Source organism: Lissotriton helveticus, chromosome 1_1 (genome assembly GCF_964261635.1).
Source record: "Lissotriton helveticus chromosome 1_1, aLisHel1.1, whole genome shotgun sequence".
NCBI lineage: Eukaryota > Metazoa > Chordata > Amphibia > Caudata > Salamandridae > Lissotriton > Lissotriton helveticus.
Window position 1 is genome coordinate 1,718,685,438 of NC_136057.1, and position 72,089 is coordinate 1,718,757,526.

Genomic DNA, 72,089 nt, shown 5'->3' on the forward strand with positions numbered 1-72,089 from the left:
TGTAATGTGTTCTGTATTATTGATATTTTTCCTGTTTTCCAAAATTCTGTAACCTAATTGATATTTTACTAATGAATAAAGGGTCAGAGAAAAATTAACTTTTTGACTAGAAAATAAAACCCTTTAAAATAATCAACAACTCTCTTTATTGGCTTACAATAATAATTGCATTTTGACGGTTCATCTTTATTTAAATTTCTCCTGATGGTAATACATGGTGTGAAGGGCCCAACACCTTTTGAGCGGTAAAATAGAGGTAGCATGAGGGTTTTGCATTGAGAAACTACCAGAAGAAATTACCGCTCTCCATCAGTTGTCACAGCAATATCACCGGCATAGGCAAAAACCGAGAAAAAAATATTCTTCAACTTTGTAGGTTGGGATCAAAACATTCCGACTTAGTTGCTCAATAAAAGGATTAATATAAAGGGCAAACAAAAGAGGGGAGCAGGGACATCCTTGTCGTGTACCACGTGTGATTTTAACAGTATCTGAAAGTACACCCATAGCAGAAATCTTAGCCATAGGATGTAAATATAAAGGTTGAATTGCATAAATACATTTCTGGCCAAACACCATCTCTCTCATTAATTTCCACAAATACCCCCACTGTACACGATCAAACACTTTTTCCGCGTCAAGCAAACTCAGCGCAAGATCGTTCCTTTTCACACCAGCTATATCAAATAAAGAAATGACTTTATTAACATGTTCTACCGTCCCTCTTTTAGGTATAAAACCATGTTGGTGATATGAAACTAAAGAGGTCATGCAGTGAGTTAATCAGTTAGCTAATATTTTAGAATACATTTTATTGTCCACATTTAGCAATGATATCGGCCGGTAAGAGCCTACTAACTCTGGTCACTTTCCCTTCTTACAGAAAACTGCTATAGTTGCTTCAGCCCACGACCTTGGAGGAAAACCAAGCTGAGCATCCTGCATAACTTCTAATAACTCCTCTTTAATATCATCATAAAATTGTGTATAGACCTCACTGGGTATCCTATCAGGACCAGCTGCTTTTCCATTGGCAAGGCTTTTCACAGCTTTTTCCACCTCTTCCCCTGTGATAATACCTTCCAACCATTGTGCCTCCGATGGGTCTAGTCTTTTTAAACCCTCTTCTAACATTACCACCCAACCTAATCCACCATCATCCACACCTTTCTGTTGATCGTATAGCTCTGAATAAAACTGCTGAAAGATCTTAAGTATTTCTTGTGGATCCGAATGAACCACCCCGCAGAGTCCGTCATTTGTACAATATTTCTGGCTGATTCTTTTATACGCAATTGTACTGCCAATTTTTTCCCTATTGCCTCACCATACTCGTGCTTTTCCATCCTAGATGTTAAAAACCTCCTTGCATTCTCTACACACCAAACTCCTAGCACTTTCGCTCTATCCTTTGCAACTGTGTCCTCCAATTTACTTAAATCATTCAACCCGCTGACTACCCCCTGCATCAATAATGTTTCAGATTGACTTAATTGCTGACATAGTCTATCCAACTCCTGTCTCGCCTTCCTTTGAATCTTGGATGAAAAACTGATACATTCCCCCTGAAACCCTGCTTTGAAAGTGTCCCAAATAATGGCCTGCGTGGTAGAGCCCTTATTTTCCTGAAAGAATAGCTTAATCCACTTCCTCATATGATCCCTGAAATCGCTATTTACCACCAGCTTCCTATCAAATGTGAAATTAGGCTGTCTAGGTTTGGATAGACCCGCACCTATCTCCAGCACTATAGGAGAATGATCTGATGAGACCCTAGGATACACAGTAATTGTCTCTCCTTCTATTACTGAGATCGGGGGGGAAAAATAATCAAGTCTAACCAATTTTTTGTGGGGGTGAGTATAAAATGTATACCCACTATCCTGTGGTCTTATATGCCCCCACACGTCCACCAGCCCTTGATCCTGCACTAGATTCAATAATGCTTTATATACTTTAGGCTTGCGACCCTTGTATTTGACAGACCCATCTCTCAATGAGCTATTGGTGAGATTAATATTCATATCTCCACAAAGCACTACAGGCTGAGACCAGGTGGCTAATTCCAAGTTCACTTCAATTAGAACTTCCGGGTCATCTAAATTTGCGCCATAAATATTACATAACGTCAACTTTTTACCATCCACACAAAATTCTGCAATTGCCCATCTTCCTTTTTTATCAGCTAGTGTCCTGCCTGATGTTACATTGTTACCCTTGCACATGATGGCCACACCGCGTATCAGACTAGACTGTCCTGTAGTAATCACTAATGAAAATCCAAGTTCTATTAAGACATCTCTTTGTAACCATGGTATGTGAGTTTCCTGCAAACATAATAGATGTGGTGCAATATATCTTAGTTCTGCTGCAACCTTCTGTCTATTTATAATGTTATTTAGCCCCGATACATTTAATGAGCAGATTTTTAATCGTTTAGTAGCCATTTGTCAGATATATAATATACATGAACTTATACAGAACCAACACAGGCATTTTTTTCCCCACATGGCTTCATACACAAAAAATGCAGGAATATAGAATCAAACAATCCCAATATATTGGAATACAGAAACTAAGTAAAACTATAGATTTCTCCATACCGTACTCGTTATGCAATTTGCTGTGTTCAAGAACATTTTTTCCCTCTTTTTCCCCCCACAACCCCCATGTGCACCTGACCTGCACCCCCGACCCTGGTCCCCCCCTCCTCAGTCCCCCCCCAACCCATCATTGAGGCTTTAGGACTTATGGTCCTGTTGATGCGAGCTAGCCCCCATCTACCTGCCTTCGCCCACGGGCATGTTATTCACACTGAGTGTTCAAAAGAAAATCAATATTTAAACCACTGCCATCCGAGAAGGAGCGGTGCATAAGGACAAGAAAATAGCAAAAATAACATGAATTACTGGCCTAATGAAACATAGTCCAATTTGTACACTTCAGTTAACAATTACATTGTGTCCATAAAGGCCTTAGCTGCCACAGCCGTCATAAAGTAATGGGTACGTTCTTTATACACAACTTTCATTTTAGCTGGGAACATCAGATAAGCTTGGGCCCCCTTAGATTGGAAGTCGGGAATTAATTGTCTAAACTGCCATCTCAAATCCACGGATTGTTTACAAAGATCAGGGCGTACGAAAAACTCAGTCAAGAGCATTCATTTTCTTGTCTGGTTGTGCTTTGGTGAATATTTCCTCACGCACCAGAAAACTATTAAATGCCACTAACATGGCTCTTGGTTTTTGATCACGGTGATCCCGGTGATTTATTCTGCTGTTAAAAGGGAACCGATGTGCCCTTTCCACCTCCCGATCCCAATCCCATCTTGTAGACTCAGGAAATGACTTCTGCAGAAGCTCTATCATGAAGCCTCGGGGGTCTGACCCCTCCTTGCCCTCCGGAATTTGTAGAAACCTCAGATTGTTTCTTCGTGAGCGGTTTTCTAAATCAATGAGCTTCCAATTGATATCGTCCCTATTAGCAAGTTGTGCCGCCAAAGCTTTCTTCTGCTGCAGAAGCTCATCCTCCAAAGTAGAAATGCGAACTTCAGCTTCATTTACTCTCTCCAAAAACTCAGAGTGTGATTTGGTCAGGCGCCTAACAGAGTTTTGGAGCTTTTTACACGAGTTCTGGACTCTCAGACTATCCTGCCTATGCTCATCTCTGTGCAGCATCATAGTCTTGTATATTAACCCAAGTGAGATTTCTTCATCTTGCTCCTCTCCCGCAAAAGACACTCCTGTGATATGGCCTTCCCTCCCTTTAACTCCTTCTAGTTTATCTCCCTCCTGAGTTAACCGCAATCTGCGATCTGTTCCAGCGTCATAAAAGTCTGAGCCCTGATCTTCTACTTCAAAACTGCTATGAAGGCTATGCAGGCTCCCTCCTTCCATACTCATATGTGTGGCATACTGCTGCACAAGATCCTCAGTTGATGACGCTGAGTGTTCTGACAAAGAGTAAAAATCAACAGAATCTGTACTCTCTATATTCTTGGCCTGGGTAGAGATTGGGTTCACATTTAATGTCATTGCTGTTTCTGACTCTTTTTCCTGCGCACTCTCCCTATTCCCCTCAATCTCTTCTTCTTCTTCTTCTTCAATCAAATGAGCGCCCGTAGAAGTCTCCGCAACAGACCCATTTGCAATGTCTAATCCACTCATGTTTTCAGCATCTCGTCTCCTTTCTTCCATGCAATCTGTAAGAGCTCCCTGCACCAGCCCATTTTAGACCCGCTCAATCAATGCCTCTACAGTTTCAATAGATACAGGATCTTTAACACAGTCCCTAGCCAAAGCAGACTTAGCAGATTTAGCAGTTTCTTTATTTTTCATCGAAAAAAATAACTCCGGTATACCTTTAACGGTCTTTACTGTCTCCAGCTCAGCAGTCTCCTTCACTCGAGATGCAGCCTTCCCTGCTCTGTCCGGCTCCTTGGCTCGTAGCTCCCCCCGGGTTGTATTCTTTGTAGCGCTTAAGGCTGGGGGTGAGACGGGACCTGTCAGAATTGCTGCCGTCGTTGTTACCGCAGCTTCCGATTCCCCTTGTGCCTCAGGGCCGGCGGCCCCCTGCCCGCGCCCTCTCTGACCTTTAGGAGCCATTACCGACCAGCACACAGTCCTTCCGAACGCTGAAAAAGCCAAGACGCCAGTAGGAGCGCGTGTGCGCCAGGTGAGCCTCCTTGTGTGGACCGCCGACAACCTCCACAGCCTCCACTGCAGACTCCGCGGTCGAGCTCCGATCAATGCAACAACAAGAGGTGAGCACATTAGCACTCCGGGTTTTCAGATAAAACGTAAGCCGCATATATCTCTGATTGTTTCCTGAACCCAGCGAGCCTTCTGCCGCCCGCACCTATCTCGGCAGCGCGATGTCCGTGGGGTCTGGCAGGAGCAGCTTTCTCACGCGTCCAGCGTGGACGCCATCTTGCCTCCCGAGCTATATCGATTGTTAAAGGCCCTGTACCTTGTATCACCTTCAACTGTCCTTGCACCACCATGGATGCGCTGTATTTACAAGAGAGTGCACCATGGCGCAAGGAATTACAGATGCATCAGAAATTCTTACGCATCTGTAGGAGGAAAAGTGATGCATTGTTGGAGTTTGTCACAAAAGTGAGGCAACTCCAGCACTGCGCCCGAAAACATAGGTAGGTCCCATGTAAAATGCCCTGCGTCAATCCTTACGCCTGCTCTGAGCAGGCGCAGGGATTTTGGCGCAGTGAAGGCGTGGAGTGACGCAGTGAAATCTTGTAAATTTCACTGTGCCAGATCTACGTGGCTTTTTGCATGGGAACGCCTACCCTGCATACATTATACCTGGCGCAGGTATGAGGTGATGCAGGGCTTTACAACGTGACGCATCTCCCTAGATGCGTCACGTTGTAAATGGGCCGCAACTTTTACACCGCCGCTGCATCACAAAAGTGATGCAACGGCGGCGCAAAGTGATGCAAGGGGCTTGTAAATCTGCCTCAGAGTTTTTTGCCCTGTGGCTGCGACAGAAAGCCTGCACAGGACATGCTCCATTTTTTAATGGTTTGTAGTTTTTATGTGGTACCTAGGAAGTCATATATTATCTCCATTTTAAAAGAGGCACATTTTAGGCATGTTTAAACCAGCTTTTATATTCTTACAAATTAGCTTTGAGGATTTACATTGATCTGTGGTGTGTTATTGAAGTCCAGTGAATTTACTTGGATGTGACTTATGTGCAAGCTTAAATGTTCAGTCTATTGAACTCTAAAAGGTATTGAATTTCATACTAATGATGAGGGTGTTGTTTTTAAACTTGTCCGACAGAGACCTAGCATGAGAATGTATCCCCTTCTGATCAAGGAGGATCCACTAGTTCTGGTCCCTTGATATACCTTCGTAAAAAAATGTTGTTCAGAGATTTGCAATTTTGATTTGTGTTTTTGTATCAATAGAGAAGTAATTTAGTTTGGGTAGACATTGCTAATCCGAGCTGGATTTTTTTGGACAACTTTTTTTAAAAATGGCAAATGTGTTGCAGTGATAATGTAACATATCAGGAACCATGAAACCTACACACTTCATATTGATGGCAAAGCATAGGTTTTTGGAGTTAAGTAGTCTAATAGAGACAGAAAATAACTCCTGAGAACAACCCTTCTGCCATTTTCCAAAATGGCGGCTCTATAATGATGTATTTTAGCCATCATATTGGTAATTTATTTTAATATTTCTTTTGTTTCAGGTTTTCGGTTGATTCCAATTTGTAAACATGAGGGAGGCAGGTGGTAACAGAGGATCTTTACCTCCTGATAGAATGTTGCTAACTACAAAATCTGAGCACTCCTTCAACAAAGAAGAATGTGTCATATGCCAAATTAATCCAAAAGAAAGCTAACCCACTGTGCTGGACAGAAGAGAGTTCGAGATGCTGCAGAAAAACGGCAAGACAAAGTACACAAAATATCGGAACTGATGGGTGAAAAGATTAAATATTTTATCATTATAACAACAAGTCATATACAATAGAAAAAAGCCTGGAAAAAAATTGTCATAAAATAGCAGAAATCAGTGAATCAGAACAAGCATCCAAGTCTTGTGAAAAAGTGATGAAAGCCAAACCCAATGCCCATCAACTTAGAAGATCGGTGGCTACCTCCAACAACTGATCAAAAAGCAGAGGATCATCAATGTGTTATCTGTGATTTAGCCAGAACAAGTGTAAAAGGGATTGACAAAAGAGCACAGTGCAGAGAATGTGAGTCTCCAAGGGCGAAGATGTTTTTATCTGCAGCTAGTTTCTTCCAAGATTAAGTTTTCAGCCAAGCAGCTTATCTAAACAGGGAGGGGAATGTTTTTGAAGTGGATTTGTGTGCCCACCCGAAATGAGTGCGTGCATACATTAAAAAATAGGAATGTACAATGAGTTCCCAGCAGCAACATAACCGCGAGTCTTCAGTTAAGTTTGCACTCGTTGGAAAAGCAAATCATTGTTTACAGCCACTCTTGAGTGCTGGCTACAGGTTCAAAATCAGTGAGATCAGAGAATTAATGGTCAACATTGATGAAACTGTATTGATTCATATTAATGGAATTAATCTGGTGAGAATGTACAATGATAAGATTAGTTTTATCAGCCTAGCAAAAAGAATGAGCCACTTATGGTGTTCACAGCTGATTTGACTCCTGAAGTTCTTGCTGCAAAATAAGATCACAGGAGGCAGTGAAATCAGTAGGAACCATTTTAAGAAATGTTCTGAAAGAACTAGATTTTGGACTTAATGACAAATTTTGTGATGTCCCAGAGCGCTATGAATCATGGCAGTCAACAAGAATGCCTGATGTTGTCGTAAAATGTTTTGCATCATTGTTTAATATCAGCAAAGCAAAACTGTTACATATTAAAGTTCTTGAGTTTGGATTAGAAGTTGACAACATTGATGATGGCTTGGAGGATATAAGCAAAGAATTACAGAAACAATCCCATGACCCGACAGGCTTGTGCTGTTCAAATGTATTGTATTATTCCAAATCATGTTTTATGAATTACACCACGGTAAACAGAAAACTCCACTGCACATGATGGCTGCCCACACAATCTATTACAAATGGAAAAGTAGAGAACTAATCACTTCAATGAATAGGATTGGTGTATCAACAAGTTATAATGACATAGTACGAAGCAGGAACTGTTTAGCAGCTCATGCTGTAAAGTCTCGTGAATCCGACAGCACACCACTTCCAAGTCACTTTACCAGACAAGGATTTACAATTGCAGCTATTGATAATTTTTATTTTGAAGACAGCTCTTCCATGTAAGGAACATCCAGCACACATGACACTGCCATAGTACTTTTTTAAGTGTATACCAATGAAGTAGCTGCTGGAAAACAAGCTGTATCAGCTGTATGCATAAACAAACAAAGCTGCAAACTTATAATCCAACTGTCTTGCCAATGTGTGCAAAATCACTGCAACACATCCCAGTCTATCAGAAAGTTTCAAAGGGGTTGAGGACATGGATCTTCTTCTTCCTTATCTTGCAGTACGCCAACCTGATTTAACAGAATGTATCATATCACTTATTCGGTGTGGACTGAAGGATGAAGAAAAGCCGGTTTCTCCATGGGAATTCATGCTGTGATGTCTCAGAGTACCATTCCACTGAAGGTTCGGTTTTTACCAGTAATGCCATCTCCAGTCACAAACTACGCAGCAATAAATGTCCAAAATGTGCATGGTCAGCTTGAAGACTATTCTATCAATTTGCTGTGATTAAGGCATTTTCCGAATTGTAGTTGACATTTTTATGAGCAATCTAGTCAAATTTGAGGATCTTTATCCAATGATGGTCATTTTCCGCATGACAAAAGTTGCATTTTGGTGTGCAGGAAGTTATCTCAGTGGATGTGGCATAGACAAAGCACTAATGGAGGCTGAAATCTTTGAAAGCAAAACTGTCCTGGCAATATTGAGTGGAACTCATTATGTTCATTTGTTTATGCTCATCATATCTGTGGCTATATAAACATTGTGTTGGAATGCTTTCTTGAACAAGAATGACAAATTTAGTTTTGCATATTTTATCTCAGAAATCAGTTCAAAATCAGAAAGCCTGAAAACCAAGATCACAGAATTTGTCACAGAATGTGAAAATAAATCATAACTTTGCAGGTGCTGGGGAAATATTTTTCACATGATACCTCTAGAGAAAAACTTGATATATGCTGATAGGGAAAGTGATTGGGAGTGGCACGTGAAGACTGTGGAGTCACTGATTACTGTGTTTTGCAAATTCATATTCATAAACTAACTGAGATATTTGTCCTGGTATTTGGAAAGAGTGAAGAAGCTAGAAGTGGGAAAACCATATCTCTACAGAAAATTCATCCAAAGACATTTTGTGGTGAAAGACAAAGAGGAAACGTTCGATGCTGCGGCTTCAGATATGAAACTGGAACAGACAATCCAGTGATCACAGGAAAGCTCCAAGGGAATTGTTGGTCAGAAACATGAAAGTGAATATGTTGCTCAATGGCAGCTAGTTTAACATGAAGTCCTATCTATTTGCAATGTCAGAAAGATGAAAAATTCAAAATAAATGGGCCATTGTGAAACTGTTCCTCACCACAAACTTGTGGGAAAGAGAGGGGAACGTTTTAATAAACATGTTAACAGCCTTCAACATTTCATGAAGCAGCAAAGAAACCCCTTTGAAATGTCTGAGCTTGTGCGACTACACAACTTTGTGGCTAAGCTACACGTGGATAACGATATAAAGACACGTCTTCTAGATTTCCTGGAACATGGATTGAAACTATATGCCGAACTGAAGCAGGAGAGACGTTGTACTGAAGGAGATAAAGCTGTTTGACATGATCACTAAAGCTAAACTTCCACGTTTTAATTGCACTAGTAAGAGATTCGTACAAATTAGCCACTAAAAAATAGGTTACAAAAAAAACAACTTTTGCAAGCACATAGAGAGATGGATGTAGCAAAGGAAAGGGGTGAATATATTAATGACATTCCGTTGCATGATCTTCTTCCTACAAACAAATTATTTGATGGAGATGCTGCAACCAAACCAGTGAAGCACAAACTCGTACAAGAGCTCGAAAAAAACTTCAATTTGAAAAGGTGTCCTCAGCTAGAAATGCTGTTGTTGTGGACTATATGTCACAATTGCGAATGGTCAAGATTCCATGTATGCAAAAGTTCAGAGAGGTCGTTCAGACTGTTCTACAGATATGAAAATCAGCGTGTACCTTGCAAGAACTGCACATTGTCTTTGACAGTTATTTTGAACTATCTGTCAAAGAATGTGAAAGAAGCAGACAATTTACCTTGCCTGCATCAACAATTCAACACCTATACCTGTGCAACTTAATAAAGTCTGGTCATCTACATTGAACAAGATGAACTTGGAGATGTTAACTCACCAAAACATTGCTGATGCCTCAGTAAACATTGAATTTCCAATTATTGCAAGTGGAATGATTGACAATGAGGAGTTGGTGCCTGCAGAGATTTGTTAAAAAATGTACAGGCAATATTGTTCAAGAACTTAACAGCAAATTGGAGGAAGCTGACCTTTGTGTTGTGTCACATGTTGAGTGGGCTGTTCAAAATGATTCCAATCGAGTCATTGTACTGTGAAATGACACAGGTTGTATTTATTATTGTGCTACTTAGATTTGTTGCAATGTTCACAAGTCAAGAATTGTCAGAGTTATGGATATGTTATGGAACAGGTGAGAAAAGACACTTAATTCGGCTTCATATTCTGTACAAGAAACTTGACCCAGAGATGCCCAGTGTTCTTATCAATTCATATATTCTTATGGGTGATGACACTATGAGCAAAATTAGAACAAAGCTTAGAGCTTTAACTGCTGAACCTGTGAAGTTTCTAAAAGGATTTGCTGAGACAGAAGAAGAATGTGACTTGAAAAATACAGTGTGTGTAGAAAACAAGTTTTGACTGTCACAAATTTTGATGATCTCGGTACAGTAAGTTCAAGAGATTAGTCTTGCTAAGCGACTGTCCACTGACATCATGGTTTGTGCGTGGACACATTAAAAAGCATTCTACTTGATCAGAAGATGTGTAAATGTTTTGGATCACGCATATGTAGAGAAAGATCTGTGTGAATTTGGTTGGGGAAAATATTGATGTGGTGTTATAACCTACACATTTCTAAACCCTCTAACCACAGAGCTTACATGTACATGCACTTGCAAAATCTGTGCTACAAAAGATTGTCCCGGTTGATATGCCCTTCTCAAATGTTCAACATTCTGCAAATGTACCATGAGCGATTGCCGAAACAAACAAATAAAGTGAACTGTGAAAATGTGTCTAAACTAGGAATAAAAAACAATATTTTTTTCCTATTTGGGTCATAAAGATTTTGGAAAATGGTGGAAGGGTTTGCACAGAGGAGTTATTTTCTAGCTATGTAAGACTACTTGACCCCAACACCTATGTATTGAAAGTAAAACTAAGTATAAAGGTCTAATTGTTCCTGATATATTACATCATCACTGCAACACATCAACCATTTTTTTAAATGTTGTCCATAAAATTCGTCCTGAATCAGTAATGTCTACCCAAGTCAAACCATTTTTCTAATGATCCTAAAACACAAATCGAAAATTAAGTTCTTTGGACAACAATTTTTTTATGGAGGTATTTCAGGGGCCCGGTATTATTTATTCTGTGCTGGCAGATTGAGCAGATTTTTGCTAGCTGCCTCAATTAGCTACTACCAAACAGAAGTTGCAACAACAAAAACGTTATAGCACTGTACTTCTACAGTGAAAATAAAACATAATATTATCCTATTGTCCCTGTCTCTATTTACCAACCAGTTCCCTCTTTTTCTCCACTGCTGTACTTTGAAACCTTTCCTTCTATTATATCATTGAAGCAATGCAGTTGTATTAGGGACTAGGAATACTAACTTGGAGTGTTACTTTCTAATGCAGAAAAATGTGAGTTTGTTATAATAAACTCCATCACTTGCTGTAAAGATGATTATACAAAAATATCAGATGATCACGTTTCTTCGATCCTTAATGCAGAGGAGGTGTGACAGCACGGAGCTTCCCCTCAGCAGTGCCAATGTCAAAAAACAGCCTGCCTCCATCTTGTATCCAAGAACCCACACACCTCTCTAAGCACTGTACATACCATATGTTATTATCATCCCCTTTATGCAAATTTCACTTCATTTTCAGTAGGTTTGAAGGGATCGAGGGCAATGTTCCCTAATTTGTGTAGCAATGAAAGTTGTGTGTGGCTTATGCCAAGGCTGCATGCACTGAGGACATGCAGCAATTCCATATGCAGACAAGAGCAGTGCCAATTTTCAAAATCAGCAGATTAGATCACATGACAGGATGTTCCCAAACTCCCTTTCTCATTTGATCTAGTCTGCCTTACAATCCTCAACAGGTAATGGGGCAGGCGGTTCCTTCTCCCAACCCTGGCTGCCCCCGAGAGGCCTGCATACACACCGCACTATTTGTGAGGGTTAAGAATGAGGAACACTGATGTGGTGTTTGCTCGTTCTGTGTTTACATAGTACTTGATACATTTGACAAAGCTGTGGATTTTTCGCATTGCTATTCTGGGCACCACCGCGAACTGCGTGGTTGAATACGATGTTTGATGTAGTGTGTCATATATGGGAGGTTTATTTTAAAACATGGTGTGGTGGAAATTACATCACTCAAGTATGAGGTGCTGCAGACAGTATGAGAATTGATGCAGTCATCTATACCTACCATTTTGTGTTTGCACAGCGACTTTTTTGTTACGTCTGAAATTCGAGGTGATTGTAAGTTTTGTAATGGTGATTCAGGGCTATGCAAAAAACGTAAATAACTCACAACTGTTAAGGTGGGTTCAGATGTTCTTAAAACCCCGGAAAATGTCTGAAAAAATGGAACGTCCTCTATTGTGGCAGCAAACCAATTTGTCTCACGATTCAGGAACCCTTCTCTATGGCTCTACTTTCAAATGGCCTTGCATTTGCATAGAATAAAATAAAAAATCTTCCTAATAATCTTGACAAATACCCATTTAAAGAATTACGCTGAACCAAAGCACCACAGCTCCACTAGTGGCTGTTTCTGGCTTACATTTCAATCAACCGTTTTAGTATTTCAATTTCTTTATAATCCATGTAGACTTGCCTTCCCAGTGTAGCAATAAACATCTCTAGAAGTGGGATTTCTCTTCAGGGGCAGTAAATCACTAAGGGCCTAATTTGGATGTCAGTCGGATTTGCCTCTGATTGACTTATCAGCGATTTCGGAACTACCCAACCTCGGGTCGGCGGTCTGAAAATGCAATTGCGATGTGACCACACATAATGCGGTCACAGACGCCCATTTCTCCATGGGAGCTTGTGCGGCTTTCAGAAACTGTCTGCAGCACAAGCTCCCATAGAATCCCACGGTGCCTGCCACATGGTGCAGGGATTTACGGTGTCCACTTGCCCACAACCAGAGACCACGGAAGAAGAGGGGGCCTACTAGGGGCCCGCAAAGTCACTTTCCAACAGGCTTTCCATGTCCGAAAGCCCAACATGGAAAGTCTCTCAGAAACCAACATCCTAATCAAGACAGCGGAAACGCCATCTGTATGGGATCATGTGGTGGTTCTGAATGGCCGATGGGCTCCTTGAGCCCATCAGTAGTCAGTTGGATTGACTGGCCCGTTTCAAATCCAATTACCGTCATTGAAATACAGTGGTCAGATTTCAAACCTTGGATACGGTGGCTTTCTGACCGACATCCAAATTAGGCCGTAAATGTAATAATACAATGATAACTGTCTGGTGCAACTGAGACCCAATGTTAAAATGGGCTGAGAATATGAGAAACGTTTTAACATTTATTTCTTCATGAGACAAGGGATTGAAAGAGAAAAAACATAAAGGAATACAAATGAATGTTTTGTTTCTTCCAGCCGCTTACTAAGCTACAATACAAAGTATATCCCTCCATAACAATTCAGAAATTTAACCATTCATTATGCATAATAATCCAGCTGAAAGCTTCTTTACAGTTTGAAGGACAATTAAAAGTATGTGTTTCTTTCTTACAGCACATGACCGGCCTTCAGCCTATCCAGACACTGACAAACACAATTTTCATTCTTAAATTAAAGGAAGTAGCAGTGTCTTCCTCTGTTTCCAGCACAGCCTGCCACACATCAGAAGAGAAAGGGTAGTTTTCATGCCCATCACATCTTATGAGGTCTGGGTTACCCAGAAAATTATGATTTTAGTAAAACATCTTTCAATATAATACACACACTTGCAGGAGCTTTCAGTCAGTCCTCTTCACCCATTGATCAGTTGTTGGGTCATACACCTTTTTCCTCCACCCACCATCCAGCATGAGGCAATGGGCCAGCCCACTTCAGCCACTGTGAGTGACGGCATTCTACTCTTTCACAAGAAGCATGGCTACACACAGAGTAGCTCCTTTTAGTGCCAAGAACTACTATGGCAGTGTTTGTTTTTTGTTGCCAAAACACGTTTCATATTTTTATTTTGTTTAACACTGGCAAGGGCCAAGCAGCTCTCACAACAATGTTTTATGAAAACCATGACAAAAAGAATTAAGCATTGACAAAGCCAAAGTAATTGGCAGCCAACACCAGACTGTTTGGCTTTGCCAGTACTTGTTAAACTAGGGACAGGCAACAGTGAAATATCCCTTTGTTGTCTCTTTTGGTTCTGAGAGTGGTCAGCATGCCCCCACAGAGACTGTAGGATCTGGGAAATAGAAGGCTGTGACCTCATGCAGCCTGCAGGGAACATACATCCCCAGTGTAAGAAGTAAAGAAAGTCTTTTATCTACATGTATGTCTCACACATTTACACGGTTGAGACATTAAAATGTGGGCACAATGTAGACAATATGACCGGCTTAAACGACTTAGATGGTTGGGTTACTGGCCTACACTTTCTTAAATACTGTGAAAAACACTTTCATATCTAAGAGCATTCAATTGACTTCCTTCTTCGTTGGTCTTGACGTGATTCCCATTCCTCTTCTTCGTCACAGGTTCCTGTCAGAATTGCGATCTTTTGCGCTGCACTTCTCTTGGTTGGGTATAGAAGGTAGTTATAAACCAAAGCTGCCAGGATTCCCCCAACCAGTGGGCCCACCCAGAAAACCTATAGAAACAGAAACACAAAAATAGTGAGTTGTGAGTAAAATGCCTTGTCTGATTTTGTACACACTGATATGTGCTCCATTGTTCATACCTCTCTGACCCATACCCACCTCACAGAAATCCATAAAGATTGCCAATTGTCCTTGTCCCTCAGTGGACATGAAATCCCTCCAGCCATCCATCAATGTAATTAACCTCTCAAAATGTCCAACAAACACTCAAACCATTCATAAAAATCACTACTTCTATTCGTGAAATTTTTCAACTGTCCATCAACCACACCACCTCTCACTCTGTCCAACAAACTCATTAATTATCCTTCAATCCCCACCACCTCTCTACCAGTCAAACCCCTCCTCCAATTTCATGCAGATCACATTCCTCTCCCATCCATCCATCGCTATTTATCCAAGTTATCCGTCTCTCTATCTTTCCCTTTCTCAACCTCCTTTCACCATCCATAAAAAGTAAATCCTGGACTTCTTGTCTATCACATTTATCTAAATTAATCATTAATTACGTTTTTCCATTGTCAGCAAACCCTCCAACCATCCACCAAAATGTCCACCTTGCTAACCTTAAACAAACACTACCCACCCACACCCCATATGTTCAAGCTCCTGCTGCTAAACTCTGCCAACGTTATCTTTTCCATTAGCCCCCTATAGTACCTTTTTTAAAGCTCCAGTCTCCTTCAGTATATGTGATGCAGTGACATCACCAATTAAAGATGCTAACTTCACTTGACCGCAAGGTATCCATATGATTTGTTATGAATCTAAACCTTTTTGTAGTTTTTGTGCACACTGCTCTCCTTTACTTCTATTAAATTGATAAACATTCCCCCTAATTAAGCTGCACCTTTGTAGCAATGATAGACCCGCCCCCCTCCTAACAATACCAACTCAAGCCTAATGCTAATTAAGTAAGGACTATCGGCCTTATTTTGAGTTTTGTGGCTGGGTACTCCTTCACAACATGGTGTATATCCAATCTCCCGTACTGCAGGTGCCATAGGCCATAATGCACTTGTAATGCAGGGGGCTGGGCATCGCCATGTTCGTGATGGAATATCCCATCCTCCAAACTCTAAATATGGCCCTTTGTGTTTGGTACATAAAAGATTATTGCTTCTGTCCACCAGAATTCTACTTGTAGAACAATATACTAGAAACAAATATAATTTTATTACGGTTTTAGACGGCGATAACTGTGTTTTAAAGAATTACGAGGTTTATGTAGGTTGCATGGAAACGTTGCTATTCATTTTGCAGTTTTATATGTCTGCATCTGTTTTCTTTTGTACTGGATTAGTTAATGGAATTCAGAAATCCAACTAAACCATTAGGGAATTCACTAACAGCTTTTAAAGGCTGCATGGCCTCCTCAATGAGAGGTGAATAGAATTGAACATGCTGGTAAGTCTTCTGAAGACTAATTCACACTAGTTATGCAGTTCAAAACCTTTGTTCTTTACATGGTGGAGACCAATCCTCCTGGCTACCCTGCTGGAGCAGGAACAAAACTTCTTCTCAGCCTCACCACACTGGGGGGCCTTATTTATGAGGCCTTGCAACACTTTTGTGCCTCCGATAGGTCACTTTTTGTGATGCACCGGTGGCATAACAAATGCACCATGTTGCGCCCTATTTACAAAGTGACACATCTAAGCAGATGCGTCAATTTGTAAAGCCCTGCGCTACATTATACCTGCGTCCGGTATAATGTACGCAGGGAGGGCGTTCTGGCGTAGAAAAACCCCGATTTTACTGCGCCACTTCTAGGATGCCACTACGTCCAAATCTTATGCCTGCCTCAGAGCAGGCATCAGACTGACGCAGGCACATTTAACATGGAACTTGCCCATGTGTAATGACCCACTGCTGAAGTTGCATCACTTTTACAACACAGTCCAGCAATGGGTCATTACTGCGCCTACAGATATGTCAGAAAAACGGACGTATCTGTAACTCCTTGCGACATGAAGTGCCGTACATTAACGTTGGCGCATCCATCGTGTCACAAGGAGAACGCATGACTGTTGCATTGCTGTTTTCACGCATTGATGAAACAGTTTTCTTTAATGAGGCCCTCGATCTTTATGAGGTACTGGAGAAATATTCTCAAAGACAAAAAGGATCTCCAGCATAAACAGTGAGCTGTCCTCCTCCTTAAAATCACAGAAAAATACAGGTGAGAAGCTCCATTCAATGAGAGTGGTGTACGAACTTGTAGACAGGCAACAATATTGAGTCTAAACCTGTCAGATCCTATGCTGAACTGCCGACATACAAAATGTTTATGATCTGCTGGGAAAAAGATAATTAGCTGTACTGTAACATGAGAAACTGCTCAGCGTCGCACATTATGTTTAAATATTGGCACATTAGCGTTCTACATTTTTATTGTTTTTGCTAAACATTTATTTTTTTAGAATGATGTATTTATAGTTCCTTTCTACAGCGCTACGAGGCCTCCGGGTAGAAGTGCGCTATATAAATACAATACATTTACATAAAATGTAATGTTTTTAATAACTATGCATAAATACAATTTACCCTACCTTACTGGTGAGCTGTATGTGAAGACACTTCTCACCAGATTTTGCTGAGGTCACTTTGGTGTAAAGATAGTGATAGATATGTATGCAATTCTCTCTTTAAGGTTAGAAAATGCACAAACAGAAATCCACTTTTGTCTATATAGTACCTTGCTCTGACCCACTGATATTTTTAAAGTTACTGTAACCTGAAACAACACCCGAACTTCCTGAGTGTTGCAGAAGCTTATTTAACCCTATAAAAGGCGTTATTTGGACTAACTCTGTCTTCCAAAGTTAGACCAACCATCTCCCCATTGCACTGATGGAGTTAGCGTATTTGCATCCTTGCTCTGGTCGCCCGAAATATGAAATTGCAGTGCTGGAAAAAATGAGGTGGCTTTGTAGCTGGGAGACCCAAATGTCTTGGAACCTGCAGTAAATGCTTCTGAAGCTGGGGCCAGTTGGCGATTCCTCCCTATTTCCTGGTTGTGCATGCACAAAGTAAATGATATGTGATTAGAAATGTCTATCCGAGGGATTCCCTTGTTCTCTTTAGAGTTGGAGGTACCCCACCAAATTTTCAGCCTCAGAGGTATAATCACTCAGCTGGCGGAAACCTTTGACAAATGGCCCCTCGGGTATTGGGCCATTTGTTAAAGTATCTCCACCTGCCTGCCCAATTTAGGGCAGATGGTCGGAAGTATTTCTTTCTTTTTCAGGACTGGCAGGAATAGCCTGGGATCCCAAATGGGGAACCCAAGGAAATGATCTAGACTGGCTGATATAAATCTCCCAGTATGTGAGAGATATTTCTTTTTTTTTGTTTTTCAGTAATATACTCCTGTTTTAGGACTTGGATTTTGAAGTAAGAAAATGATTTGCTAAACAGCTTAATAAAACAGGGCGTTTCAGTGCATTGAATGGGGCATGCCACAATAGCTGGTCTGCTTTAAGCACCAGCTGGTTGGTCCAAATGACCGGTATAGGACAGAAAGCTTTCCATACATTTCCGATTCCAAGCACTCAGTGCTTGTCAACCACTTCGGAAAAGTAATTAGAATGGAGATCAACATATAAATCTCTGTATTTTCTGCCCTCATTAGTAGTACCTTACGGAATGTGGGCGACAGTGGCATTTTTTAAAGCTGGCAGATATAAACGTTCAAAAAGGATCCATAAAAGGTGCCTAGATGTTAATTACTTATTTAGTACTTTCTTTTATTACTGTATCTTTTCGATGATAATTTTAAACTCTGAACAAGTAAGAGCAGGGAATCTAGTGGAAGGAACTGGAAGAGCAGTACTGAGATAGAGCATACATCTTCATGGATCAAGTGTAAGAATACAGTAACTTCATTAAAATCACCCTTATTCTGACATTCTCTGCAGTGGTAAAAAGTTCTCAATCATTGTGACTTTTACCAGAACCACATGAAATGGCAGTGCTTTAAATCTGGAGCTTCTTCACTGTTTGGAATTAATAACTTTTTCTACTGTGAAACAACAATTCTGAAGGCAAGGTTTGGTATTGTTGCTGCACATTGATCAGGCAATTCTGAAAGGTAACTTACACTTGTCATTTACTCTTACACTTTTGAGTAACTCTACTACTTTAGGAGTTGGAGCCAGATTTAGTAGTGTAAGTTACTAGTGACAAAACAGAAACAGTAGTAAGCCCAGCATCCCGAATAGTAAAAGACTGATATTACAGTTCTCCACGAAAGAAAATAATGGAGGTAGGGACTTCAAATAAAATTACATAAGATATAAAGTAAATTCGATTAAATGATTTAAAATAGATACAAATATAACTAAAATGTGTTAAAAATATCTGAAAAAAAATATTTACATTTAATTATAAAATATTTTAGCAACATTTTTGAATGCATAAAGGAATGTAGCAAGAATGTATGTTAGCATATATTATTACTTTTAGTTCATTCTATACACCACTTAACATTTAATAATTTGTAATTAGTTTTTACTGCTGGTGGGAATTTATGTTTTTTTTTTTAATTTAGACTTCACAAAAATATTTCGTTTTAACTTAATAGATTTAAATGAGCTGACATTATAATTCAAAAATTAGGTTCATTGTGCAGTACCATATTTTATTTTGCTTAACATTTAAAATACGTGTAAAAAGTTCATTTACATTAATGTTTAACATAAACAATTTTTACTAATTTAATATGGAGTTTAATAAACTTTTTTAAATCTTCCCTATACTTTGCCATCGGAGAGAACTCCCTTTGAAAAGGGATAGGTAAAAAAAAAAACGTTTATTTAACATGAAAATAATTAGTAGAAATAATTTAATTTTAAAAATGAATGCAATTACATTGGACATATTTATATAAATGTAGAACACATTTAAAAAGAAATGCTACAGCATTTAACACTGAATGTTGAATTAAATGAAGTTTAAAATAAAAAAGTAAATTCCCTCCTACTTTAAATAAATACTTTCTTTATTATGCAATAATAATTACAAAAAGTGATATATAGAAATAATTAAAATTAATGTCATTATATTTACAAAAAAATATTTGTTACAATAATTGATGAATCTAGTAAAGTTTGTGAAAACATTTTCATAAATAAATACTCAAAACCCTCTATTGGCTGCCCATACTTAAAAGGATTCTCTTCAAGATCCTTGAAATCACCTTGAGAACTCTCAGGTCAATGTGACATAAATAACTAAGGGCCAGAATTAAACCCTATATCACCCAACGGCTTCTGAGATCATCTCCTGAAAACTTTCTAACACCTCCCTGCTTTCACCTGTCGTCCAGAGGGAGAAAGTCAATGGTCCTGGTAACGAAAGCTTGGAATAGTTTTCCCACCCAGCTGAGATTTGCGCAGTCTGAACCCATGTTCAAGAAACTTTTGAAAACCTGTATCTTTGCTGCCCCAGACAATATAGTGTTGTCACTCATCTGATCATTTTCCCGACTGTGCCTATTTACCTTCATACCACGAACCCCTGGTTTCAGCACCAAGATGCTCCGCGGAGTGAAAGCTGCGCTCCATAAATGCTCTCATTCATTTATTCTTTCATTCTTATCTTAACTTGTGTTTCATTGTACTGTGGGCCTTATTCATGAAAAGTGACGCATCGCTGCGTGAAAACAGCGATATGTCACTTTTCATTGCACCCTCCTTGCGACATGCTGGATCCATCATATTTACAGAATGATGTATCATGTCACAAGGAATTGAAGATACGTCAGTATTTCTAACATATCTGTAGGCGCAAAAATGACACATTGCTGGAGTGTGTCACAAAAATTACACAACTCCAGCAGTGAGTCATTTCACATGGGCAAGTCCCACGTGAAATGTGCCTGCGTCAGGCTTACGCCTGCCATGAGGCAGGCGTAAGATATTGACGCATTTGTGTCCTAGAAGTGGCGTAGTGAAATCTTATAGATTTCACTGCGTCACTTCAATGACCCTTTCTTGCGTCGGTACGCCCCCCCTGCATACATTATACCTAGCGCAGGTATAATGTGGCGCAGGGGTTTACAAAGTGACGCATCTACCTGGATGCGTCACTTTGTAAATATGGTGCAACAAGGCGCATTTGTTACACCGCTGGTGCGTCATAAAAAGTGACGCACCGGCGGTGCAAAAGTGACGCAAGGGCTCATAAATAAGCCCCTATTCAATGCTGTGAAAACACCTTCATTCGCTATTTGTTGGCGGTTCCTATTTCTACCGCCACTTTCAGCTGTCACAGGGAACTTGGTCTCTCATATATTTCTGATATTATAAAGATCAATCCCCTTCTTTTATGGCATAAGGTATGGGTTTCTACGGAGATGGGTATCCACAGAGACATAATCATGGATTGACTCAAGCTGGATAGGGTGGCGAATATGCCATGGATTAGCTATATAAAAATAATGACACATGACATAGGCAACCCGGGATATTTTGATAAACCTAGTAGTTTGGAAACTGTATCCAGAAAATCTCTAAAGGCACACTGCCTGAACTATCTAGAGAATAAACGCTGGCTTATTGAGAGAGAGAAGAAATCGGTCATGGACAATCATTTGATGGCCACATGCATAGGCCTACAACCCTACCTGGTATTAGTACAGAGTAGCTTTTCCCGCATGCTTTTGGCCCATTTTCGTTTTTTTTTAGATTGGTCACATTTCCTGAAATACATGATTGGACAAAACATTCTCCCATATGTCCATGTGACGATATCTCAATACAAACAACTATGCACTGCACTCTATTCGGTAAATACTATGTTGTACCGAGGAAAAGGTTTTTAATGCCTATTCTTAGAATATGGAACCTAAGACAATGTAGAACAGCTTTTTTAAGATTACAAATGTTGGAAAAGGAATATACCATCATGGTCATTTCTTTCTTCTTAAAGCCTGTTATCAGGTTCCAGAATACTATGTGAAGCTATTGTGAAAATCAGTGACTTTGTATCCCTTTGTGTGTATATATATGGATTTTATCTTGCCTTTTTTATATTAAGCATCACAATTATGAATATATGGATTGCACTGCTTATTCCTTTGTATTTTGTAATACAATTCATACAAATCTTTCGTTTTTAACTTTGTTAACATTGTGCTTTATTATTTTTGCTGAATCAAAATCGAATAAAGCTGACTTGATTGATTGATTGAATAAGCCCCTATGTTTTTAGGCCACTGACATTTTATTGCTATTTGGGGCTATGTCACACATACTCATCTGAGTACTATTTGCTCCTACCTTTCAATGATTTTTTTCACTCATGTAATTTGCATGCTCTACTCAATGTGATACTGGAGGATGCATACCTGTCTCTGAGTGGTGTATCTTGTTTTCTTTTTTATGTTTATACGTTTATGACCTAAGGAAAGTTTTACTACTACTCTACTTCTTTGTAACAATAAATTATATGTATTTATATTTAACCTATTTTAACTATTTTATTTTAATGTAACATTATGTAATGTGGGATTTTATTTTAACTCACTACCTCCATTATTTTCAATGAGACGGAGTTGCTTTACGAGTGGTTGGCCATGTGTAGGACTGGACTTACTTTACTTTCTAGATGGAGTAATTTACTGCTGGTGCGGATCCCTTTTTGGCTGTAGGAACTTTAACAGTGAAGATTATGAATACTCTTTTTTTGGGTGGGTAAAAATTCCGCCCTAACCTTTCCTATGCCCCTCTTGGTCTTACCTAAATGCCTCTCATTTAGTAGTAAGTATGTCCCTTTTTTCACCCCTCATCCTGGCCCCCCCACATCTACTGCTAAGTAGTAACTTACATGTGTGAGGATCTCACCATAGAAAAACTAGGAGAGGTGGAGATTTACACTTGTAGGTTTTTCATCAGGATTTTGTAGTCCTTTCGTAGTATTATTGTAGTACTTCTAAACATAGTAGAAAATGCAGTTTGTGAATAGTGCCGTGAGTATTCGCTTAGCCCTCAGATTTTTTTTCCCTGTGGCTAAAGATGAATATTACCTTTTCTAGTTCCTTGGTTCGATGCTTTTCATGCGGTTAAGTGAGCATGTTACTTTTATTTGTTTTCATAGTCCATGATTTTCAAGCTAAGGGCCTGTATACATGTACAGATGTTATTTATTGAAACTGATAAATAACAATACCGCTGGGTACGTTATTTATCGGCTGCAATAAGTAACGTCTATTACAACTTGGTGGCCAATAACATGCAGATTATGGTGTTTAACGCACCAAAATCCATGTGATACGGTAAATACCGTTTGCTTTACCCCAGCTAAATCTCGGCAGGATTAACCTGTCAAAATTTAATGAAGGTTGAGGTATTTAACTCATCCAATAATAATCAGATCCGTTAAATACCTAACAACTTGTAATTCCAACCCGTGCATAAACAGCAGTTTATGCATGGGTTCTAATATACCGACCAACACGTAATCATGATCTTAGATTACGTTTATCTTCAGCTGCATTTACCACTATCCCCTGGCCAGCAGTCCTAGTATTCCACCCAGCATGCACTACTTTTGTCTCTTTCTGTGCCTCTGGTGCCTAAGACATTGGTTCCCTTTACCTTTATCTGCTTTCGCTCTTTTCATCTGGCTCAGTGCTCCATGGGTCTCGTTGCTCCATTTTTGTCTTTCTCTAAGTTTTGGCCTCAGATTGAATACCTGACTTGCTGCAGCCTATGTCTTGCTCTTGGTGACCAGTGTTCCTATGGTTGGTGTCTGATTGTATTCAGACAGATCTGATGCCCTTGATGTCTGTTAGTTTCTACTATAAGATCTTACCCAGTGGTTATTGAATCGTTTCACAATGACTGCTGGCGATAGGGACCGGACAGGATTCATAGAGCAGCCAGTGTAGTATATCTGAGGAGAAAGAATGAAATACAACATCACTATTTGACATAATCGATTATTGAAACAATGATTCTGCATGTACAGCATTTGAGAAAAGACGGGAGTGTAGCAGTTGTATGTTTTTCAAACAGCCAGTATTTTTGGTAAACAATACGTTACACAGTCTGCTTCTAACAGTACAGGGACTCTGGGGCTGTTCAGAAAAGTAAATTGGTGCTTCTTGTGCTTCCCCTGAAGACTCCTGTCACCTCTTTTATGAAGTCCAGTACACTTAGCTATCACACTAGTCATTCGTATTTATTTCAAACATGTGGCAGGGCAAACCTGGCCAGGCACATGCATATATGCAATACCAACTTACAAAAGTAAATATTAAGAAAGTAGTTGGTGTTGATTCTCTAGCAAATCAACGTTGTAGAGACATAGGACCTTATTATGAGTCTGACAATCCACGTGTGGAAAAGTAAATTTTGCCATGTTATATGTGCCTACGTGTTCCCCATCCTATGTTATATGTGCATGATCGATATGCATGTATCCCCTTATGATCGATTAAAGACGCAATCATAGTTGTGTCCAACTCTAGTATGCCAGTTTCCAGTTCTCGTGAAAGTTACGAGTATTAGGCCTATGTTGCCACGTTTCACAGTGTGCACGTTAATTCATTGAATTGTCCCCGTTCCTAGGCCTCAAAAGGGCCCGGACACCAGATTCAAGCTCCAGTCTCCTGAACCCTCTCCGAGGAGCGATGCAGCCCCCACCTGCATCCCTGACCCTTCACTTACTTCCTGCCGCACAGTGCTCGGCCCGGCCTGGCTCTGCCTGCCTGTCTGCCAAGAGTATGTTATGCTTCTAGTTATCAGTCCAGCCCTCCTTCTCTGCATTCCTAAGCTACGGAATCGCATCAATAGTTCCAGCTATGGTCTAGTCTTTCTGTCTCCATGTAAGAGAAATACTGTATTAATATTCATAGATTATTCCTAGCACACGCAATACATGTAGAATACTGCATGCACCAGTCTTAGTGTCAAGTAGCCTTTGCCCTGATAACTTTTGGATTCTATCAACATGTACTCCAAACACCAGATACCAGATATGCTATAGGTACATGTCGTCCTGACACCGCAGACTTTAGTCTCCTCTTCTAGCGCAGAAGTCATAGCCCCCAGTTCTCCCTGGTAACACGTCATTGCCCGTTTGCGCGCACCACTAGGTTAAAGGTCCCAGCTGCTCAGGTAGCCCCCTCCATGTTTCCGCCCCATTTATGACACTTCTGTGACGTCTACATCACATGTCTATGTATACGCCCTGTACACGCCTTCTTGTTACACCCATTTTGTTCTTATCTTTCGCGACTGCTACGAGTTACGCCTACTGCTACGCCTATTGTATGCAATGTAATGTAATGTATTATACTATATATATGCTGCACTGTCGATGAGGCGTTGCAGCTGCCATCCAGTCCATTTCCGTACAGGCTATCCCGTTCCTGTCCCTTCCCTTATGCCTGATTAAAGCCTGTTAGACTCAGATACCTCGAATCCTGTCTCTTATTTATTGAGCTATCTGTTTTATTCACTGTATTCAAAAATAGTACCGGTAATTAATTATTTATTTACCACACACGGACTACCAGACTTGTAAGGGCGAGGCAGTGGTGGTCTTCCGACAACCCTATTATGACCAGGGCAGTCGAGCCACCCTAGGACCATTGCAACCGCCTGGGATTAGAGTGGTGTGGCGGTCTTGAGACCGCTATATGCTTGCCAAGCATATTACTAGTTTCTTCATCACCTCACTTTTAATGGGGGTGCGACCGCCATGAAAAATGTGATGCTGAGGAAATAAGAGGGGCCCTACAGGACACCCTTGTGCCTCTGCGCCATAAGGTACATGCAGGGGGGCACATGTTGTGCCCCCCCTGTGTGCATGCCCCCCCCCCCCCAGTATCTGTATGGCATGGACTGCAGCAGTCCATGCTGTCCAGGTACTGATTTTCATGTTCCCATTGCGGTGCCTATTTCATAGGCACTGCAGTGGGAACAACAAAGAACACCCCACCAGACAGCAGAAAACTCCTAATCTGGCAGGCAGTTCAAACATGGGTTTGGCGATGCTGGGCAGTACCGCTACTGCACAGACAAACCCATAATAAGGCCTTTAGTAAAGATTAACAGTAAGGGGGCTATTTACAAGCCCCTTGCGCCCATATTAAAAGTGGAGCACCGACGGTGCAAGGGGCTTGTAATTAAGGGTAACAAGCAAATATATAGGGCCTCATTTATGGTTTGTTTGCTGGCACCTTTGCACCACGGTGCAACGGCGCCTGCATTGCGGGATGATTATTTTTGTGCAGGAAAGGAAACCTACCTGTACAAAGAGTCTTTTTCCTCCTTCTATGTGTGCTGCAGAGTACAGCACACATAGAAAGAGGAAAAACTAGGAGAAATACAGATGTTTCTCCTCGTTGTGTCTCCCTTACGCCTCCCCTGGGGAGGCATACATTTTTGGCACTGCCTTAGACTTACGATTTCTTGTAAATATGCAGCAGTGTCAAAAAGCCATGGATGTTACTGAGGATGCCCCCAGCAACACCCGTAGTACACCGATTTTACCCAGTTTTCTGAGTGAAAGGGGCACCTATTTAAAAGACATATGCCAAATGTATGGCTGTAGTCGCAGCTCACTTCAGGAAACAAAAGATATTTGTTTATCCATATCTGGATGATTAGCTGAGAAAGAGCATGCCACCAGCCGAGTCAGAGAAACATTACCAACTTTGTATCAAGATGTTAACCAATCTGGGTCTCCAGGTCAACCTCAGAAAGTCAACAGCCTGTCTGGTCCAAAAGCTGCAATATCTGGGAGTAGTACTGGACACCCAATCAGCAAAAGAGTATCCTTCGGAGGAGAGATTATCATCAATCAAACTGAAGTGTCAGAATCTCCTACATATTCGCCTTCCATCAGCAAGACAGATTGCATCCCTACTAGGCTCGATGACTTCTTGCATCGTTCCAATTTGTTAAGCAAGACTTCACACAAGATCTCTCCAGCAATGTCTAGAAGTCCAGTGAAATCAGATACCGAACTGCTAAAAAGACAAACTAACAATATCACATCCTGTAATTCAGTCTCTCCCATGGTAAACTCAACCGAAAAACCTTTTGGTAGGAGTATCATTCCATCAGGATCTGCTAACTCAGACATTGATCACAGATGCTTCTCTCCAGGGGTAGGATGCTCATATGGGTCACTTGAAAACCCAAGGAATTTGGTCAGACAAGGAAAATACATCACATCAATATGCTGGAATTGAGAGCAGTCCATTTGACCCTCAAATTCTTTCCCCCATCAATAACAATAACCTCCCTTCTTGTTCAAAGTGACAACACATTAACAATGCATTACCTGTACAAGCGAGGAGCTAGTCACTTTTGCCCCCTATCTCTTGAAGCTCATCCATATAGAAATGGTTAATAGCCAGAAACCTAACCATAACAGCTGTTCATCTTTGAAGGGTTCGAGATATCCAAGCAGGCTCTCAGTCAGGTTTTTCAGGAAAATCACTACTGGATTCTAAAAGACAAAGTCTTACAAGGCATTTTCCAAGAGTGGCGATATCCACAAATAGATTTGTTTGCAGATGTAAACAACAAAAAATGCCAGGACTACGAATCTAGGTTCTTCCAAACAGGGTTGAAACGGAATGACTTTTGATAAATTGGTCAGGGAATTTTCTCTGCGCAATTCCTCTCATACCGACACTAATCATCAAGCTCTGCAGGTCCAAGACCAGGATGACACTGATAGCACCAGAAAGGCCTCATCAGTGGTGGTTCACGGATGTTCTTCACCTATACGAATGACCACACAAGAGATTGCTGTGCAAACATTATTTCCTGTACAAGTTCAGAGGACAGATACTGCATCCCAACTGTCCATCACTGAACTTGACCGCTTGGCTCCTGAATTCCTTAAATATGGACATTTAGGCCTTCCACCACATTGCATGGACATTTTAAGAAATGCTAAAGGACCATTCACAAGAAACTCTTATGCTTTTTAGTGGAAGAGGTGTTACTTATGGTGCATTCAAACCAAACACAATCCAATCTTGTGTCAAGAAGAATTGGCTATACCCTATCTTCTGCATCTAGCTAAGTCTTGGTTACAGTATTCTTCTTGTGAGAAGTTGGCCTGATATATGATGTTTCCAATTCTGGAACCACCTTGTATCAGTCCAAATATCCCCTTATGGTGTCTGGTTGTAAGTCAACCTTATAGACAAGCTATCTTAAGGGTAGCATAGACTAAGCAGCCTTAAAGGCTTAACTCAAGAGGTTGTGTTAAGCGAGCTGTTTTACCAATCACAATCCTGTAATATCAAATGAAAGGACACCACACAAGTATATATTATAAAAATATATGTATTTATTACTCACAATAATCCCCAGTACTCTTTATGAATAAAGGGGCACAAGCGTTAAATCAAAAGCACAGTATAACATACAAAGTTGCACAATTATGGATGAGGGCGAGGGGCCACTCAGACCATATACTAAACAAGTGGTATAAGAGATACCAATCGAACAGTGGTTAGGCCTAGGGCCTAGGGAATCACTGGGAGCAGTCGGGACAAGCAATGCTGAAGTCGGGAAAAGCCCGCGGGATTCGGGTGCAACGCTGAAAGCGCACGCATGCACCGATGTTAGTCAATGGTGCGTAAAAGTTACACAAATAGAGTTTAAGGACACTTCCGCTGAACCTAGAGGGACAAAACTTAAGACACAGACCCTAGAGGTGTGTACCAGTGTGGGAACACCGGCGTTGCAATGTTACCTCACCCACAGGAAGCGGGTGCACAGGGTCGAAGTAGTGTCGGGTTTCGTCACGCTGATTCTTGGTGCTTGGAGCTGAAGAGGCTGCAGGCGCTGTGAAGGAGAAGTGTCCGGTGGGATCCAAGGGTGGATCGAAGTCAAAAAGTACCTGAAAGCAGAGGGGACCGAGTCTGGGTCACTCAGCAGTGACCAGGGTGGAACCAGGATGGAATCAGGCAATGTCGGGCGCAATCAGGTGGTTGTTGAGGAGCTTCTCTCCGCTGTCACGTGGGCTCTGGGGCATCTACGAAGTCCAGGAGCGGGGCACGATCTGTCCCACGCAGGCTCTCGCCATCGGTGCTGTCGACTTCAAGATTGGAGCAAACAACACTTGGCAAAAGCAATCCACGCGGAACCAGAAGATTGCTTCTCACTCGGACCAGGAGGGTCAGAGTGGGGGTTCCTTTTCAGGGGAGCTGGTGCAAATCTGGAGCAACCAGAATCGCAAGTCGTTTCTCAAGTTTCGTTGGCACAGGGGCCACAAGCCGGCTGGCAAGTGACCGGGCCAACGCATTGAGCCAAAAGAAGCAGAAGGGCCCCACGCAGCACTCGTTGAGTGTGGAGGGCTGAACTTCGGTGCAAGAGTGGCTCAGGGTTGGGGCTTCTCAAACCCCGGTGTACAGCTTCGAGGGTCACTAGTGGGCTGCACGGTCAGCATCTCGTGGTCTTTTCAAGATGGCGTGCCCCACGCTTCCGGTCGCCTCCACGGGTCTCAGCTCTGCAGGGACTGTGGATCCGGCTGTAAGAAGGCAGGCAAGCTTAATCTCGTCGATCTCTGTCGCTTGAGTTCCGGCAGGAACTGCAACAAAGCAGACGTTGAGGGGTGGATGGTGCCTGTTTGCACAGGGTGGTCACTCCTTGACCACAAGGGAGATTTTTCAGTCTTCTACGTTGAGTAGGATGTCGAAGGGTCCAGAGTTTCGTTTCTTATGTTTCATCAGGATAATCTGAAGTGCATTGGCACTGCTCCCACTCTTATTCGAATCTGGGGGGCTGGATTACCTGCTAGGTCCCCTCCTATGGGTGGGACCCAGGAAGGGGGTGGATACACCCCTTTCCTTTGATCCAGGCCGCGCTGGGACTGGGGCTGGTGTGCCCCAGAACCGTTTTGACCGGATTATGCTAGGGGAAGCCTTGTGCTCCCCATGCAGTGTCTGGTTTCTTTCAAACCTCCCTGCTACAATCCACTATCTCCTGTCTGGGGGGGTGTAACACCTCCCTGTGACAGGAAACCCTTTGTCCAGGCCCCTTTGGCTGAGTTTCGGTCAGCTTCAGGGGGTCAGACTTGTGTCTGTGGCAGAAGCATCCATTTTGTGGATCTGAGGCCCTTTTAGAAATTAACCGCATTTAAGTAAAGTAACATGTCTTACCCCTCTAGAGGGGTGGAATGCTATCCCCGTCGCCAGAACTGGCGAGGGGATAGTATTCCAAATCGTATGACACCTTACACGACATGTTTTGATAAAGCCAAACCAAAGTTGCTATATAACCGCGAGGATTATAATGCACTTAATAGTATATGGTATGGCCTTATCCTGAAACAGCTTAGGGATTTGTTCCCGACGGCTGCAGACAGGCTCAGCTCATGCTAGAGCTCCATCTCACATTAAACCACGCACGCTGCCTCCAGGATTGATGAGGCCTTCCATAGGAGTGGCTCACAGGTTTATATGTGTCCAGATATAGGTTTAGATATAGGTATACTATATCTAAGCAAGGGGTAATTACACCACCTTACCCCAGCTGAGTGATCAGCCAGTTGTGTCAATTTAAGAACCAGCCAGGGGTGGCAAAAGATATGCTGCAGCCCCTGGTAGGCCTTGGTGGCACCTATGCCCTGGGCACCTATAGTGCATGGTACAGGGGCTGACAAGGAGTCATTTCCAATTGTGGTATGTACCTAGGGTACATGGAATCCATTTTACAGAGAGAGCAGATGTCCTGGGGCCCTGATTAGCAGGGAACCAGGCCAACTAAGTCGAAAACCAGCTAAACACAAGGCAAAAAATCTGGGGTAACCATAGTCAGGTAGCCACCTTCCTACACTTCTATTTAGATGCATGCTGTGAACATAACAGCCTATAGAAAATCTCGGTGGCCAAGATAGCAGTGTTTGCGGACAGGCATTGCTGAGCTCAGCATAAGGCCTGCCCAAAAATCCTGTATATACCCTGCATATGCTTGCTATGTGAAGCGCAAATAGCGTGGAACGCTTCAGGAGACCGTGCTGACCCTTGTCTGTTGGAGCGTGCCTGCAGCAAATGATGCAGTGGAGGCATTACACCGTGATGACCTGAGACAGCGATCCTCGAGTGTGGGCGATCCGCTCAACCAAGGCTGTGGTCGGCAAGCAAGAGGAGGGGCTCCTCGGGCGGAATCACTCAAGACAACGGATGACTGGGCTACGGGTGGCGTTCCCACTGGTGTAGAGTTTGCACCGTGCACCTGGCTGGAGTAGTGGATCCCGGGACCTGTAGCAGCTCACACTCATGAGGTACTGAATTGGTGCCTGGACGGACGTCACTGGAACGCCCCCCTCCTTTGTTAACTGGATGGTCCTCGGCCCTATTATTGAAATTCACCTGGCTTGTGTGTTGGGCCGGGGTGAGTTCCGGATACGAGTGCCTCTGTCGATGGGAGGATTACAGTGAGGAGTGCACATGGGGCCTAGCGATTGCTATTGCTAGCGAGCTTGCATCGGGCTCATGCAGATGGGGATAAACATCAGTCTCCGTGCGTAGGGCACCGGCAATCATCAAATTGAAGGCCATACGACTTACCCCCTCTAAACCGACTGCCTCATAGGAGCATCTTCACCAGCTGTGCCTGAGACCCATTGAAGATTTCTGCCGAGGGTCCAGAGATGACGGCCACCCCTCCTACTTTGAGTGCGTCACTGCAGGAATGAGGAGCGGCCGAGGGCTCTACAGTAAGACCGTGACACCTGTGATGTAATGTGACATTCCCTCCTGGGCCTGCTTTGTTCTGTGGTCTTTCACCACCGGAACTCCCACAATTGCTTTAGCATTGGATTGCTGGACACTGCAAACTTGCACACATAGACTTTGTGCCTGCCTGAATACCAATCACTTTGTGGTCCCTTCGGGGCAGCTGATTGGGTCACAGCAATGTGGCTGATTATCATTCAGTGGGCCACCACCCAACAAGAATTGACACCGCAGCTATCCTAGCAATACACAATCAAAGGCAGTCCCAGAACTATACAACGCTCAGTGCTACCATGGTAGACTGCCACCTGAACAATAATAGCAGTCAACCAAGTAGGTGTGTTTTATACTCCCTCCGCCAGTGAGTGTCTGCACCATATATGATAATCACCTACATTACACCACCGCAGCAGTAACCTGAGACTCTCTTGTGTGCTCTGTAAATCTGATGCACCACCCCGATTCCCTCTTGCGTAATAACACCACCCAGGCACGCAACGTTGCAAGAACAATAAGCAGGATGGGGAAGCCCCGACTAGACAAGGCGCAGTCCCAACTGACTGATGCAACAACTTCTGCTACCGGTGGGGGAGACACCACACACCATGCTACCTTAAACCTGAACGCTTCATCCGACCATTCACATCAGTTCGATGAACTGATGGCAGCAATATTAGACATTAAGACTACACTGGGCCCAAAAATTCACTCACTATGCGCAGAAATGGGTTTTTTGAGAGAACATCATAAAAAGCTTAAAGACAGGGTGGAGGAATTGGAATTCACACTACCATCCTTGCGCCCTACTGTTTCCACGACAACGGATCAAATGAAATCCCTTCAACAAGAGGTGGAATCCTTGAAAAGCCAAGTAGAGGACCAGGAAGGGCGATCCTGCAGAAACAATATCTGCATCATGAGTCTGCCAGAACGGGTGAAGGGCAGTGCTTAATTTGTGCCGGTGCTTTCCGGTGCTTAGCACCGGCACGTTTTTATCAGGGCCGGGTCTACAACGTACATCAACTGCCTGACTGCACTGCAGTCTATACGTCATGCGTCAACGTAAAAAATTATATACAATTGCCTTACTGCAGTATTGTGCACTTCACACTTGTATAGTCAGTCCCCGGAGTCCTTCGGTGAAAAACAGTGCTGCGAGAGCGAGCCAGTCAGCCCGATAATAAATCTAGTTCCATGATGCGATTACGTACCGTTTTTTATTTTCAGTGTTGCTGGTGGGCGGGCCAAAGATTGGGAGTAGTAGGGGGCTGTCGCAGCGTGCCGTGCGTAACCTTTTTTCATGCCAGGGACGGTGGAACTCACCGCAGCACACACACACTGAATGAGTTACCAGCTCAGCAGCACCGGTTAGGAGGACGTGAAGCTGCAGCAGGCCTCTTAATAAGGCAGTCCTGCAGTGCCACCACGCAGTGAGTAATAAAAAAAAAAAACAATGCTGCTTTTACTGGTGCGCGCACGTGTTGACGGTCACCTGAACTTAGTCAGAGCTTCTGAGGCCCCAGCAAGCATGCCACCAGCGTCGGACGGGGCACCGCGCGCAGTGCAATGCTCTGAGGCTGCTGGGAAAGGCAGGGCCTTGCCGAATTTATGTTAACCCCTGTCTACTGTAAAGTGTCTGACTTTGACGTACTTGCTGCCACTGCCCAAAAGAAATGAAATCAGTCCAGCATGAAAGCCAAAGCGCCAGCGGAATAAAAAAGGTGTGATGATATTTCTGTAAATCACATCCTGTGATTTGCACTGTGTTTAAAGTGCCACCAGCACCAGGCCAGCAGTAACGCTCGGGCCTGTACAGCCTTCCTGTCCATAGACGGCGGTTTCTGCTGGTTCAGGAGCCCCTGTTTTAAGTGTTTCTTAGGTACATGAAACACTGCAAATTGCGTTTACCAAACAGGGACAGCAATAATTCCAGCAACCATTAAAAATTGCCCAGACATTCTTTATTTTGCGATGGGGTTAGAGCCATTGTAGTGAGGGTTGTTTAAATGCCCACGGTAAACATGAACACAATGCTGCCAGTTAGTGAAACGTGCCTCTCTTCAGCCTATATACTCTCACCCCAGCTCTGGGGAGGACCCTCATCATGAAAACAGACTTGACAGGAATTGGATGGATATTGCCCAATCGTTGGCAAGTGCGAGGTGAAGCAGGCTTTGAGCCCTGATGGTCTCAGAAAGCCGGCCTAACAACAGCTAGGTTGATGTTTGCCAAGAGAACAAAAATAACGCTGTGCATCAGAACTATTTGTTAGCTACACAGCTCGGGGCAAAAAATATACTGTGCTTCCCAATGAAAATGGGTATATCAGTAGACAATCTTAATTTTTTGTTTGTTAAACTTGTGTAAGTCTGCGCTGGAGGACGCTTTACAACTTTTGCATAGAGCATGTTTTGAATCTGTGCATTCCCTTTACAAAAACAGAACTAATACCTGTAATTGCAGCAAGTGCTCTGTGGCATCAATGAAGTAACACCAGATCTAAGTCTCCCCAGCTCAGCTGCATGGCTTTAAATATACACAAACTCACTTCCTCCAAACAAAAATATGTAATTGAGAAACACAAACTGTGACATAATGTACAGTTTACATGTTGGTAAATACTTTGTATTTGACTTCCAAATTGCATGCAATTTAATAGAGTACGCATATGTACTACGTCCTCACAGGACAAATTTTTTCCACAAGCATAGGTATTACCATCAAATGCCAGAGATGACCACCATAATGCCAAGGACAACACAATAGGCCAATAATGGGTACCATTGCGTGGATGCCACCTTTGTGTCAGGTTTAGACAACATTAATACTATGGATGACCAAAATATATTAAAAACGGTAATCAGGGTGGCCCCATAAGTTCAAGGATACAGAGCCAACCAAGAATGGGTGGCGAAAGTGGTGGAAGTGGGTGGAGCCAGGTGATAGTGGGTGTGGCTTCCAACCAATATTTGAGCACCTGGACTTCATATTTTACAAATTAAGCACTGGTGAAGGGGCCCAGCATGGACCTGTACCTAGAGACCTGGCTCTCCGCAGACACCCTCCAAGGCACTACCGCAAAATTATTTTCAATAGAGAGGGCACATAGAGTACCAGGTGGTCCTACATGCCCGGGCAATACTCCTATGCCAGTAGTAGTGAGATTGTTCAACTAATGCGACAGAGACCATATCCTCCAGGTGACCACGGCTCATGGTCCCTGGCAGATTGAGAATGCAACGGTACATATTTACCCGGATTATACCGTGACGGTGCAACACAGCAGATCATCCTATATGGAAGTCAAACAATGCCACAGAGACCACGAGATTCAATATGCATTGCAGTACCCAGCCAAACTGCATATTCAACCCAAAAACAGCAATATACAATGCTCTACACCTGAGGAGGTCTGGTCATGGATAGATCAAAATGGATTTGCACATCCTCCACCCACTACCTCAGCAGATCCCCAACAGACTTGGAAACGTGTGGGTGTGCGAAGGGGCCACAGACGAGGCAAAATACAGCATCCTACGAAGGCTGAGTTGGCAAAAGAACGTGTGCAGGCCATAAAGACGGCGGAACATCTGGGTGACCCTGTAACGCCCACCAGATCTGACTCGGAAGTGGTGCAAGATCAGTCGCTGTCCCTAACAGACTCACAACATGCAGCATTGAGGGGGGAGGCCTGGAGATTACCCACAGACGGCAGATGAACTTGAGTGACACCCTGACAGACACTTTGAATATCTGTAGACAAGGCATTGATGGATTATTGCCGGTATGAGAGTCGGCTTGGTTATCTTTGTTTCTCCTTGTGCGACAACAGAGTGCTGGAACCAAGGATACTGCAATTGTGAATCATACAAGGCAGCCAACCTTCAGTCAAAACACAGTATTTCTACGCCCCCTAGAAATGTTAAGTGGCTTTTACAGCATCTTTTCTAAAATAGGTTTGATTGCATTTCAGTGCAGATGGCCAATTGCCCATTGGCAAGCCGGCTTGGGGTGGGGAGTTGGGGAACTTTTATTGTTTAATAGATCTATCTCTCTTGCTATGTCAAGTATAAAGTGCAGGATGGTTGTTATCATGACTATAATTATGGTCGAGGGGTGGGGGTGGAAATAATGACTTCGCTGTTGGAGTTGGAGAACCGCATATGGTTGTGCTCCTTTTCTTTCTCTTACTGTTGATCAGATGGCAAACAGTGACTATACTTTTATTACTTGGAATGTTCGGTGATTGGCAGTATATATTAAACAACATAAAGTCTATCAATATCTGCATAACCATAAGATTTCAGTTGCATTAATACAAGAAACGCATCTTACAACACAAACGCTCACTTCACTTTGTAAGTGTTGGAGGGGCACAGTCATAGGGCCCACATACTCCGGGTATGCCAGAGGCACCCTTATATGGGTATGCCAGAGGCACCCTTATATGGGTGGCGCCAGGTACACCTTTAAACATTCTACACACCCAGATTGATCTTCAAGGTCATTACGTAATCTTGGAAGGTGTCTTAGATGGTCACCCATTGACTTTAATCTCCCTGTATGCCCAAACTCAGGGCAAGAGTTATTCCTACAGACACTTAAACCATCCCTGCTTTCTGATCCCACAGCACCAACATTCTTGGGGGGAGACTATAACTGCATCTATGATTTTGCCCTGGATTGCTCATGTCCGCTGCTCAAGGGGGCACAATCCATTCAGCTGACACGACACATGAGGGACTGGGTCGTTAATATGCAATTAAGCGATGCATGGCAGAGTAAACACCCTGATATTCACATTATTCCACACTACATGATCGTTATATGAGGATAGACACAATATATTGCTTGGCTTATGCCTTGTCTAGGGTATGGTATGCAGAATACCTGGAGCGCACAATCTCTACCCACAGCCCACTACAATTACACCTTTCGTGGGGTACGCACAGTGCCAGGATTCTGACCTGGCGTCTACCTATTGCTGTGCTTAAGGATATGGCATTCCGATCCTCTCTCTCACAATCTATCACTTCAAATTTCCATATCAACACAGGCACCGTCTCCAATAGAGGTGCAGAATGGGATGCATTTAAATCGGTTACCAGTGGACACGGCATTGAAACAACATACGGCACCCGCATGAGACTTACATCAGAACTGCAGTAGCATGCGTCGGAAATTCTAAGATGTGAGTGATTGACACCTCCTGAACCCCATCTTATTCCTCTGCTAGCTGAGGCAGGTCTGGTGTACAAGGAGACATTGGATAGTCTCTGTGCATTGGATTATAAACAATATCTAGCTCGTCAGCATTTAGAAGGTGACAAAGCGGGCAAAATGCAGGCTTGGGTATTGAAAAATGATACTTCACAACCCCCAATCACGGTGATATATATTAAGGAGGTCAAATTGGTGAACACACAGGAGGCAACTAATGAATATTTTCATACGTATTGCACCTCTCTGAACACTAATGATCTCCCTCACATTCAACTGGCATCATATCGATCTCTGTCACTGTTAAATGTCGATTATAAAATGTTGGGGAAAATACTGGCCAATAGACTACTAGAAGCAGCACCCGTACTGATACATGAAGACCAAAATGGTTTCATCCCAGGGAGAAGCACAGGTCTGAACCTGTGCCATCTCTTTGACTTGCTTCATTGGGCCCATACAGAACCAGAAACCCCTTAGTTAGCAGCCTTAGATATTGAAAAGGCCTTTGATACTTTGGGTTGGCAATATTTATTGGATGTGTTGGGAAAATTCGGCATTGGCTGTAAATACTTGCAAAGGGTGTGAATATTATACAAGAAACCGCATGCGAGAGTAAAGATAGGCCACATCATCTCCCCACTGTTTGTAATGGAGAGGGGTGCCAGACAGGGCTTTTTTTATTTGCATTGGCCATGGAGACTTTGGAGTGCAAACTGCGCCAACGGGTGCTGGACTGGGGCATTCAGGCAGAGAGGCAATGGCCTATAGTATCACTCTATGCAGACGACGCACTAATCTTCCGCATGGCGAGCGCACTGTTCTGCAAGAGATGATGAGACTGTTAGACACCCATGCTCAGGTCTTCGGGTCAACTGGTCCAAGTCTGAAATCTTCCCGATGAAATTGCTTTCACCAGACCAGAGACAGTCTATGCCCCGTGCTCCACTGGAATGGGCAATTGACACTTTCGAAAACGTAGGTGTACAAATCTATCACTCCCGTTCAGATATCATAGATGGGAACCTGGGTAAAGTAATTACTAGAGCTTGCATAGCCTTCCGTTTTGGCAGGGCCTGCCGTTGTCCCCTATAGGTCAGGTGGCTATTTCCAAAATGCTTTTACTTCCACAGCTTCTATATTTCTTTGCCGCTCTCCCTCATAAAATACCACAGAGTATATTTAAAGATCTGGAGTCGCTGCTTGTTTCTCTGATAAGGGGGGGGGGGGGTCGAGATCCACGGTGGCACTCCAATAATTGTACCTGCCACTTACAGACAGGGGCTTGGGTGTACCGAACTTTGGGCATTACTACACTGCAGCGCAATTGCAATGGCCAATGAGGTGGCCTGCGGTTGATAGCATTACTGAGCTGAACTCTTGGGCGTAGCCACTGTGACAATTAGCCATAATGGAAAGGCTCTAGGGACCCACAACTATACTGCGGAGGAAACAGGGTAACATGCTAATGATGGTGGCTAGGCGCAGCTGGTTAAAATATGTGCTGTCTAAAGGCCAACCTACACAATATGCACCAAATCTACCTTTGGAGAATCTTCCGGGCTCATTTACTTGTCATAGACGTCCGGAGCTAAAGACCTGGAAAGCTGTGGAACTGAACACCTGGGGCAACTTATTCGCAGGCTCAGAACTGCAGAATCTCAAGGGGTTAATAGAGGACTTCGGGATACCACAGGGGACTTTCATGCTCCATGCGTTATCATTGCAACAATTCCTACAAACGTGGGGGAATAACCATGAGGACCCACCACATCACAAATACTGCACTCTACTCACACATTGAAAGGGCAAGCATGCAGTGACAGCAATTTATAACTCTCTCAGACCCGACCCTACATGCCTATTAGCATCACTTAGCATTTATTGCGCTGTTGATCACTATCAGCGATAAGCAATGGTTACAATGTATAGGTTATCCTAAAATCATATCCACGAATGTTAGGCTGAAGTATACGCAATTAAATTACGTACACCACACATATTTAACGCCACATAGACTGACTCGCATGTGCCCTACCTCTACTGATGCCTGCCCTCGCTGTTTAGCCTCAGAAGCAACATTTCATCTTATGGTTTGGACTTGCCCTCGCCTCAGTACATATTGGAATGAGATGGAGGCGATACTAGTGGAAGCGAGGGACAAGTTAATAACTGCTCAGGGTCCGCACCTCCTACTTGGTATTATTAAACGCTCTGCCGCACGTGAGAACATTAATACATTTTTAGACTTGGCCCTAGGTTTGGCACAATGTAGAATAACTATGCCACAGAAGTTGCGTACTGGCCCTACTACACGCACTTGGCTACTGGATCTCATCAGGGCACTAGTTGCGGAGCATACAGCATAATCACTTAACACTCGATATTCACCTTCACGGACTAGTTCTACACAATGGCATGAGTATCTGTTGTTCATAGAGACTAGATTGAATGCATCCAGTTCAACCATGTTGTGAAGCATGTAATCACTCCGGACATGCAACACAGCGTACAGTATAATGATTGCATATATGGCATGCCTTGCGACAGGTATAGCCAAGTCCAATATGGACCGGATCAGCATATATCCACATTTAAGCAGTATATGCGGTACCCCCTCCCATCCTTTCTGTATCACATACATCCATACATAATTACTCCTGTCCACATATGGCCAAATCCACAATACATGCGTAAGTTAGATAGGATCAAATAATTTTAGGTAGTTTGCAGTTTATTTGTCGAAAAATGGTAATGGTTCTAGTGTCAGTAACATGCAATGTGACAAGGTAAAGGGTGCCTTCAAGGGAATTTGTTCTAAATCTATATTTAGATAAATTTAAAATAATTGGTAGGACAAATTAATGGTCCCTCGGTTTAAACAATCAACAACAATTCCTTTCAAATCACATGAGTTTCATGAGATACAAATTAATGTCAAACAACAAACAAATACAAAGAAACAGAACAAAACTAGACAGGTGTATATGAAAATATTGAGTTTCTCATTAGGTAAAACAGGCAAAAAAATCTTGTTATACAAATATGAAAACAAGCCTACAGGGATTTCAGAGGTAAATGAATATAAAACACTGTAGGTACTGATAACACCTTTCCTAGTAATCAAATTTATAAATGAATTAATGATAGGAGAAGGCAATGGTCGACGTTTCGGTCTCTTATGTGTCCATCTGTGAGACCATCTTCAGGACTGTGTGGTTTATATTTGTACTGCCCTTGATGAAAAGACGGAATGTCAAACGATTATCGACGTTTCTGCCTACAGGCACATTTGGTGCAGGTTAAATACCAATCTGAATATTATCTGAATCAACGCGGTCTGTATAGATATCCGCGTGGCAGCTGCACATCAAAGGGCAGACAGACGGCGTGATGACTAAAACAACAGCGCATACAGATGAGGCGCTGGATACATTTCCGAATGCAGAAACAGTCTGAATGGTATCTGAATCAGCGCGGTCTATGTAAAAACCAGCGTAGCCGCTGCAGATCAGATGGCAAACAAACCGCGTGATGGCAGAGGCGGCAGTCTAATCACTCGTGCCGATGGAGCGCTGTGTTAATTTCCGTATATAAAGGCAAACAGGTTGCAGTCTCGATTCTCGATGAAAAACGTAACGAGGAGGCGAGTCGGATGCAGATTAGTTGCAATCTGAGTTAAAGTCACTCGGGAAAACGTGGCAGCATGACGGAGGCATGTGTGTGTGTTTTCGTCACAATTCAACTTGAGACTGTGAGGAATCCCCGTGATAGTGATCCCTGACGCTTGATCGACTTTCCACTACATATCGAATAGCACGATTGTTTCTGACTATTCTGGATATCATCTAATCCACACCTATATATAAAGCTCTGAACATAAAGAAGAGCATTATAAGATTGGTTGGACAACTAGTATCAAATCGGAACCAGTTTCCTTTCCTGAATATCAGTCCGATACCTTTGATGTACTTAAGGGGTTTTATTTTGATGAAAAATTAAGTCCTGATGATGGTCTTATAGATGACAACATACAAGACCGAAACGTCGACCAAAGACATCAACTTCCCAGCATTACTTGCACTGAAGAACACCATTATGCATTTATGATTTTGGTTTTTCCTCATGTATTATTGAAGTTGATGGATTGTTATGAAATGACCAGTTGATTTATTTACACTGCTTTTCATGACTTTTATTTGAAAGTTTTGTTCTATGTTTTGTCCCCATGAAATTTTCTCTGCGATTGATCTTAATACAAAAAATTTGAAACATAACCTTTCTCTGCTGTGTGCTTCTCGTGACTATATTGTTTTATTTGTGCAAAAATCCGTGACTATATTTGAGTAATCCTGTGGATACATCTGGTTCAATCTATTGAAAGAACCTATGAATAATTACTATATATACCCTTACTGATTTATAAACTAAATCCCTTGTAGCCACCCCTTACTTGAACCAGTTACTGCCCAAGCCTACAAGGGTATATTGGGTCTCCCACGTCCTTTGATACTATGTAAAAACCAGCGTAGCCGCTGCAGATCAGATGGCAAACAAACCGCGTGATGGCAGAGGCGGCAGTCTAATCACTCGTGCCGATGGAGCGCTGTGTTAATTTCCATATATAAAGGCAAACAGGTTGCAGTCTCGATTCTCGATGAAAAACGTAGCGAGGAGGCGAGTCGGATGCAGATTAGTTGCAATCTGAGTTAAAGTCACTCGGGAAAACGTGGCAGCATGACGGAGTCATGTGTGTGTGTTTTCATAAAGGGAGATGGTAGACATCGGGCACTTTACTGCTGGCCCCTGATGAGGAAAATACATTTCCGAAACGTGTCGGGCCTATTTCAAACACGCAACTGCCCATACCAACAAACGCTTTGGGGAAGGCGCACGCAGGCTCGAGTGCAACCCGCTACTTAGACAACCCCATGGAGCTGTAATACATTAGCAGCGGTCCTGCTGCTGGGTTGCACCACCCCGGAAAACGGGGGCCACGAGACTCGCTATTCAAGGAGTCGTGTATGTGGAGCGGCACGATGGATAAGGACAGGAGTGTTGTTTGGGGCTCATGGTAGAGCATTTGGAACGAGCAGTAATTTGAAAGTGCATCCATCCAGGACATATGGACTACATCTCCCATAAGCACAATGTGTGTTTTCATAAAGGGAGATGGTAGACGTCGTGCACTTTACTGCTGGCTCCTGATGAGGAAAATACATTTCTGAAACGTGTCGGGCCTATTTCAAACACGCAACTGCCCATACCAACAAACGCTTCGGGGAAGGCGCACGCAGGCTCGAGTGCAACCCGCTACTTGGACAACCCCATGGAGCTGTAATACATTAGCGGCTGTCCTGCCGCTGGGTTGCACCACCCCAGAAAACGGGGGCCACGAGACTCGCTATTCAAGGAGTCGCGTATGTGGAGCTGCGCAATGGATAAGGACAGGAGTGTTGTTTGGGGCTCATGGTAAAGCCTTTGGAACGAGCAGTAATTTGAAAGTGCATACATCCAGGACATATGGACTACATCTCCCATAAGCACAATGTGTGTTTTCATAAAGGGAGATTGTAGACGTCGTGCACTTTACTGCTGGCTCCTGATGAGGAAAATACATTTCTGAAACGTGTCGGGCCTATTTCAAACACGCAACTGCCCATATCAACAAACGCTTTGAAGAAGGCGCACGCAGGCTCGAGTGCAACCAGCTACTTGGACAACCCCATGGAGATGTAATAAGTTAGCGGCAGTCCTGCCGCTGGGTTGCACCACCCCGGAAAACGGGAGCCACGAGACTCGCTATTCAAGGAGTTGCGTATGTGGAGCTGCGCGATGGTTAAGGACAGGAGTGTTGTTTGGGTCTCATGGTAGAGCCTTTGGAACGAGCAGTAATTTGAAAGTGCATCCATCCAGGACATATGGATTACATCTCCCATAAGCACAATGTGTGTTTTCATAAAGGGAGATGGTAGACGTCGTGCACTTTACTGCTGGTCCCTGATGAGGAAAATACATTTCCGAAACGCATCGGGCCTATTTCAAACACGCAACTGCCCATACCAACAAACGCTTTGGGGAAGGCGCACACAGGCTCGAGTGCAACCCGCTACTTGGACAACCCCATGGAGCTGTAATACATTAGCGGCAGTCCTGCCGCTGGGTTGCACCACCCCGGAAAACGGGGGCCACGAGACTCGCTATTCAAGGAGTCGCGTGTGTGGAGCCGCGCGATGGATAAGGACAGGAGTGTTGTTTAGGGCTCATGGTAGAGCCTTTGGAACGAGCAGTAATTTGAAAGTGCATCCATGCAGGACATATGGACTACATCTCCCATAAGCACAATGTGTGTTTTCATAAAGGGAGATTATAGACGTCGTGCACTTTACTGCTGGCCCCTGATGAGGAAAATACATTTCCGAAACGCGTCGGGCCTATTTCAAAAACGCAACTGCCCATACCAACAAACACTTTGGGGAAGGCGCACGCAGGCTCGAGTGCAACCCGCTACTTGGACAACCCCATGGAGCTGTAATACATTAGCGGCGGTCCTGCCGCTGAGTTGCACCACCCCGGAAAACGGGGGCCACGAGACTCGCTATTCAAGGAGTCACGTATGTGGAGCTGCACGATGGATAAGGACAGGAGTGTTGTTTTGGGCTCATGATAGAGCCTTTCAATGAGCAGTAATTTGAAAGTGCATCCATCCAGGACATATGGACTACATCTCCCATAAGCACAATGTGTGTTTTCATAAAGGGAGATGGTAGACGTCGTGCACTTTACTGCTGGCCCCTGATGAGGAAAATACATTTCCGAACGCTTCGGGCCTATTTCAAACACGCAACTGCCCATACCAACAAACGCTTTGGGGAAGGCGCACGCAGGCTCGAGTGCAACCCGCTACTTGGACAACCCCATGGAACTGTAATGTTTCATTGTAGACTGAACTGTGCTACCTGTTTTAAGCATATACATTTAAATAAGGGGAAAATGCATATTACATCTCAAGATACATGTGGATACCAGACCATTGTATATTTGTTGCATCTATGTACATATAGATGCATATATAGAAAGGTTTATGCATGCTTCTAAAACTTTAAGAAATTACATGAAAAAATCAGCACATCTGAGCATGTAAATAATATAGCTTCTATTCATATATGGATATTATATAGAGGGGTTATATAAGTGTAATTTTGAAATATGGTATAAGTTAATTTCAGTTTATTTCTTTATTTAAAAATAAAAGTAATACTCATTTCACCCTTTGTCCCATTCCTCTTCTACGACTCATCTCATACCTTTCTAACAACTATGAACTCCTAAACGTCCTTCTCAAACTTTCCCCTCCTTTTTAGGGTCAAGCCTGCAAGATCATGCGCTAGAGCATGTGTATCACTTTCAAGACACTATTGTTTCCAGAAATGAGGCATGTGGATTAGTTGGGTATGGAGGGAAAGGACAATATTTTGTAAACTGACCAAAATGTTCAGGACTTTCAAAACAGAGTGTGTGTGCATTTGTATTTGTGTGTATGGAGCAATCCAATAGATTAATCACCATTCCTGACTGAAAGCACCTGTGCCAACTATTTAGCAGATAATAAATGTATTAGGGGAGTGCAACACCACAAACGCCCCCGCTAAAGCTATGCCCCTGCACACACATGACCACTACTTACAAAAACAACTATTTCACCTTTTAAAACCATTCCAATCCTTATTACACTACTCTAAACTCTACTAAACACACACGAAATGAAGAACACAAATCTAACACAACTAAGCACTATATAAATAAAATATTCAATTATAATTAGGGCTCCCGGTTTTCCGTTTAAACGGATTTTTACATATAAATACAGACGGAAAACTACTTTTCCTTTGTCTGTATTTATATGTAAAAACGGCAAAATACTAGAAAATTGCAGCGCTGCCTTGCTCGAATCCAGAGCTATCTCCCCCTCCCCCTCCTGTCGTGTGTGGCAGGCCGGGATGAGTCAGCTTCTAGGGCACACACACAGCCGCACCCGAGCGCTTCACAGGTCGTTAAAAGACCATTTGCATGTTAATCAAGCTTTGTTTACCTCTTAGGCCCCTGCAGCCCCACTCTGATTCACCCCCCCCCCCCCCCCCCGATTTTTTTTACCTGTGCCATCTCTCACAGTAGCAGTGCTGCTAGGCGCCAGCTGTTTGTAGTGGTGGTACAGTTGCTTGCCACTGACGCTCACTGGTAGGGCTTCGTGTTACCTGGAGCACTTAGCATATTACTGAGCCATGAAGTGAGTAGTATGCAGTCTGGTTGTATGCCACCTGCTTCATCAAGTCTCAGCAGCAATGTTGTTTGCAATCAGGTCCACTTATCAGTCATTGTATTGTTTTTATCAGCTGTGTGTCATTATTTCTTTGGTTTTTTAGCTGATGGGAGCTGTAGTTTTAATCCGTCGATAGTGGGTGCGTTTTCCAGTGATAAGATTTGTTGTAGTTACTTGTTTTCACAGGTGCTCGGTGTGAGCTGCTAGCACGCATATTTGCGTGCTCCGATTTCCAGCACTTATTCCTTGTAATCCCCTCGATAAGTGTCCTGGCCTTTTGAACACAATCCGCGAATGCCCTTTGGCCCGTGTTTTGACAAGATAAAAGTGTTCCTGCTGGAAATAGTGTTATATAAGAATACATAATCCTTGCATCCCACCTTCTTAAAGTTTGATGGAGTTCTGGCAACGCAAATCACGAGCATGTTGTTATTTTGTATTTACACAGGCGCTCCTCGCATTGTGATGCTGTTGGCTTGCAGACAAGAGCTTGCATAGTGTTGCTGGGGAATCAGGAGGATCCTCTGTGACAGGGGTGCTTTAGTCCTCTTGTAGTGAATTTAGCAATGAAGCCAAGTGAGACAGTTTTGCAGGTAGGTGCAATGAAATGGACTGCACATTTCATACTTGCCCTGGTCTTGAATGGCATCACTTTAGTTGTTGCGTGTAAAAGCTCTTTGTCGCTGGCAATTTTCCCCACAAACATTAGTTCAGCCTGTTACATATTACACAAAAGTCAACGAAGGAGGCATAGCAACTCCCTTACTCATGGACAGGTGCTTACACACAGTCACACCTGGGACTGCAGTGTCTTTCCAATTTCAGTTTGGCAAACCGATATTGTGTCAACTATAATAGTTAATTCATTTTTTCCCAGAACGTGAGTTAGGTGACAGATACAATTAAAAGGCAATCTAGCTTGCTTAACTCCCCCCTCTCCCCTAAATGCAGCCTCTTCCAGTGTGTCTCGTCTATATTTTATAATTTTTCTCATTGTGTCCCCATCACCCAGATGACAAATAATAATAATAATAATAAGCATTTGCAATGCAATAGGTTTCACATGTGCGAGAGTTTGAGCTATTGTCATTGTAGATGACATGCCCTTTATTTGTGTTTTTCAAAACAGATAAATATAACGCTTTGTCATTTACAATGCCAATAACTTAAACTCTTGCAAATGCAAGACCTATTGCATTGCAAATACTTGTTTGTGTAGTGCTTGCTGCCAAATACTTATGGATTCATAGCACTGCAAATAGGATAATGTGCCGAGGTTTAGAAGGGTTAAAAACCGAGACTGCACAGAGATTGAACGTGGGGCCTGTATCTTGCACAATGGTTAATACCATGCGCGCAAAGCCCATTGGGCTCAAAGGGTTTCAGCTGCTCAGAAGCCAGTACTGTCTTGTTCTATTCTCTATATGAAGAGAACAATATTTGGGGTCTGGAACGCACAGAAAAAAATACAGCGATTCTTCACAACATTTAAATGTACACTCCCATATTTCAATGCACACTCCAGAATCTTTACATACACAACGCATGGCTAATTCCAGACTTTGCCAACTGATAGCACAAGGCTGGTGGCAGAGAAGCAGAGGAGAATGCTAAAATGAGGAATAAAATAAATGAGTTACCGTAAATAGCTCCTTGTTAACTGCCGCAAAGTCATGTTCATACTTTTGGCACGCCTGCATGTAGTACCCGTATCATACAGGAACATATGTACACATGGACCCTTATCATATAATCTTGGCTAATGCTCCGGTTTTTTAAACCTGAAGAATTGCCTAGCGTGTACACATTGATTGGAAAATAAAGGCATCCCATTCCATTTAGGAGAACCATATTTTCAGTAAGTACGACGTTATTAAACAAAGACAGCTTCAGTTCCCCACATATTCTGAAACACATTTAGAATCTGTGTACAGGTAGGAGCATTTTTTGCTGCCCCGGCCCTTCGGAGAATTCACCATCACCAAGGCTCTGCCTCACAAGTGACCTCTGCGCCAGCCCTCCGCTATTTCAACACGAAAGGTAGGTGTATATCCCCTATGTAAAAAGTAAATATCTGAGACTCTAAAAGAACCAGAGCACACCACCACCCACTCATCGGGGCCCGGCAGATCGGTACTTCCTCTCCAGTACTACCCTATTACGGTAACTAGTCCCGAAAATTCGCACTCCCACATCGGTGCTGTCTGGGGTCTCACCAGCCCCTTCTCCACCTAGGGGCACCTACATCATGCCATAGCCTCGCCCAATGCCCCTGACTTCACTGCACTGCTAAGGCCACAACAAATCGCTAGTTTAAGTGAGTGCATGTGTGCATTGTCAATATAAATAAATGTGGAAAAATACTAGCTGTAGCTTCATCTTTTGCTTGCGGCAAAAATAAATGTGGATAAATACAGAAAAAAGGCCCAAAAAATAAATATGGATAAATACAGACGGAAATGAACAAAAAATAAATACCATAAAACCGGGAGCCCTAATTATAATCAGGCAGGCTCAGACATGCTCAACAACAGCAGTAGCTTCAAATGTTCTTTCCAAACAGATAAGTACTTCTCAAATCAATTGAAGATCATCATTTTTTATATTAAAGATAGTTATATGCATGTGTGCAAAGCTATTGTTAGTTCTCCAGTAGAAACCAAATAAAAACACAGCCAACCATTTACTGAGTAACACCAGCAAAATAACCATCAGCAAAATAACATCAGTCTTCAATAACAATCAAAAATATTTTACAAGCGTACAAAGATGACTCTGACAAGTATTTACAAATCATTATTCCTAAGAGCATCATGGAAGCCAAATGCAAACAATAAGATGATTCAGGAAAAATATCCAACAGCAAGGTAAACAGACCATTAGCAACAAGAAAATGAACAAATTCCCTCACCTTTTCCAAGCTTTGTTGAATATGAAGAAAACAAATGTACTTGCTGCTTGGTCAGGCTTACTTCATGTATGAGACATGGGCCATTATTCACCAGAGTACAAACCAGGCCACAAACTCCAGCAGCAAAAAAGGAAGGCAATGTGAAAATCCATAAAAAAACCATTAAAAAAACAATTTGCGAGAAGGTTAATAGTAGAAGTCCATTTAGCAATTTAAAAGAAAAGTAAACAGTATACCCCACTGCAAATGAACATACCTTTCAAATTAAACCAGAAAGAAAGTGGTAAGGAGACAGAGATGAGTCCGAATAGGCAATGGCTTAAGAGGACGAGAAGTGAGGGTGTAAAAGGGGGCCCACAGCAAAGGAAAAAAATAAAGATTTATCGGAGAGGGGACAATGCATTTTCTAAATATTAGAAACGATAGAGTTGAGGGGATACCTCACCAAATCAAGACACTATTATTAAAAATATATATTACCTTACATGTTTGGGGGTATTGTTTTTTAATGTACTACTATTAAAACATATTCGTGTGTGTGTGTATATATATAGATATATATATATGAAACATAAAAAATATTAACAAATCAGCCGCAAAACATTCAATAAATTACCAAACAATAAATATATATATATATTTATATATATAAACAAGTTATATCAAATGCACTAAATAAATTAATATTAATAATAGATATGTGCCCCTGAAGCAACGTTTAACAAACTCCAACAGATTCAAAAGGCTGCAGCGCGGCTTCTTAAGAGTACCCCAATGACGCGGTCAGCTAAACCCACATTGAAGGCGCTGCATTGGCTCCCGGTGCGCGAAAGGGTCAAATTTAAGTCCCTTTGTATTGCGCATAAAATTCTCCAGGACAAGGGACCTCCTATCCTGACGAACTTAGTTGTGCCCTACAAGGCCAATAGAGCCTTGCGCTCAGATCAGAAACATTTGCTCAAAATTCCTAAAGTTAAAAAGGCACGTACGGGGGGAGAAGATTCTCAGTAAACACAGCGATTCTTTGGAACGCACTCCCCCTGAGTCTGCGATCGGAGACTTGTCTTCTCCGGTTTCGCAAACTCCTCAAAACGCACCTCTTTCCTAACTGATGCCTCTGAATACGCTTGACTGCTACCTTCCTGTTGCTCTGGAACAAGCGCTGGGATGCTCTAGGGTAACTACGCGCTATACAAAATTCGAAATAAATAAATAAATATGTCTAAACAATACAATATTAAGAAAAATATTGAAGTCTGACAATATTAGATTTACTTTTGACACTCCAGTCTGTGCAACAGTAGGGAAAATGTTGGACTTCAGGGAATTAAAATTACTATTCCAACGCCATGCTATGCAACAGTGGGGAAAACTTGGATTTCAGAGGGATTACATTTACAATTACCACTCCAGTCTGTGCAACAATAAGGCAAGCATTAGACACCGAAGGGGCACAATTGACTATTCCCACTCCAATCTTTGCAACAGTAGGGAAACGTAAGGCTCTAAAGGGGTAAAATGTACTATTCCCACTCCAGTCTGTGCAACAGTAGGGAAAGTGTTGGACTTCGGAGAGAGATTACATTTAATATGCCCACTCCAGTCTGTGCTACACTAGGGAAAGTGTTTGACATTGGAAGGGTAAAATTTACTATTCCTACTCCAGTCTACACAGCGGTAGGGAAAGCGTTGGACTACAGAAGGGTAAAATGTACTAATCCCACTCAAGCTTGTTTAACAGTATGGAAAGCATTGGCCTTCGGAGGGGTTAAATTTGCTATTCCCAATCTAGTATGTGCAACCCTAGGCTAGAGAAAGCGTTGGACTTCAGATGGGCTTCATTTACTATTCCCTTTCCAGTCTGTGCAACAGTACAGAAAGTACTTCACTTCAAACACATGACATATTTGAATAACCTTATTAATTTACAACAAATATAAACTTCTTAATATGAACATTAATAACTAACCAAAAAGAAATCATATATATATATATATATATATATATATATATATATATATATATATATATATATATATAAATAAAAATCAATTAAAGAATTTACATGACTATTCAACAATGTAATAAATATTTTGAAATTCGTAGAAATTTTATTTATTTAATACTTAACTTCCCACACTATACACCCTCAAACCTAGCCTCCCACACTTAAAACTATAACTTCTACAAATATGTATAACACAGGCATCATAATTAATAATCAATTAAATAATTATTAACAAATTAATAATTATTTGTTAATTATTATTTAATCAATGGTGCACTCTATACCCCTACAAAACCAGCAGCCCGCACCAAATTTATAACTTTAAAAATATAATTATTACACAATTTACATAACTAATATTTAAAAAACGAATACTAAATTATTAATTAGTTAATACTTAATCAACGTCCCACCCAATACCCTTACAAACCCAGCACCCACAGCGAAATATAGCTAAAAAGTATAAAACTATTGCCCAATGTTCATAACAGTAGATTAAATAATTTATTATAAATTCATGCTTAATTTTTAATTATTACATAACTAACTTTTCACCCTATACTCTTACAAACCCGCAGACCGTGCCTAGTATATAACAAAAATAATAATACACAATTTACATAATTATTAACCAATGTAATAATTAATAATGTAGTAATAATTATTTGTTAATTAATGATTACTTGATTACCTTTCCACCTAATACTCCTACAAACCCATCAGCCCACACCTTACGTGTAATTTAAAAAATATAAATATTACACAATTTACATAATAATCAATTACATAATAAAGAATACATTAGTAATGAATTGTTATTTCATTATACGTAATTAACTTCCCACCCTGTACCCCTGCAAACCTAGGAACTTGCTACGACAATATTAATTACTATTAACAATTAATTTATACATCAAAATTACAAACTTATTTTTAGAAAAATTAATAATTATAAAGACAATAATAACACATACAATTATTATATGAACGAAAGCACATACAGATCATTTAAAAACAATATATTTTAACAACTATAGTATTGAAAATGATATCATCATCAACGATAATCTTGACAATAATATTACTTACCTGAAAAAAATCGAGATTCTTGACAACAATATCTCTGCATCACGATATTTTGGTATCACAATATGTTTTTCCAATATTTCTATAAGTCAATATTTAAAACTCGGGACATATTTACAAGCCCCTTGCACCACTTATGCGTCATTTTTAACATGGGAAAAGTGAAGCAAAAGTGGCGCAAGGGACTTGTAAATATGCCCCTCGATATTTTGTCCAAATACTGAATGTGACAGAGTAGCCACTCAGTGGTAGAAGCTGACCCTTAAGTGTGGCTGCTGTGACGCTCCCCGGGTGGGAAAAAGTGTTTTCCCGTGCTTGGAGCAGCTCTGCACGAACCTTCTCCATATTGAGTTGGATGACCTCGGAATATATGAGAGATTTTCAGCATTCTACATAGCCGATCTTCAACCACATAAAAAATACAAATACTTGCCTCTATTAGCATTTCAAAGTATGCCCAATGAAAACTAACAATTTCAGGAAAATTCTTCATTCAGCTAGGTAGCAATAGTTTAAGAATTACACATTATCTTTTTTTGGTGTGTGAAAGGATCCCGACTTCCAGACCAGACCCTAGACAAGGATGTCAATGACACCCTGCAGATGTATTAAAATTATTGGTACTTAGAGGTCCAGTGACATGAACAGGGTGGAGAATCCTTGGCCTTGGCAAAGACTGGTAAGAAAATATGTGAAATCGCTGACACCATAGACAGGGACACCAGTGTTCCTGGTATGAATGGCTAAAGCTGGAGTCTTTTTAGGGGCCGTGTGTCAATCCAAGAGTAGGCAGGCAGTCCTTTATATGCAGCCCAATCTTCACCTCTATCTTCCAAACAAAGGTAACAGGTAGTGGAATGTTAAAGGAATAATTATTAAATGATATGGAGCACATTAAAAAAAGATTATTGGAAAATACTAGATTAAAAAATCGGCAGCAATACAGACAAGAGGAACAAAAAATCGATTATGGGCTGTGTAAATATACATAACAAAATACGACAGCTGGCAGGAAAGATCTGAAAAAATAGGGAGTGTAGCAAAGGAGTAGGTAAGGCGATGAAAAGAAAAGGCTTCAGAGCGAAAGTAAACAGCCCTGAGGCACTTCTTCAGCAAGATAAGCCGAGGTGCAATCAGAGAGACACGGGAGATTTAAGAGCTAACAATCGACCCTTCATCTTTACTGCCAAGATAAAGAGCGCTTAGAAACAAGCGGAATAGATTAAAAACTATTTGTAAACAGAAACCTGGCACCTACATTATTCCCTAAATGCTCCCGGAGATTGGGTGAAGGGGCTGTTCCACCGTAGCTGAGGAATGAAGCCTCTCAACACTAGACATTATCATTTCATATACAGTTCCACCTGCTGGGAGATTAAAGTCTGCGGGAACTACTGTGAGTGCCTCGAAATCTAGAATGGCAACCAGCATCCTTGCTGGACCTCTTGTTGAAACAGAGTGAGATTGCAGCCAACTTGCTGAACTTGCAAAGAGACTTCCTTTCTACAATAGTATGTGTAGCTCCCTGCCGGAATGTGGTTGGGCTGAAGGCGCACATCTGTCCTCTGTTTCTGTGGTCCTAACCATTCCCTCTAGCTCCTGCTGTTTAATTAGTAATGCTTGCTGAGAATATCTGCTGCTTCCCATTCCCCGCCATTTCATCCTTTCTCCATATAATGCAATTCATGCATGGGGCCTGATTACGATGTCAGTCGGAGTTACTTCCGACCAACATCGCCGCGGACACGGAACTGACTGACCGTAGGTTGGCAGTCCTGATTACGCAAACTCAGTGCAGAGATTAACAAGGGGGAACTTATGGTGCCACCAAGGCCCCCAACCGGAGGCCGCTGAGGCAAGGGGTCCTGCCAGGGCCCCCTAAAGCTGGTTTCTGACCAGCTTTTCATGTAGGAAACCCCGACATGAAAAGCCTGTGGGAAACCGGCATTGTGATTGCGATGGTGGAACGCCATTCTTAATGAATTACGTGCTGGTTCTGACTGGCCGACAGGCTCCTTGAGCCCATTAGAGGCAGTCAGAATGACTATCCTGTTTCAATTCCTACCACCGTATTCGTAATACGGTGGTTGTAATTGAAACCAAAGATGTCGGTCAGAAAGCCTCCGACCAACCACAAAATCAGTACCATAGTGTCTGTAGGCTGGCTAATGTCTATATTATTTCAAAAGTTTCCTAATAGTCAAGTCACAAAGTGAATGCATAGTGACTCCAGCTGGGGGTTTAGGCTTAATAGTTACAGAAAACTTACGTACCCCAACTAGATGCCCCAGAGTGACAGAGAGGCCAATAGACAAAGACGGAGATCCAATATTGTCTGATCTGCGACTATCTGTTGAAGCAAAAATGCAAAGAACCAGTTGGAAGGTGAGCATAATCTCGATCGCGACACCTTGTCCTGGAGAAGTGTTGTTGCTGAGCTGCAAAACAAATACATCAGTGTTAAATTTGAAATACTCAGGAGAACTGACCAAGGACAGAGGATGAGCTAGGCATAGCATTCATTCCTATAAACCCCTTTCACAACTTTCCTCTTATATTCTGCCATATGATCCACACATCCTTAACTTTTTTCAAGGTTTCCCCCATTCTCATCCACCTTCATTTCATTCTGCTTCATCTGTCGTTCATCACTTTCCTTCCTCATTCTCTTTGCCCACACATCCATCCACATTGTCCCCTTCTACATCAGTTCACTTCAACTTCATCTATATCACCTCCCATATACATATCACTCATCACTGCCCCATCCACTGATACCCTTTTTACACTTATCCACCTTTCTCTTTAGCACTTAGCGCTTCTCATGACACCCAGCCCTCTTCGTTCCTTCACATCTCTTGGTCTTAGCCCTTAACTCATTCTTGTTCATCTACTCTCTCAAGTTCTTGTGCACTTTTCAGCGCGTTTGATCTCATCACTTCCAAGTCAACTTTTCGACAACTAAGCCCAGTCTTTAACCCATTTGTTAAAATCTCTATTTTGGCATATGTGGGCACCGAGGCAGTGGGAGATGGAGCGGCGTCCCTACCATCTCGTATTTTTACTTAGCGAAGCAGGCTGGGCTAGAGTTCTGGTCATATTGCTCTGTAGTGGCCCATTTAGTGGCTCGATATTTTCCCCCTTGGGCCTTCAAATAGTTTAAGAACTCTCACTTTTATAGCTCTTTCCTGCAGAGATAGAAAGTGTTGCCAAGCTGTCTCTAGGTCTCTGTTCTGCTTGCCAGTCCAGCTCTGCCACATTTGTGTAGAATAAATGACAGTGAACGCTGAAAGAAACTTCCTTGCACTTTAGAATTGAGAACCTAGTTACTTTTTCAATTGTCAACAATGCCTACAAAGTGGAATAGTGTGATTCGATGTTATCAACCCATCCAAATTTAGTCTTCGTGTGTTCACATTTTGTGATGTAGGTTTCCACTATATAAATATCAGTACACATTAGTCACCAGAGATTTCGAATGCCAGCCAAGAGATGTTCCTGATTCGTTGCCTGTACATGTGTAAGCTACACTTAGGTGGAGAAATGCCAACAAAAGGAGATACAAGCAAAACCTTTCCACAATTAAAGCAAAAATTCGTTTCGTTGCCTGGCGGAGTTAGGGTTCAAAGTTCAAAGAACAAGCAGATGGTTTTAAAATCTCAGTTCAGGACATCCACCCATCCCCACCCAAATGCTAGCAACATAAAATTTCTTTCATAGGCTGAAATTGAGTCAGGGACAAGGCTTGGCTCAAATCCAAAGAAGCTCTGAGGTCATCGGAACCCTCGGGTAAGGCAGGACCTTTTGGAGAACATTGGGTTAACTCCCTCGTACAGCCTTCTCACAACACGGGAAACACACAGAGAAAGAAACGTGGTGTTAGTCTCTAGGAAAGCAATCACTTACTGCATTAATCGCCAGGTGTCCCCTGATATTTGGAGGAACTACTGCGTAGAGGATTCCGGCTCCGACCAACCCTCCGAGAATCTGTGCCAGGATGTAAAAGAGGGCACGCAGGAAGGAGATGTGAGAGCCCACCAGGAAGGCCACTGTGACGGCTGGGTTGATGTGGGCACCGCTGACATGGCCCACAGCCTGCACCATAGTGGCAATTGCTAAACCGAAGGCCATGGAAATTTGCAACACGGTGGGAAGAGCCGACGGCCATTTTAGAGCAGAACCCAGTCCAAAGAAAAGAAATATCAGGGTGGCGATGAATTCGGCTAAAACTGCCCGGGCAAATGCCCACGTGAAAAGCTCCCGCCTCATAGATCAGATGGGCAAAAAAACGAGTCAGTGAGAACCTTCCGTAATGGTAATCTGCAAGGAGAGAATGTAAGGATTTATATACCTGGCGAGCAAGTGGCGAGTTCAGCCAGGGGTGGAACTGAGACAATTTCATAGTCCACTCCTCCCCTTTATAATACCAGCCAGGATTCATTCATCTCAGGACATACACCTCCTTCATAAGCATTTTGGAACAGAGTCACATATTTCAGTGAATGACGCATGAGGCATTCCTTTCAAAGACACATCAGATAGCCATTAGTCTGTCTTTATCGGTTTCATAAGCTCTGTCTCTTGTCTTCAAGTGATATCTCTGTCCTGAGAGCTTTCCCAATGATGCTATCATGGCTCTCTGGCAGCCTCTCTGTGTACCTTCTTTTCGGACACTTGTTCACTCCACTTGGCCCTCCATTTCCCTGACAAACCTTGAGTTGTTGATGAATATGACTAAAAACGTCAAGATAGTAATTGTGCGGCTGCTCCTGAGTACATTTTGCGGCAGTGATTTAATAATAATTAAAACAAACAGGTGCTGTCAAAAGTGCAGAATATGTTAATAGATCAGTGGCTTTCTTTGTCTTAATAACAACGCTTTGGGACATATTACGATAGCGGTGGGACCACCACCGACAAGAAGTTGGTGTCAGTCCCATCGCCGACAGACCGTCTGTCTGGCCTTTGCATTTTGATGCATACAATCGGACTGTCAGCAGTCAAGTTAAAGACTGCTGCCTCCGCAGTCGTGGCCGGCTTTATTGCAAGTGGGTGAGGTCGCCAGGGGGGGCTTAATTTAAAAAATAAAATAAACTTTCCTTCCTGGGTCCCGTCTCTGCTGCTGACTTGCTCTCCTGCTGTCCTGCCTCTGGCAGGAAGTAGGCAGCCTCCCTCCCCTCCCCAAAGCCAATCACAGCACTGCAATGGCAGCATTGTGATCAGTCGGGATGGCGCCCAGCCGGGCGCCTATGGGAAGGCCATTTTCTATATGTAAGCTACATTGTAGCCTACATGGAGAAAGGACAGAGTGTGCAGGACTGGTTTGGGCGGCCCCAGAGGGCCTACCAAACCGTCAGCGCCTTCAGCACTGGGCCAGCTATTCTTCCCCTGCCCTAAAGCAGACCTGCCTGCCCCTAACCAAACCCTTCTGCTTTCTCGCAGTACGAGAAGCAGAAACATAAAATGGTATTTATTACCATTTTATGTTTCTGCTTCTCGCACTTCGAGAAAGACACGGGTCGATGCTCCTCCATCCCAGAGGAGGAGCCAACCCTGCACCTCCAACAGGATCTAGGAGCTCGTTCTGGCGTTGGTCAGAATTGCACCCCTTTAAGCAGGCAGTGCCTGCTCAGGCGCCGCCGTAGGAATTACGATGTCCCTTTCCGACAGCCTTTTCATGGAGGTCCGGCGGTCCGGTGGCCATGAAAAGGCTGTCAGAAACGTAACTTGGGGGCTCAAAGCAGGGCCCCCATCGCCCATGGGCCACTGTAAAGTGGCCCTGGGGTCACATGTAGTGCTCCCATGCACATTAATGCACTGTGTGCTAGACACTACGCCGTGCCAGGCACACAGTGCATGGATGTGCACAAAGTGCTCTTTCACATTTAAGCTTGTGCTACGGCCCTTTTTCTGGGATGCAGTACAAGCAGCAATGTAAAAGAGCATTTTTTCGACCACCAGCATGGTGGTCTCATCCTAATTCCGCAGTTGGACCACCAACTGCGTATCGAGCAGGCTCCTGACCGCCAAGATAGCGGTCGGCGGTCCAACCGCCCAGCATCCTAATGATTTAAAAAATATATATATATTTTATTGGTATTCAACCCAAACAACATCCCCCCTACAAGACCTTCACCAGTAAGGGCAACATAAGGGACACAATGCGTACAGTCATTGTCCACAGGTAGGCCCTGAAGAAATTCAGCCATATCGCCCCTACCCTGATGAAGCGCCACTGGCTCCTCTTACCTTTCAAGACCATATTCAAGACAATATTCAAGACAATCAGTATTGTCAACAAAGTCTTCAAAATTGACACCGGTATAAATTGCTGACAAGCACACCAACCCTGGTGGCCCTCCACCCACATGCAGCCAGGATATCTCCAGAGTGTCTGGGGATATCCTGAAGAATGAAGAAGTCTAAAAATAGAAGAAAAAGAAAAATTCTCAATCAATGCACTAAAGATCTGAAACAACATCCATGAGCACCTGCCAACTCTCCTTCATCTCTGTTAAGAGCTTAAGACACCTCTTAAAATAACACTACATCTCCTGGGTTTACCTCATGCAGAGGACCAGATCGGCATAGCCCCACTCCTCTTATGGATAAAATGTTGCAGAACCTGGAGGCGGCATTCATAAGGTCATGCATCACCGACTGCTTACATCTAGATAAGGCCATAAAGATGCCCTAGTTTGCATATTTAAAAAGGGCCTGTTAAAAATTGGGCTTAAGAAAAATATTTTGAAAAACCCCAAAATCTAGTCGAGAACAATAAGGAGATTGTAAAACAACGTTTCTCTGAGTCCCGTCTGAATCATAGATTATTGAGAGTGCAAACAATGCCGACTGTCAAGAAATACCTATAGGTGTCAACTGTTAGAAATACTGAACCCTATTTACTGTGGATTGATAACCATATTTATAGGTTGTACCTTCCTTTTTTTTAGATTAAATGTCATTCATTTGTAAGTTACTTTTCTGTCTCAATGTGTTTAGTGGTACCATTTATGCCCATGTCATTGTAATAACACTGTGAAACAGAGCACATGCCCCTTTATACTTTTCTGTCCTTTACAGTCCTAAAATCTTACCTGTGCTGTGTAAGGCAAATATTAGACATTTCCACTTATGCCTGAAATATTTAGAAAAGCTGCCTTCTCTGGATATCTGTCCTGCAGTGTTAAATTTCATCAAGAGTGCTCCGGAGGTCAGAAAACGCTATGAAATTTTACACATATGGTGATATTACTGTACAAAATCATTGCAGTCTACTTGATATTGAGATATTTGTTAAGAAGACTTACATTTCAAGGAATTCACAAGTTGTTTTGCATTGTGAGGAAGCTGCATGTATTTTACGCTTTTATGACTCTCCTCACTTGTATTTTATGCCTTGTGATCTGTTGCTTGGAATGAGATTTACCTTTTTCATCAAGGTTACTGAAATGTTATATGTAAATTTCCCCTAAGATCATTGTTTATAGAAATATTTTTAAATTGCTTTTATGGCATATGCCGAATTAAGATTTTGAACCTGAACCACTACATCTAAACACCATTAGTACCTTCTGCCTATTTCAGAGCTCCGCTCTTCTCTACCCAAGAAATTATTTTGCTTTCTGTTCTTTTGCCTTTGACCCACTACAGTGCTCCATTGCCTTTGGTTAGTCTTGCACTTTATACATATATACACACAGAAGTAGATGTTTTGGTGCCCAAGAGCTGAGACTCTAGAATGCCATTCACCTTAACTTGAGATCTGACCACAACTACAATCAGTTCAGTAGATGTCGGGTAAGTGAAGTGTTCAGACTTGCCTTTAACTGAAATAAACACTGAACAGGAATTTGAATGGAAGGATATTGGACACCATTTCCAGTCAGACCCCATCATCATGTCATAAAGCTATGTTTATGTTCCTTCTGTCAGTCTTCTGAAATAACTAAAAGGTGGCAGCTAATGCGGTGCAACCTCCTTAAAAATTTATAAATAATGATGATGTTGATGCTGATAATTTACTGGTGTTGGTACTTTTATAATGCCAATAAAAAAAAAATAACAATAAATAAATATATATATATATATATATATACATATATATATATATATATATATATATATATATTACCTTGGCGGTCGCCAGTAGGTAGTTATATTTAGGAATGGCTATCATAGGAAATCCGCAACATTCTATTGGGAATAACTCTGGCGCTGGTTGAGGAATTTGTGTGTAATTTTCCAAAATTTTGGCCAGCTCCGCTGCGCTCCTTCCCTAAAAGTTTCGGGGGATTCGTGAAGTGGGGGCTGAGAAAAAAGGGGGGTCCCAAAACGTGTTTCCCCCATGTTAATTTCCATAGGACGGTCTGACAAGTCTACAGCCCGAACCGCTGAACAGAATTACGCCAAACTTGGCAAAATTGTAGGGACTGGTACGCAGATGTGCCTTTGCTATATTTGCTGAAAATTGCTCCAGTGTTTTTTTTGAAAATTAACTTAAAAAACACATATATATCTATAGGCGCGCTCCGTCCGCTCTCCGGTACGCGTACCGGGGAGCACACCCGGCGCGCTACGGGAGTGCGCGAGCGGAAAGCTGATTGGCTATCGGGTGTCTGTCAACATTCTAAACAGTACGGAGAGTCCGCCATCTTGTGTCTCGGTAGAATCGAGACATAAGAGGTGAAAAAAGAAAGGGGGATATAATTAAAAGGGGGCAGAGTAGACACCCCCTGACACCCTAGGTTTTCTGAGGGGGGCCTAGAAGGACCCTGAAGGGTAAAAAAAAAAATTTCTTTTCGCGGGGTAAGCTCAGGGTGCGCGCACATGGGCGCTTACCGGTACGCGTACCCTGAGCGCACCCCGGGGAAAAACTGTGTAAAAAATTAGAGTGAAAAAAATATTTTTCAGCAATACATCCTTTCACATGGGACAAGCCCCATGTGAAAGGGTTTGCGTCAGTCTTACGCCTGCTGTGAGGCAGGCGCAAGATTTTGATGCAACGGTGTCCTAAAAGTGACGCAGTGAAATCTCATAGATTTCACTGCATCCCTTCTACGACCCTTCCTTGCGTCAATACGCCCCCTTTGCATACATTATACCTGGCGCAGGTATAATGTGGCACAGAGGTTTACAAAGTGACGCAGCTACCTAGATGCGTCACTTTGTAAATATGACTCAACAAGGTGCAATTTTTACACCACTGGTGCGTCACAAAAAGTGACGCACCAGTGGCGTAAAAGTGACGCATGGCCTCATAAAAGAGGCCTTCAGTCTTCTACTCATGTGTCATATTTAATGTATGACGCATTATGTCGCAAGGAGTTACAGATACATCAGTATTTCTGACGTATCTGTAAGCGCAAAAGTGATGCATTGCTGGAGTGTGTCACAAAAGTGACTCAACTCCAGCAATGCATCTTTTCACATGGGGCCAGCCCCATGTGAAAGGGCCTGTGTCAGTCTTATGCCTGCTGTGAGGCAGGTGCAAGATATTGACGCAGCGGTGTCCTAAAAGTGATGCAGTGAAATCTATCTCATAGATTTCACTGCGTCACTTCTACGACCCTTTCTTGCGTCAATACGCCCCCTTTGCATACATTACACCTGGCGCAGGTATAATGTGGTGCAGGGGTTTATAAAGTGATGCATCTACCTAGATGCGTCACTTTGTAAATATGGCTCAACAATATGCATTTTTTACAGCACTGGTGCGTCACAAAAAGTGATGAGCCGGCGGCGTAAAAGTGATGCATGGCCTCATAAATGAGGCATTCAGTCTTCTACTCTTACTTTTTCTTTCACTTTCTCTGTTTCTTCACTGCCTTACTTACCTGGTCTCACACTCACTTGTCTTTATCCAGTCTGTATCTCCACTCTTTCCTAAACATCACTGCTCTTTTCTTACCCTTCCACACCCCCGTTCCTTTACTACATTTTCTTCACTTATCCACATTCCCCATGTTCACTCTCCTTCTCCTCACTCTCCTTCCCCACACTCACCTTCTTTCAGTCCCTCTACTTCACTTCCCTTCCCCTCTCGTCCCTTTCTCACTCATTTTCCTCTCCTCTCTCACTGCACTCCACTTCACTTACTCTTTTTCATTTTTTTAAGAATACAGCTCTTTGATGAGAATTGGAGGTAGTTCTGAAAAGAACTTTTTTTTCTTCTTTTTTCCTTTTTTTTAACAAATACAAAAGCAGGGAATGGTAAACTGCTCAACAGGAGCAAAAAAAATAAATAAATTAGGGGACGGCAGCGGTGGTTGTCTAATGCTCGAACCATGAGCAGAACACTTTGTTCCCCATAACAATGGGGAGAGGAGTTGGCCTAACGGTTAGGGCGCTCGACCTCGGACCTGGGGATCTGGGTTCGTGTCTCGGTAACGCCGCCAAAACCTCCTGTGGTTCTGGGCAAATCACTTAAACTTCCCGTGCCTAAAATGAAAGTGTGTCCTCATGTAACATAACTGGAAAATATGTAAAGCACTCTGATACCTGATTCGGTTCGAGTCTAGTTCGCGCTATATAAAACTCTGCAAAAAAAAAAATAAGTAGCTGATCACATTGTCTGCATTTAATTACGCCTTTATTAAAAGCAGGCTGAATATTAGGGATCAGCTCTTCTGATCGCCCCCTCACAGATGTAGTTGGTCCTCCGGTTGAAGTAGAGGCACCATTCCTGGGAGCCTCGCGTGCCAGAGCCCTGACACTCTCCCGGGCATAGTTCTGGGGATGCCTTCTCTGCACGTGGCGAATCATGGTAGAATTACCAAAACTGTACTTCCTTGTGGGGTCTCCTCTGGAAAGTACAGTATGGCAGATCTTACATTCCACCTTTGGAGCATTTACTTTCTTCCGTCCCTCAGGTATGTCAAAAAATTTCCAGATAAAATGTTCCTTAACTCTAGGCTGAGGAACCTCTTCATCTATAAAGCCATCTGTGTCATCACTGCTGCTGGATGGTCTGGCAGCCATGGTAATCCAACAAAGATTACGCAGCAAAAAGACAGGTCTTGCGGTCACAAAAGTGAAAGAAGAAGTGAAGGAAATGGGTGGGGATTTCATTCTTTGTAAAAATAACTGTTAGCAACCAATGAAAAGTGTTATTTTAAGGTCACATGAATTGACGCGCTTATGCTACGCGCACCGGAGCGCTTCCGGGGGCGCTTACGCGGCGCGAACGTAGGCGCTTCCGGGGGCACTTACGCGGCGCGCCTGAGTGACGTTTTGGTAGCTTTACGGAAATGCAAACTCATTTTCATTTCTTAAATCAAAAATACTGCTTTTATAAGTATAGTACTAAATGTCTTGCATTATTATTTACTTTTCATACATATTTTTTTTTACGAACGCAGAAATAGCGCTCTTGCTGCGCTCTCGGGAGAGCTTACCAGGGCGCGCACCTTAAGCGCACCAGGAAAAAATGATAAAAAAAAAATATACATTGAACAAATAATTTTTTTTTTTTTAAATATAATTAATAGTTATAAAAAACAGCTAAAAAAAATAGTAGGTTACAAAGTCGATATACAAAGGAATTCGCTTTTAAAAAAAACGATGAAATTCACTGAAAAAACCATAGGTTTCACAAACGTTATAGTTAGGAATTAGCTTTTAAAAAACCTTTGAAATTCACAAAAAAAAACATAGGTTTCACAATCGTTATAGTTAGGAATTAGCATTTAAAAAACCTTTGAATTCAATGAAAAAACCATAGGTTTCACACCAGTTATAGTTAGCTGAACATTTTACTCATACAAAACCATTGAAATTCCCACGTTATAGTTAGTTGGACTTACTATAACTCGCGCGCCCGCAATCCACTGCTGATGATGTCACATATTACATCATTCATGACATGGTCAGTGACATCACTGATGACATCACTGATGACATCTCAAATGACATCACTGATGACATCACTGATGACATCTCAAATGACATCACTGATGACATCACTGATGTCATCTCAAATGACATCACTGATGACATCACTGATGACATCATCCATGTGATAATACGATGCACCTCCTCACACTCTAATCTAACCTTTGATACACCCAGTGTTAAATACAGACTACCATTCCTGAAATTATTGACACACCAATACGAGTAACTACATACGCACTCACTGATTTCTAAGTCTACAGACACATCCACTCATTCAATCACTCATACATACGGTCACTCATCAATAGAACACTATCATATCCAGTCATACACCTATACAGACACTTACACACTGACACTCATCCACAGAGTTACTCAAACACCTAATCAGTTATGCAAAAAATCAATCACACTCCCATTTCCTCAACTACACAGTTATACACACTAAACATTAATTATTCAAACATATAGCAACACATACTTACTCTCTTTTACAATCACTGATACAAGTACACATTGATCTATACAGTCACTTACGCAATCACAGGCTCTCATGTATAGTCATTTATATATGCCAACTCTCACAAGCACTGTGTTTTACATATGTACTTACTTGGACATGGAGCACTGAGATAGCCATTCACTCACCAACACATCCATGCAGACAGTCAACCCCCATACAGCTCTTTCCACATGCACTCTTGAACTCATACACCTAGTGAATCAACTGCTCACACATCTATGCACAGAGTCACACACCTCCCAGCCACCCACACACACACTCACTCTCTCATACAAATATTTGGGCAACCAATCAATAACCCATATAGCCACTCATATAGCTACTGATCAACACATGCAGCAGCTTACACAACAACAGACATACTGATGCACATATTCAGACAGTTTAGTCACTAACCCATGCATTCAGTAAGACACATTTAATCACTCACTCATACAGTCAGTCACGCACCAACTAAATCCTTCATCCGGACACTTATACATCCACTCATTCTTCAATATATAAAACATATTTTTACTTTTCAGAAACACACATTCACTGGATGATGTCATCAGTGATGTCATCAGTGATGTCATTTGAGATGACATCAGTGATGTCATCAGTGATGTCATTTGAGATGACATCAGTGATGTCATCAGTGATGTCATCAGTGATGTCACCAGTGATGTCACTGACCATGTCATGAATGATGTAATATGTGACATCATCAGCAGTGGATTGCGGGCGCGCAAGTTATAGTGAGTCCAACTAACTATAACGTGCGAATTTCAATGGTTTTGTATGAGTAAAATGTTCAGCTAACTATAACTGGTATGAAACCTATGGTTTTTTCAGTGAATATATATATATATATATATATATATATATATATATATATATATCAAATGTCCACTTCTACTTATAATCTGAAAAATGTAGTTAGAATTGTTACCATTAATTGCTTTAGCAACGGGTGAGTCTTTTTAGTTGGCACTGGATTCAGTTCACCTTGGAAGGATCAGCAAGAGCACAAAACACGATCTAAGAAAAATAAAAACTTCTCAAGTTTCAAATGCCAAGATCTTCAAATGGACGCAAAACGCAAGATCTTTGCAAACTCGCCAAGACGACTGTTATATTTTCAACAGGGACACACACATCCCAACCCCAGAATCCAGAGATGAAAGCCCAGACACTTGCATGCACCCACTTCAGTGCCTAGACAATTTAGCATAAAGGGCCTAACACAACGGCATTTCTATTTCTCATCACCTATTCTGGAGAGATTAAAAATAAACATTCTAAATTTAGGTTCGCAAATACCCTTTGGTGAAACGAATCAGAAGCTGAAAACACAGGGGGCTGAACTGTTAACAGCATACATAAGGAGTGACATATGAGTAAAATGCATAGGGCACGTAATGCACATTAGGGCCTCATTTATGAAAAGTGACGCATCGCTGCGTAAAAACAGCGATGTGTCACTTTTCATTGCGCCCTCCTTGCAACACCAATGATGCGTCATATTTACAGTATGACGCATCATTGCACAAGGAGTTATAGATACGTCAGTATTTCTGACGTATCTGTGTGGCGCAAAAGTGAGCATTGCTTGAGTGTGTCACAAAAGTGACGCAACTCCAGCAATGTATCTTTTCATATGGGGCAAGCCCCATGTGAAAGGGCCTGCGTCAGTCTTACACCTGCTGTGAGGCAGGCGTAACAAATTTGCGCATTTGCGTCCTAGAAGTGGCGCAGTGAAATCTTATAGATTTCACTGCGTCACTTCTATGACCCTCCCTTGCGTCAGAACACCCCCCTGCATACATTATACCTGGCGCAGGTATAATGTTGCGCAGGGGTTTACAAAGTGACTCATCTACCTAGATGCGTCACTTTGTAAATATGGTGCAACAAGGCACATTTTTTATGTTGCTGGTGCTTCACAAAAAGTGAGGTCCCGGCGGCGTAAAAGTGACGCACGGCCTCATAAATTAGGCCCTCGGTGCTGACCTAGTCAAGCGACAAGAAGGTTTAAAAAACATGAATGAGAGTGTTCGTGGGTTCTCGATACAAACTATGAATTAAATACCTTGGGCCTCATTTATGAGGCCTTGCGTCAGTTTTGCGCATCCGATGCGTCACTTTTTGTGATGCATCGGCGGCGTAAACCATGCTTCCTGTTGCGCACTATTTACAAAGTGACGCATCTAAGCAGATGCGTCACTTTGTAAACCCCTGCGCTACATTATACCTGCGCCAGGTATAATGTATTCAGCTGGGGGCGTTCCCCTGCAAAAAGCCTCGTAGAAGTGATGCAGTGAAATCTATGAGATTTCACTGCGTCACTTCTAGGACGCCGTTGCGTCAAAACCTTGCGCCTGCCTCACAGCAGGCGTAAGACTGATGCAGGCCCTTTCACATGGGGCTTGCCCCATGTGAAAGGACGCATTGCTGGAGTTGCGTCACTTTTATGACACACTCCAGCAATGCGTTACTTTTGTGCTTACAGATACGTCAGAAATACTGACGTAACTGTAACTCCTTGCGACACGATGCGTCATACATTAAATATTACACCTCAGGTATGTCGCAAGGAGTTCGCACTGAGAAGTGACGCATCGCTGCTTTCACGCAGCGATGCGTCATTTCTCATAAATGAGGCCCCTTGACGAGTGGAGCGGAAAACATCCCAATATTGGCTTTTTGTTGTGCGCATGAGCTGATTTTAGCTCGGGTCAAATCACTATAATAAGCACTGCTTGCTTGCTCAGGTGTGGTGAGGATGATGCCCTTGTCAAGCCATGGCAAACATTTGGGGTAGTGATTACATTATGACGATTGTGCCTCCTACATATGGCTTCATTTAAATGTCCCTCCCCGTTGTTGTTAGGCAGCTGGTAGAGCTGTAGGCTGTTGGAGAATTGGTTTTCCCACATGGTTTTGACATCCAGGGGGGTGGAACGTTTCTCATTTGTCTGGAGGGTCCTTCACTTTGAACTATTAAGAAAATGTGTACTATAATAGTTTTTTTTAGTAAAAGTACAGCTAGGCGTCTGTCCATGTCTCTAAATATGCCAAACAGGTGTAGATCTATCTTACAAAGTTTACAGGAGAGAGCACATGCACTTTAGCACTGATCAGCAGTCGTAAAGTGCCTAGAGTCATAAAATCAGCAGAAACAGGTCAGGAATAAATACAGGAGGAAGGCAAAAAGTTTAGGGATAACAGTGTAAAAAGAGCCAGGTCCAGTACCTTTCGTGCAGGGATTTCCGTTTTTGTTGTGCACGGCTGACAAGGATAACTCCAGGTACCATTGGCAGGGCTGTAAGGGGAGATGTTATTCAGATTTCACGGACTGAGTAGCATTGGTGACTCCAGCTTCCTTGGCATTATTATTCTAATGTCACTTGTGTTATACATTGCATAAACGTGCCTCTATATGCCAGGCAGCAGGGCCAGGTCAATAGTTTTTTCCTGTGGCTGTGCAATTTGATAAGGAAGAAAATTCTTCAACCATGAACAGCAGAATGAGAACCTTCCCCAAGCTATGTTTACATTGCCTTTGAGCAAACAGAAATCTGCCTTCAGCTCTTTATGAAGGAAGATTTATGAGTGAGATCTGATGAGTGTTGTGATGCAAACCTTTATTGGCAGAACCTCATGCCAGGCTGAATTTGCGCGCACTGAGAACAATTACAGTGCCACTGCTGGATTAAAGCTGCCGTCAATGTATGTCAGTGCTTAATTTGTAAATAAGTAAGTGCCAGAGCTCTCGTTAGGAGGCCACTACAGCCTGCCCCACACATTGCCCCTGCCATGCTGCCTGTGATAGTAACAACACAACTGCTAACCATCACACTCCTACAAGTATGACAATTCAGACTATTCCAGGACCCCAAAGCTATAGGAATGGTTTAGACAGCAGGTAATAATATGTTTTAATGTATATTGAATTAATGATTGACTGAATGAATGACTGAATTAATTTATTTGTGTGATTACTTAAAACAATTACAAAAAAAAGTTTAAAAAACTTTAGAAGGTCAGAAAATGAATATAGGCGCAGGGCGTTATTAAAATAAGTTCTTCTTTTGTATAAACACATAAGGTATAGGGACAGGATTTAAAACTTAAAAATCCCCGAGATGAGTCACTTGTTCAGTGATAGCCGGACCTCCAGGACGGTGACCCTGGTGTTTAGGGGCCGCGGGGCTATTCGTCACACTCTGCCTGTGGAGACTTGCTCTTCATAATTGTGCGAGTGTGATAAACAAATTTCCCAAAGTTGGCCATGTGCTTCACAATGTCCAAAGTATAGAGCTGTTAGACAGCCTTCTTTGCTGTACGGGTGCCCAGTTGAAGAAGAATAGGTCTGAGATGGATTCCGTGAAGTAGTCGCAAGGCAGGGCAGCAAAGTAAAATGTGTCCCAGGGACTCTCTTTTATAGTTGCAGAGGCAACACTCCGTAATGCCCAGCCGTGCTTTCTCTGTTGGATGTAATTCTTTTAAGGGGAGTGGGTGTAGTTTGGCTGCTAGGATCCAATGTAGAGATTGTCTCCCCATGGGCTGCGTGAGGTGGGGTTTGTGACTGAGCAGAATATGGGGGAGACTTTGGGTTTCATGAAAGTCTCTGGCTGCCAAGGATTCCATGTCCAGTCTGCGAGAGCGTAGGCATAGTTGCTATTTTATCGTTGTTTTGAGGGAAACATCCTTTACAACGCAACTTTTACCACGCAGTGCCTTTACGACGCAACTTTTACAACGCAAACCATTACAGCGCATTGCGCTGGGGGGCGCTCTAGGATAGGGAATAGGTTTAATTTACTGTCCAACACCTTCCCTGCTATCCACGGGGACTGGAGTTGGAATAGTAAATTAAACTATTCACTATCCAGCGCCCCAAAGCACTATGCGTTGTAATGGTATGCGTTGTAAAAACCACGTTGTAAAAGCATGCGATGTAAAAGCATGCGTTGTAATGTCATACATCCTTGTTTTGATGGTAACATTTGATTATACTAGGATCCCAGTTTTCTGTCGCAAGTTGCAGAAGATCTTTGGCTGTAGCAAGGCAGGCAAACCAAGGGTTACTCAGTTGTAGAAAAATTGATTTTATGACGCCCTTCATGGTGTTCTCTGGAGGAGCCATTGTTAAGTAAAAGTATTTTGTCAGGGCAGCCAACTCTTATCATTTTTGTTGGTTAGGATCGAATTCTAGGCGAATCAAGATGTTCCTAGTACAGACTGGTAAACAAAATATATTTTTATATGCTGTGCAGTGTATTTTTTCCAAGTCCTGTGCAAGCCTCCCTGGAAATGCTTGTTGAGCGTAATTAAGGGCCTGTAGTAATTTAGCCCTCAATAATCTTCTAATGGCCGTAGTTGTTTGACCCTGTACCTGTTAAAATCTTAAAGCTACTGGACCCTGAACCTCGACGGATCCTTATGAGACTCTTAAATGCATCATTAACAGAGTCCCTTATGCCTCAGGATTGGAAGCATGCAATGGTTGTTCCTCTTCAAAAAAAGGCTGGAGCCGACATCTCCAACCTTGCAAATTTTCGCCCCATATCCTTGCTACCTGTTCTCTCAAAAGTGTTGGAAAGACACGTTAACACTCAGCTGAACCATCTTGTGGAAAGTTCGGGATTTTTACATTCTTCCCAATCAGGCTTTCGTGCGCACTATATCACGGAGACGGCCCTACTGGGGGTGACGGAGAGTTTGCGGCACGGTATCGGCCGCGGGGAAACATCAGCACTCATCCTTTTGGATTTGAGTGCGGCGTTCGATACCGTGTCCCACTCCATTCTTTTGAGTTCTCCCCGGTCCCTAGCAGTGGATGGTCCTGCGCTAGCCTGGATGGCCTCCTTTTTAAGTGAGCGCACTTTCCAGGTCTTTTCTACAAAAGCCACATCTGACATCTGTTCATCGGCGTATGGTGTCCCGCAGGGGTCCATACTCAGCCCCCTATGGTTCAACATTTATGTTAGACCCTTGGCTATCATCGCGGAGGATGCTGGGCTGACTATTGTTTCATACGCCGATGATACCCAAGTGGTTTTCTCCCTTTCCAGCAGTGAGAGTAACAATGTGTCGACCCTGAAGTCCGGACTGTCTCGTATGGCTGAGTGGATGCAGAGGCATTTGCTCAAGCTCAACGGTGACAAAACCGAAGTGGTTATTCTGGGGTAGCATAAAGACCTTTGGGGCCCACAAAATTGGCCCAGTGATATGGGACCCCTTCCCCAGCCAACACCTGTGGTTCGGAATCTCGGCTTCCTTATAGATGATAAACTCTCCATGAGGCAGCAGGCCACTAAAGTGGCCGCCATCTGCTTTGCCACTCTGCGTTGGCTCCAGAAAATTCTATGGATGCTGCCATATGCCACCAGGAGAACCGTAGTCCAGGCGTTAGTAACCTCCCGCCTGGACTACGGAAATGTCCTCTATCTCGGTGCAGACGTAGCAACCATCAATAAGCTTCAGGTTGTACAAAACTCGTCAGCCCGACTTCTTCTTAACATCCCGAGGAAATCATCGGCCTCTCAGGCTCTCCGAGATTTGCACTGGCTTAGGGTCTCTAGCCGTATAAAATTTAAAGCCCTGTGCTATCTTTTTAAAATCAAACAGGGCACGACTCCAAAATACTTGCAGTCTTGTTCAACCTTACAAGCCTAGTCTCACATTAAGATCATCCGCAAATTGCGACTTTTTTGTCCCAAGATTTAAACTTGCAAGGATGGGGGGTCGAGCCTTTTACCATCTTGGTCCCAAATATTGGAACGCGCTTCCAATTGTTTTGAAATCTGAAACCAACCTTTTTAGTTTACGGAAAAAACTGAAAACTATGCTTTTTCAATAAATATATGAGTTGCTGCTATTGTCTTATGGTACTGCTGCATGTCCTTTTTCTTCTTCAGTCTCTCCCTTGCGCCGGGAAACCCACTGTGGGTAGCTGTCGCGCATTACAAATTCAAATAAATAAATAAATAAACTAAGATGACATATAATTTACAGAGGGCATAGATGACCATCTTTCCTTTCTGCCGCAGTTTATGGAGGTGGATCCGTGGGTGACCCGTTTCACAGAACCAGGCCCCAAGGTAGTTATAGGTTTGTACACAGTCCAAAATCATGGGACCCAATCTCACTTTCGTGAGTTTTTTCTTGGGGTAGTAGCCAGAAATCAACTATTTTGGACTTGCTTGAGTTGGTGACCAGCTTGTTTTCGGCGTTATATTCAGGGAGGGCGGTGAGTGTTTTTTTAAGTCTTATTTTGGTGTGATCCAAAAGATCAAGGTTGTCGGCATATTGCAACAACTGGATCTTTATGTTGCCAATCTTAGGAGTAACTAAAGTAGCTCTGTGCAAAGCTCGACCCGTGTCGGCGGCGAACAAATTGAAAAGTATAGGTGCCAGGACGCATCCCTGCTTCGCCCCGATCTGTGGCAATTTTCCCTGTGGCAGACTCCCTGGAAAGTTTGATCCTTACCCCGGTTCGAGTTTACAACGAACTAATGGCTTGAAGTAGTGAACGGCTGATTTTCCAGCGTGCCAATTTCTGCCAGAGGATGGTACGTCTACCCCATCGAAGGCTGTTGTGAAATAAATGTAGCAGGTGAAGAACGGGGGGAGGGATGGGCCACCGCTTGTTCGACTAAATATGACAGGGCAGTGATGTTATCTACAGTGGAGCCCCCTGGTCTGAACCCAGTCTGATAAAAGGGCAAAAGACCTTTGGTGCAGACCCAGTCAGCTAGTTCCTGCAATAGTGTACTTGTGTAGGCCTCCTTACCCTCAATGTCCAGCAGGGTAATCAACTTGTAGTTCCTGGGGCCAGTGTTTGGCCCATTTATTGTAATTTGGTTGCAGCACTGAACCCCTCCAGGAGTCTGGGATGTCCTCCAAAAGCCCACATTCTGCGAATAGCTGTGCAAGATTGTGGGACCAAAAGTCTATGTCCTCCCTAAAGAAGGAACCAGGCAATCCGTTGGGACCGGGCACTCCGTTATGCTGAATCTTTTTTAGGGTGGTTTGAACTACTGCTTTGCCTGGAAAAGTTAAGTCGGCTGGGGTTCCGGTGGGCTCTGCTGTGATGTTGTCCACTCCTCTCCTTGATACTGTGGCACTATTTGGAGAAGATGCTTTCAAGTCAACAGTGTACAGCTTTCACATAAGCTACCCAGGAATCCGCATCGAGTGGGTTCCCCCTGCTGGAAGACCGTGGATTAGATTATTTAGATATTGCCAGAATTCCTGGGACTTGCACGGAGCCAACAGCGCAACGATCTTCAGCTATTTTGCCTCTGTGGATTCACGTTTTACCTTCCAAACCTGTTGGGAGTGGATCTTTGCTTCTAATTTCAATTGCTTTTTAGCAGACTCCGATCCAGTTTTTTGGTATTCCCTTCGTTTGGTGTTTAGTTGTTTAGCACATTGCTTAATTGCTGGGACTTGACCCATCGTGTGTGTTGGCTTGTTTATAATTCTGTTGGTGGTGCTCCCTCGGAGCAACGATGCTAGCTTGTATGCAAGTTTGTCCCATTCACCTATGAGACCCCACTTGCTTGTGCCGGTTTGCCAGCCAGTCCATATCGATTTCCATGAGTCAAATTTGTTAGTTGCCATCTGCCCCCATTTAATTCTTCTAAGGAGCCTGTGCTGTTCTTCACTTTTAGACGCACCAATGGGGCAGAGGATATAACAGGATTCCGCTGTGATAGTTAAATGCAGC

The 72,089-nt window shown here is 42.6% G+C and overlaps 1 protein-coding gene across 1 annotated transcript; it reads right to left on the bottom strand.

Moving 5' to 3' along the window:
- Window positions 1-13,366: 13,366 nt before the first annotated feature.
- LOC144833050 (aquaporin-2-like) lies at window positions 13,367-55,323 on the bottom strand. Its single transcript, XM_078689140.1, has 4 exons — window positions 54,859-55,323; window positions 53,226-53,390; window positions 23,508-23,588; window positions 13,367-14,680 (listed from the first exon to the last, which is right to left on the bottom strand). The coding sequence occupies exons 1-4, from the start codon at window positions 55,219-55,221 to the stop codon at window positions 14,498-14,500; spliced, it is 792 nt and encodes a 263-aa protein (XP_078545266.1). The 5' UTR covers window positions 55,222-55,323; the 3' UTR covers window positions 13,367-14,497.
- Between the last annotated feature and the right edge of the window lie 16,766 nt (window positions 55,324-72,089).

Bases quoted from the DNA above. Each gene is read 5' to 3' on its own strand.
- LOC144833050 (XM_078689140.1), bottom strand. From the start codon at position 55,221: ATGAGGCGGGAGCTTTTCACGTGGGCATTTGCCCGGGCAGTTTTAGCC. The intron at 53,391-54,858 runs GTAAGTGATTGC...TTTGTTTTGCAG, and splicing joins GACACCTGGCGATTAATGCA to CTCAGCAACAACACTTCTCC. The intron at 14,681-23,507 runs GTAAGATCTTAT...CTGTTTCTATAG, and splicing joins AACGATTCAATAACCACTGG to GTTTTCTGGGTGGGCCCACT.